At 41.6% G+C, this 72089-nt stretch overlaps 2 protein-coding genes across 3 annotated transcripts; both read right to left on the bottom strand.

The window, feature by feature from the left end:
• Positions 1–2133: 2133 nt before the first annotated feature.
• LOC115135529 (matrin-3-like) lies at positions 2134–15819 on the bottom strand. The gene is made up of 21 exons (XM_029670306.2): positions 15709–15819; positions 14055–14621; positions 13872–13933; positions 13709–13747; positions 13504–13604; positions 13351–13394; positions 13108–13224; positions 12525–12650; positions 12277–12441; positions 11946–12070; positions 11312–11834; positions 6238–6331; positions 6087–6106; positions 5867–5995; positions 5547–5669; positions 3903–4031; positions 3680–3807; positions 3305–3419; positions 2903–3047; positions 2659–2780; positions 2134–2391 (listed from the first exon to the last, which is right to left on the bottom strand). Exons 2-21 carry the CDS (start codon positions 14589–14591, stop codon positions 2359–2361), a joined length of 2877 nt encoding a protein of 958 aa, XP_029526166.2. The 5' UTR covers positions 14592–14621; positions 15709–15819; the 3' UTR covers positions 2134–2358.
• Positions 15820–45855: 30036 nt separating this feature from the next.
• Positions 45856–59105, bottom strand: LOC115134935 (matrin-3-like). 2 transcript variants are annotated; one of them, XM_065023532.1, is made up of 20 exons: positions 58988–59105; positions 57206–57762; positions 57019–57080; positions 56852–56890; positions 56666–56744; positions 56438–56554; positions 54084–54209; positions 53837–54001; positions 53555–53673; positions 52922–53444; positions 50399–50492; positions 50251–50270; positions 50031–50159; positions 49673–49795; positions 47919–48047; positions 47716–47843; positions 47334–47448; positions 46693–47110; positions 46439–46560; positions 45856–46117 (listed from the first exon to the last, which is right to left on the bottom strand). In XM_065023532.1, exons 2-20 carry the CDS (start codon positions 57728–57730, stop codon positions 46085–46087), a joined length of 3066 nt encoding a protein of 1021 aa, XP_064879604.1. In that variant the 5' UTR covers positions 57731–57762; positions 58988–59105; the 3' UTR covers positions 45856–46084. The 2 variants fall into 2 exon arrangements, with proteins under 2 accessions (XP_064879604.1, XP_064879605.1); XM_065023533.1 differs by having other exon boundaries at positions 57206–57737.
• Positions 59106–72089: the final 12984 nt, after the last annotated feature.

The following is a 72089-nucleotide window of genomic DNA, read 5'->3' as shown; positions in this document are numbered from 1 at the left end:
GATTGTTTTGTCACCAAAATAAATAGCATTTTAATAGCGAATGCGCCCACTCTGGTCTTCGAACGTGTGCTCTAGCCAACAACTCCGATATCAGGCTTTAATGGCAGGCTGTCTGACAAAATGTGTTCGTTTTAATAATTAATAAAACACCATTTCCACCACCATTTCTGTTTTTTCTGACAATTTAGAATGTTTCACATCCTTGACTTAACTACCTTGTCCAAAAATGGGGTTGGGTTAATGGTGTTATATTAAGAATTCTTTCCCCCGTTTTGTTTCTGACTGCTCGCCATTAAAGGAGGGAAATTATGCCTTTGCAGACCGAATGGAAGATGCTTTACGTACGAGCCGGTCCACGAGGGACAGGATGTATTACTGGCTGGACATAACAATCCCAGATTTCTATAGTAATTACTAGAGTATTACTATAATATTCTTTAAATAAATTTGTGTTAGTCTTATAGGACTGAACCAAAATATTACATGTGACAAAGATAAATTATTTAATGTTGATGTTAATACTATGTACAATATCTAGTTGTTGCAATATGATAAGCCTAATGTATTCAACATGCTGTAAACTGTCTTAATTCAAATAAAATAAAAACCCTAATAAAGATGACACACCCCTCACTATTGTCATTGTTTACACTAATTCCACTGTCTACATAACCTGGTTCAAGCATTCATGACATTACCCTGAATAAGGCACAGTGGTGCGGAAACGTTGGTTTACCCAATGTGGCGCAATAATCAGAATTAGCTCGGTAACATAGATAATTAAATTGTCTTATCTGCTTGAAACTGTTGAACTCTTATTAGAATGTATCCCGTCGGACCCTGGTGATGGCAGATGCACTTCCTCCTTCATATGGGCCTCAGTCACCTGTGGCTCAGAGAGGGGAGAAGTCAGGCTTGTCTATCACCTGTAGAATATGAGGATGAGAAGAGGAGAGGGAACGTTGTCTTCATATGTGGATATGTGACTTTTCCTATTACAAACCGTGTGAAGGAATGGTGTGATTAATGAGGAACCAATTACTTGTCTTCACAATTTCTGTGCCCAGCCACTCCCTCCTTCGGCCTTGGGAGGGGGTGGAGACTGGATGTGTGGGATAGTGTCTGGAACCATTGTACGTCATCTCTGATGTTGCACCTATCCTGGGATAGTGCATGACCCAGAGGCTCACTCCCCTCAGTGAGCTCATCTAGGCGTGTGGTCAAGGACATGGACTTTTACTTCAGATAGGGATATCTGTAGTTCACAATTTATGCCATAGAATGAGCTGGTGTTTCCGTATTATGAAGTACCAGGCATGAGTTCAGAGCCTCATTTTAGGGGCCAAACTCTGTACAATAAGAACAAGTCTTCATAGCAAATGCTATCTGGTGGGTAGATACTCCTTTCTCATTTATCAAGTCTCACCTTGTGACCCATTCCACACATGTTGTTTGTCATGTAGACTAAGTGGGTGTATCTTTGCATCCTTTGTGTTGGGGCCTCAACAAATCATCTAAGGGGGGGTTTGTCGACCAGCAATCAGTATTGCAGAGTTCTCACATTCAATTGTTTGTGTGACCCACTCTCCTTATAAGTGAATAAAGATTTAGTTTAAGTATAACTCTGACATATGTGATAAGTTGTCTCTCCTCATTTGATAATACAGAAATTAACCACCACACCAATAAATTACTGGGAGCTTGTATATAAAGTGTGCAACTTTTAGAGCCTTGCGCTTACTATGCGAAATGTAAAATGTTACAGAAAACATTTGCTGAACTCTCCCCCTATTGGTTTATCATTCAAAAGCATCTAGGCCTATATGGCTTAAATCATTCATGTTTTAAACCAAACAATCTCCCCCATTTGTCCTTTCCTCAAGTGATGTGCTGCTCCTTGCCACAGACTGGGTGAATCGTCTTAGCCAGCTCTGCTCCCTGTCAAGCATTAAATGGTTCTCTGGGTTATGGCAAATTCTGGGATGTAGTTCCAGCTGATCCTGTCCACATGTCCTTGTCATTGATAAATGACAGTTAACCATATGCCTCTGTCAAATATGTTAAAGGTCTGTAGGTTCTGTAGGAGTAAATGTTTGCCATAAGGTGTCAAAAGTATTTCCAGAAGTCAAAGAATAAGTCAAACGTTTGTTTATTCAATAAGAGAACTAAATCCAGGTACTATTCATAACCACAGAATGGGACTACATTTCGTTAATAGGCTGTATTAATTTATTTTAAATGGGTAACTGTTGTCAACAGTAACAGAAAAGCCTGGAATGTTAAACAAACTGGACAGAAACATTTATACTAAAATGGCCTTCGTTTGGGAAGACCACAGGTTGACGACAATCCTCTCAATCAGCCGAGGTCTGTTTCTTTATCCATCTTTCTCTGAAAAAAATCAAGAAAATCAGTCTACATTGTCAATCCATTATCTATGTTAAATCATAACTCCAGCTGAAAACGGATCCCCTAAAAAGACCCATATCGTTCCATTTGGTTGAGATTCCAAAGGCATAGGTGATACAGTGATGAGTTATTTACAATTAACATTTGACAGTTGAATGTATTCTGGTCTCCAAGGTCAAAAACATTTTCTTACAAATACACCACAAAGAATGATTAATAAGACTGACTCTTGTCATAGTTGAGAATTACCTTAAGGTTCAGATAATGTTCCTCGCTGCTACAGTGGACTGATTTGGCTGTTTTCTCATTGGTGTAGAAGACGTTGCACAGCTTGCAGAAGAATCCAGTCCTTGGCACCAGATAATCTAACCCTGCAAGTAAAATGAGAAAAAAAAAAACATGTTTGTGTTCTCACTGATATGGCACTAAGTTATTTACCAGATCCCCGTCACCCGCTAATAAAATAAAACGTCAGTTTTCTCTAGCCTCTTACCAACAGGGTTGTCAGGTTGATAAGGACCCAGAGGTTCCTCCTGCTTTTTCTCCTCTCCCTCTGGGATAGCTTCCACACCACTGACTTCTTCACCTTTAGGGTCCCCACAGACCCTCTCACTGTCAGACACAGGGCTCTGGACATCCTGGCCATACAAAAACAATCACGTCTTTCACTCATTCGTTCTACTTAGCCTGAGAGACCAACACCAAGAAATATCCCTCTTCTCTGTGTGAAGTGCATTAACTGATTACTTCTTGAATAACCAGTAACTGTAAAAGGATTGTTCACGGACATGCCAAAATTAAATAAATGCTTTCTGAATATTTATGTAACTAACATGGCAATATTTCACCTTGTTTAAATTAAGGGAACAAAAACATAGCAATAACCATCTTTCACCTCTGGATAGGGGCTTTTGGTTGACTGGCCATTAGTCTTTTCATCTCCATGATGATCTCTTGATCTTCTGTCTTTCTGACTGGCCAACCACAGCTCATATTTGACTGGAGGCTTCCTGTAATCAGGAGGGCAGAATATGTCATGGAGTACTATATCATGAAAGTGTACTTAGACACAGCCCTCATACAGTCCAGTTGAACCATAGATCACGCCATTATTTATCAGATTATTTCATTAGCTGTATATTCTTCCAATAGATTCCAATCAATTAAACTGGCGTTGACAGGCTGGATACTAGCATTCTTAAAATTCCATTTAGTCTAACTATCATTAGCATCTACTGCATATTCTTAGGGGTCATTGAAAATTATTTACCAGTATATTAGTGAGTCTCCCTTTTTGCACAAACTGACCCTTAACAGGGTGCCGTAGAACTTGTGTGGACGTTGGAAGTACTTTACCATTTTCTGAGCGGCTTCCACGCTCTCCAATTGGATATAACACTGAAAGGAGAAAGAAAACCTGCATGGGTGAGTCCTATATCAACAGAAAAACAAACGACATTCACCTTTAAAGAAATGGGCCGGTGATACTTTACCTTTCCATGAGGCCAGTTCAAATTATAGCCAGTGATTTTCCCAAAAGGCTGGGCAAGTCGTAAAAGAGAGACGTCAGAGTACTTCTGGAGTGGAAGCATACAAATGTAGATGGATCTCCCACTAGGACTCTGCATTGACAGAAACAAAGTCAAATTACACAGTCAATATTTGTCACAATAAGATGTGTATTATGTGAGGTGTGTAGTTATGTTTATAAAACAGTGCATTCGGAAAGTATTCAGACCCCTTGACTTTTTCCACATTTTGTTACGTTACAGCCTTATTCTAAAATGGATTAAATTATTTTTCTTCAATCTACACACAATACCCCATAATGACAAAGCAAAAACAGGTTTAGAAATGTTTGCAATTTTACTAAATATAAAAAACACTCAGGTGCATCCTGTTTGCATTCATCATCCTTGAGATGTAGAAACATGATTGGACATGATTTGGAAAGGCACACACCTGTCTATGTAAGGTCCTAGAGTTGACAGTGCATGTCAGAGCAAAAACCAAGCAACGACGTCGAAGGAATTGTCTGTAGAGCTCAGAAAGGATTGTGTCGACGCACAGATCTGGACAAGTGTACCAAAACATTTCTAAAGCATTGAATGTCCCCAAGGACACAGTGGCCTCCATCATTCTTAAATGGAATAAGTTTGGAACCACCAAGACTCTTCCTAGAGCTGGCCGCATAGCCAAACTGAGCAATGGGGGAGAAAGGCCTTGCAAGAACCCAATGGCCACTGACAGAGCTCAAGAGTTCCTCTGTGGAGATGGGAGAACCTCCCAGAAGGACAACCATCTATGCAGCACTCGACCAATCAGGCCTTTATGGTAGAGTGGCCAGACAGAAGCCACTTCTCGGCAAAAGGCGCTTGACAGCCCACTTGGTTTGCAAAAAGCACCTAAATGACTCTCAGACCATGAGAAACAAGATTCTCTGGTCTGATGAAACCAAAATGGAACTCTTTGGTCTGAATGCCAAGCCTCACCTCTGAAGCAAACCTGGCATAATCCCTACGGTGAAGCATGGTGGTGGCAGCATCATGCTGTGGGGATGTTCTTCAGCGGCAGGCACTGGGTGACTAGTCAGGGTCAAGGCAAAGAAGAACAGAGCAAAGTACAGAGATCCTTGATGAAAACCTGCTCCAAAGAGCTCAGGACCTCAGACTGGGGTGAAGGTTCAACTTCCAACAGGACAACGACCCTAAGCACACAGCCAAGACAATGGAGGACTGGCTTCGGGACAAGTCTCTGAATATTTTTGAGTGGCCCAGCCAAAGTATGGACTTCAGCATGGACTAACATCTCTGGAGACCTGAAATAGCTGTGCAGCGACGCTCCCCATCCAACATGGCAAAGCTTGAGAGGATCTGCAGAGAAGAATGGGAGAAACTCCCCAAAAACTCATAGCTGAAATAGCAGCCAAAAGTGCTTCAACAAAGTACTGAGTAAAGGGTCTGAATATTTACGTAAAATGTGATATTTCAGTGTTTTATTTTTAATGAATTAGCAAAAATATTTATAAAATGAAAACGTTTTTTTCTTTGTCATTATGGGGTATTGTGTGTAGATTGATGAGGGAAAACAAACAATTTAAAGCATAGATACTACACCATTTAAGACACCAAACCCACCTCCAACTTTTTCTGTGAAAAGCACATGCTAACATTGACATGTTTCCTCAACAACTGTCCTTTTCCTTTGTAGAATTTCACCATTTCACGTACTTCCTCGGTAGTATCAAGCTCTAACCATGCCTGAAAATATAGGAAATTCTCAATGTCATACAAACTACGACAGCAAATGCTTGCACAAATCAGGGGTTGAGTAAATAAACTCCTTCCTGTATGCCGAACTACATGAATGTCAAATTATTCACCACTGTCGCCATACAAAATAAAATACACTTGATCCCCAAATAACATATCTGCAAGTAACATAATTATGAACTTACCTCCTGTGTGAGGAAGGATATGGCATGGTTGACAACATTCACGTTTGCTCGCTCTGCCAGTTTCAATAGGGCCACCGCCATGTTTCCATAGCCCTTTCTAATTGGGCTAATATGGACAACTTTTCCATCCTGTAGAAAACAATTTTAACCGACTGTCAATAAAAACAACTTTTCTACACGTTTGACACATTCCAATAACTCGATATGGAGGAATACCAACCCATGAAGCATCCTTTGACTCTGCAAATAAAAACAAAAAGTAATTATTACTATAAATTATCTGGAGATTATCCACACAGGCTAGACAACTGTAATAATTGTTTTTGTCCATTGCTGCCAAGTAAGAATGTTTTGCATCATTCATTGCTTACCCAGCGGTGTGTCTCCTCCAGTACTGTCGTCAAGTTCATCCAATGTAACGAAGTCATCCATATTCTCAGGGAAATCCATGTCATCCATATTGTCCTGTTGGAAAGAAGTCCACAACATCAATAAGTTAAAGCATTTGAGTTAAGGTCCACAGTGCTGCACCAAAACCATTATGAATCTCACAAATATGTGAGGTTGCAATGGGAAACTGTCAAAAGCATTTCAAACACTGAACATAAAAGTTTGCAAAACTGTATTCAATAGTACTGAAGTATGATAAAGATCCATGTCACAAAGCTAGGAAGTGAACTCTGTGGCTGCACTATTACAAATGACATTGACAGCTTAAATATCAAAAGTCATTCAAACCTCTTGGTCTGTCCTGGTTTTAAACAGATAAGCATATCAACTGATCCATACATCTACAATGCTTGGCTGACTTGAGCGATTAAGCGCCTGTTCTGGATTACTACGGTCAGTCTAGGTTTTCTGGAAACAATTGGAGCTTGTACAGAGATGGCTCTATAACCTTTGATATTAAACCATGGAACGTAAGGAGATCCTTCAAAGCTGATCTCCATCTGATTTGTAGGGCACTCATAAAACTGATGGAATTAATAGCCCCTGAGCAAATCATATAGCCTACATACAGTGCCTTCAGAAAGTATTCACACCCCTAGACTTTATCCATTGTTGTGTTAGCCTGAATTTAAAATGGATTACATTTAGATTGTGTGTCACTGGCCTACACACAATACCCCATGTCAAAGTGATATTATGGTTTTAGAATTTATTTTACTAATTAAAAACGAAAATGTCGTGTCCAATAAGGATTCAACCTTTTTGTTTTGGCAAGCCTAAATAAGTTCAGGAGTAACAATGTGCTTAACAAGTCACATAAGTTGCATGGACTTTACTCGGTGCAATAATAGTGCTGAACATACAATTATCTGTAAGGTTCTCAGTCGAGCAGTGAATTTCAAACAAAGGCCAGGAAGGTTATCCAATGCCTCGCAAATAAGGGCACCAATTGGTCGATTTTTTTGTTGTTGAAATAACACATTGAATATCCCTTTGAGCATTGTGAAGTTATTAAATACACTTTAGATGGCGTATCAATACACCTAGTCACTACAAATATACTGCCGTCCTTCCTAACTCAGAGAGCAAGGAAATCGCTCAGGGATTTCACCATGAGGCCAATGGTGACTATAAAACAGTTAAGAGTTTAATGGCTGTGATAGGAGAAAACTGAGGATGGATCAACATTGTAGTTACTCCACAATTACTAACCTAAACGACGAGTGAAAAGGAGGAAGCCAGAGTAAAAATATTCCAAAACATGCATCCTGTTTGCAATAAGGCAAAGAAATTAACTTTATATCCTGAATACAAAGCGACATGTTTGGGTCAACAACACATCACTGAGCCCCACTTCCCATTTTCAAGCAAGGTACTGGATGCTTCATGTTATGGGTATGCTTGTCATCGGTATGTTCTAGGGAGTTTAAGGATGAAGGGAGACTGATTAGAGCTAAGCACAGGCAAAATCCTAGAGGAAAACCTGGTTCAGTCTGCTTTACAAGACACTGGGAGAAATTCACCTTTCAGCAGGACAATAGCCTATAACACAAGGCCGACTTGACAACAACCGACTTGACAGAGTTTAAAGAATTGTGCGCAAATATTGTACAATCCAGTTGTGAAAATCTCTTAGACTTACCCAGAAAGACTCACTGCTGTAATCACTGACACATGTGATTCTAACATGTATTAACCTCAGGGGTGTGAATACTTACATAAATTAGATATCTGTATTACATTTTTCAATACATTTGCAAACATTTCTAAAAACACGTTTTCACTTTGTCATAATGCATAGTGTGTAGATGGGTGAGGAAATCAATGCAATTCATTTTTTATTCAGGCTCTAAAAACAAAATGTGGAATAAGTCAAGGGGTGTGAATATTTTTAGAAGGCCCTGTACATAGCGTGCTATGGTACAAGGAAAACTCAATATTCCAACAATCCATGACTCAACCAAACTACATTCTCAGGAATGCTCTCAGAACTTCAAACAAATTGAAGAGTTGAAGCACACATGCTTTAAGATCCCATTGCTAGGAACTAGAGTTCGGAATGGCCGATTAATTAGGGCCGATTTCAAGTTTATAACAATTGTAAATCGGTATTTTTGGACACCAATATATATATATATATATTTACACCTTTATTTAAAAAGCAACACACAAGTATATATTTTTAAACCTGCATTATTTAGTTAATATTGCCTGCTAACCTGGCTCGTTGCGAACTCTGTGAAGACTATTTCTTCCCTAACAAAGACAGACAACTTCGCCAAACGGGGGATGATTTAACAAAAGCACATTTGCGGAAAAAAGCACAATCGTTGCACGACTGTACTTAACCATAAACATCAATGCCTTTCATAAAATCAATACACAGAAGTATATATTTTTTAAACCTGCATATTTTGCTGAAAGAAATCCAGGTTAGCAGGCAATATTAACCAGGTGAAATTGTGTCACTTCTCTTGCGTTCATTGCACAGAGTCAGGGTATATGAAACAGTTTGAGCTGCCTAATTTGCCAGAATTTACATAATTATGACATAACATTGAAGGTTGTGCAATGTAACAGGAATATTTAGACTTATGGATGCCACCTGTTAGATAAAATACAAAACGGTTCCGTATTTCACTGAAAGAATAAACGTCTTGTTTTCGAGATGATAGTTTCTGGATTTGACCATATTAAATGACCTAAGGCTCGTATTTCTGTGTGTTATGATGTTATAATTATTTCTATGATTTGATAGAGCAGTCTGACTGAGCGATGGTAGGCACCAGCAGGCTCGTAAGCATTCATTTAAACAGCACTTTCGTGCGTTTTGCCAGCAGCTCATCGCTGTGCTTCAAGCATTGAGCTGTTTATGACTTCAAGCCTATCATCTCCCAAGACTAGGCTGGTGTAACCGATGTGAAATGGCTAGCTAGTTAGCGGGCTGCGCGTTAATAGCGTTTCAAACGGCACTCGCTCTGAGACTTGGAGTGGTTGTTCCCCTTGCTCTACAATTGCCGCGGGTTTTGTGGAGCGATGGGTAACGCTGCTTCGAGGGTTGCTGTTGTCGATGTGTTCCTGGTTCGAGCCCAGGTAGGGGCGCGGAGAGGGACGGAAGCTATACTGTTACACTGGCAATACTAAAGTGCCTATAAAAACATCCATAGTCAAAAGGTATATGAAATACAAATCACAGAGAAATTGTCCTATAACTACAACCTAAAACTTTTTACCTGGGAATATTGAAGACTCCTGTTAAAAGGAACCACAAGCTTTCATATGTTCTCATGTTCTGAGCAAGGAACTTATACGTTAGCTTTTTTACATGCCACATATTGCACTTTTACTTTCTTCTCCAACACTTTGTTTTTGCATTATTTAAACCAAATTGAACATGTTTCATTTTATTTGAGGCTAAATAGATTTTTATTGATGTATTATATTAAGTTAAAATACGTGTTCATTCAGTATTGTTGTAATTGTCATTATTACAAATAACATTTTATTTTAAAATCGGCCGATTAATCGGTATCCGCTTTTTTTTTGGTGGGCCTTCAATAATCATATTCGGTCGACCTCTACTAGGAATCCACATCTTGGTTACTTAACATTAATTTATTTTCAATTCTGGGAACAATAATTAGGGATGCACGATATATCGGTAAGCATATCGGAATCGGCCGATATTAGCTAAAAACAAACGTTGGCCTAGTTAAACGCCGATGTGCAAAACCGATGTCAAAGCTGACGTGCATACCTATATAACATAGGTAGATGAGGTAATGACACCACGACAAATATTGCGCTACATGTGCAAACACAGCATTCCTAATCTAGTCTACAATGTCTGCTGTGTGGATCAAGCAGTCAACAAGTCCAGCAGTCATTTGAAAGAGTAAGAACATTTCAGCGAGACAAGTCAAAGGCAAAATCTATTAATACCAAGATCATGGAATTCATTGCCCTTGACAATCAACTGTTCGCTGTCCTGGATGTTGGCTTTCGCCGACTGGTCGAGCACCAGTACGCACTTCCAAGTAGGCACTATTTTCCAGATGTTGTCCTACCGGAGTTACACAGTATTCTCGAAACTCAGTCATGAGCTACTTGCTACAGGTGTCACTGGTATTAGCTTCACGACTGACATTTGGACCAGCGATGTCAGCCCCATGAGCATTAGGAGTCTGACAGCACAGTGGGTCGATGAGGATTTCCTATTGAGGAAAGCCGTATTGCATGCTCAAGAATGTGCTGGTTCTGATACTATCACTGCTGCCATTTCAATGGCATTTGAGAACATGTTTGAAACATGAACACTCCTAGCTCCATTCGAACATCTGACTCGAGAAATAAGCTCAACTGCATATACAGCAGACGTGAAACCTTGTCACGGCATTGAAACGCCTGCTCAACAAAACTTGGAAAAGTACTCAACTAGAGGCTGTGAACAAGCGACTCGGTGGCATTCTCTATGAGCCTCTACTGTGTCGCCACCATGCTCGATGCTAAGTACAAGGACTGCTACTTCGATGCAGACAAGAAACAGGGTTTACATGAAATCTTAGACACAGCTGGACAAGATGGAAACGGACACAGTGACAGTGCGCACCGAGGAAGAGAGGCCACGGACCGACAGAGCTGAAACTTCACTGCTTGACATGTATGATGAGATCCTGGTTGAGACTGAACAAATGAACAACGAAACAGCAAAGTAAGTGAAAGAAATAGATTTTGATTATGTTTTGCTGGTAATGGGGACATACGTAAATGCCCCCAAAAAACGTTTTGGTCAGTGTGTGTGTGTGTGTTTAAACTACTTAACTGTACTAGAATGCTTAAAAGGCCGCTATTTTTATTTGTTATACCGGTCTAGTTCTTTGGCAAGGAAAATATCCGATATTGGTATCGGCCAAAAATGTCATATCGGTGCATCCCTAACAATAAGCCTTTCTTTGTTGGTTCCAGTCACAAATATGAATGACAATCATTTCTTACATCTTCTTGAAAGCTCTCCTGTTCCATCTTGTTCTCCATTGAGACGTCAGCATCACACAGAGCTGGATCATCGGCAGCCTTGATGTCACAATCCTCCAAGGTATCGTCTGCCAAAGGTTCTGAGATTTCGGGTTCCCCCTTATCTTTAGAATCAGCCACCATAGAGGCACTTTTGGAAGAAGCAGGGTCTTTAGTATCAACACCAGCACCAACCTCGTCATCTAACAAGCTTTGTTTAGCTTCCACCTGGATAATCTCTTCGTCCAGATCTTTGTTTTCCAAATCAACGTCCTTCTCCTTGACCACCTCCTCGATGTCCTGCTTGACCACTTCCTTGACCTCCTCTGAGGTGCTTTGTTGACCTTCTCCTTGTTCCAACACTTTCTCAGCAGGTTGTTTGCCTGTACTGGGTTTCTCTGTGTTTGTGGCGTATGAGGTCTTGCTAGTCTCCTCGCTCTTGTGTCTGCTGCTGCGGCCTTTACTAGAATCTGCTCTTCTGGATGTGGTGGAGTCAGGACTATCTCTACAAGGCAAAAAACATTGAGGTAAACTTCCCTGACACAAACGTCCTGATGAGTCCTACAGGAAAATTGGGTATGGCTGCCATGGCCCCAGGTGAAGAACTCTTACTTACCTCAGGCGCTTCATTGACGATGACAAGATTACTTTGACACTCTTTCCACTGATCTTTAGGGGGTTGGAGTGGTAGTACTTCACCATAATGTCAGCATCCTTCCAATCTACCATCTCAATCAGGGCCTGCAGATGAATAAGGGAGAATTCTTTAGACAAAGCTAGAGAAGGTGCTGCATAATGGAGGTTTTGGTGATGAATTTACCTAGCCATACAAAATAAATAGATACTGCATCGTTAAATTGTTTTAATAATCGTTGTCTATTTGAAATCACTAGAGATTTGCAGAATTTGATTGATCACACATCAATTCCATATTGCTCAAACCTTACCTGGTCACTTGAAAATGTTGAATGCCGCACATCCCCAAACATCTTGGCGAGATCAAGAATCTCAGATTCTCTTTCCTTCCCAGGAGGTAGGTGGGAAAAACAAACCACTGTATTGGTAACTTGTTTGGTCTGCCGTTTTTCTGGTGGTTCATCCAACCTTGGCGGCTAAAGGAAAAAACAAGCTCATACTGGGATCTCTGTGATTAAGAACACAGAATCTCACATTTTTAAGAGGCAGATGCACTTACATGAATACTGCACACCATAGGTGACAAGTACAGATTCAACTTAATTTCCTTCACGAAAGCTTGGTTTACACTGAAGTGATTCACCATATTGACCGCCTCTTTGTGAGAATCAAACTCCAGGAAGCCCTGTAACAAAAATACAACACCGAATCATCCAATAGACATTCAACTACAGATGTAACTTTTTTAGAGAGAGAATGTTAAAGCTGCAACATGTAACCTTTCGGGCGACCCAACCAAATTCACATAGAAATTAGATATAGCTGTCATTCTCATTGAAAGCAAGTCTAAGAAGCGATAGATCTGTTCTGTGTGTGCTATTTCTATGCTTCTATGCTTCCTGTCTTCTACTTTTGTTCTCCAGCTTCAAACAAGTAAAAATACTATTTTTGGTTATTGAAAATATGTTTCACAGAGGTTTAGATGGCACAATGATTCTCTACACTATACTTACTTGTTCAGTCGCATACACTGAAATTAGGTGAACTATTACAAATGTTAGCAACCAGGAAATGGCAGAGTGATTTCTACATAGTGCATGTTTAAGAGTTTAGAGTGTTTGTTACCAATTTGTGTAACTTACCTTGCAGGGGAACACCAGATGTTTTACAACCGTGCCGAATGGCTTGGCCAAAGTCATCAAGTCTTCAACACCGACAGAGCCAAGGGGAAATTTTGTGACCACCACCTTTGTGCCAGCCTGAAGCAAAATATATCACACATTCAAGCATGCAGCTTTAAGCAAATAAACAACATCATAACAAGTGAATTAAATCTATCTATCTCTATTTATAAGAAAACAATGCCACAAAAGGGTCATCGTTACCTTGGGCTTCAAATGGTGTCTTTCTGGTGCAGACCATACTTCACCTAAAGATGAAAACATGAAAGGAGATAATATTTATTTTCAAGTGGTTTGCTATTGGGCCTTATTTGGTCTGGATCAAATTTGACTTTGGAACAGGACTGGGGTTATCACCTCCTACGCGGTCTGAGCTATGTTGTCTCTTGTAAGGCATAGCAGGACGTGGAGTTCTCCTGGGCGGTGAAATAGCATCTCTACTTGGGATGGAGTTGGACCTGGAAGATAACGTAAACAGTGCTAAGTAAGAAGAGGAACAGTTAATGATTTTACACCATGACATGCCGGTTTTCAACGTAAAGCTTAATTTCATGCCCCTCACATTTCCTTCCGGGTATCATGTTTATTCCAATCTGGATATCTGTAGAAAACAGAAAATAAAAAACAAATTTGAATTAAACCTTGATATAGAAAATATCTCAATTGATTTTGTGAACTGTATCAGTCCAGTTTCTAAATGTTTTACTTTGCATGAAAACACTTACAGATGCGAGAGTTCTAGACAGCCATCCGCATGGCGTAATCCATTGAGATGTTCCTTCCATGTCTGTGAAAAAAGCAAACTCATATTAAGCTAAATTAATGCCATCATGGAAGGTTGAGTGTTCTGATTAAAATGATATATGAACAGTCCAACAGCAAGAGTTTTGAAATATAACAAAGCTTACCTTATTAGAATTCAACATGCATAAGCATAGAGAGCATGTGTGTGGGTAAACCTTGGGCACAACTCCATGAAAATCATCCACTTGATAGGAGAAAGGAATCTTTTGCTGGCTGTCGGATGGTTTTTCAATTGGGGGCCTATTGTGGCGGGAACCTCTCCTTGCTTCAGTCCGCTGTGGTCGCCGCCCCGGTCGACTGTAATCAGTGTCTCTCCTATAGTCAGTGTCAATATGGCTGTTTGACCGACGACGGACTGCAGGGGGACTGTCCTGTTTGCTAAGGTCTCCATCATCTGTATCCTCCTGACAGCTGTCTCCCTTTGGGGAGGCCTGTCCCTGCTCCTCTTGCTTGGCTCGACTGGCCTTCAGTTTCATTATCAGATAAGGCAACGTCTCTACACTGATCTCATTCTCTGGAATCTGGGCCAGAGCATCCACGTCTTCTGGAGAGAGCCCCAGAGTGGCATATAAGTTCATAGTGCTCATCGCGCCATCACCTGATCCTTGGTGTGCAGAGCTGTGACCCTCACTGTCCTCCATCCTCAAACCGTCCGGGCAGAGAAGTTTATTCTGAAATTGGGGTAAAATGGTGTTCAGTAATTTCAACTGATTATGTAACCTATGAACATGTCTAAGGCAACCTATATACTAGGCAGTGTCAGAGGAAGGGCCCCAAAAAAGTGTCAAAGACTCCAGTCACCCAAGTCATAGACTGTTCTCTTTGCTACCGCAAGGCAAGAAGGTACAGGAGCGCCAAGTCTAGGTCCAAAAGGCTCCTTATCAGCTTCTACCCCGAAGCTATAGGACTACTGAACAATTAATCAAATGGCCACCCGGACTATTTACATTGACCCCGCCACCATTTGTTTTTATACTGTTGCTACTCGCTTTTTATTATCTATGCATAGTCACTTTACCCCAACCTACATGTACAAAATACCTTGACCAACCTGTAACCCCGCAAATTGACTCGGTACCGGTAGCCCCGGTATATAACCTCTATTGTCGTCATTTTATTATGTTATACATTTTTTACTTTAGTTTATTTAGTAAATATTTTCTTAACTATTTCTTGAACGGCATTGTTGGTTAAGGGCTTGTAAGTAAGCATTTCACGGTGGTATTCGGCATAAAGTGTAGGCCCTAATGAAGGGGCTTGGGAAGAAAGTATCCTTCGCATTTGTATCTGAAATTCTACCATCTTTAATCATTCAATAGCTAACTAGATGTCAATTGATGTCCCTCACAGAAAGAATAATATGTTTACCAGCCCAGAACAATGTAGATGCAAGCTAACGTTAGCTACTGTAGCTAGTTACATCGAATGGGCCGAAGGCCTCGGCACAATAACAGCCAGTTGTTATTAACTAGCTACCTACGCATCTTTTTTTTTAAATAACGAAGCCCGATATCTCCTCACCCTTGATGAATAAAGATTAGCTATCAAGTATGCCCCATGTAGCTATAAAGTAAGTGCAGTATTGTTAGCTAGCAGCACGCAACGCTAGAGAATGCTGCCTAGCCGCCCACAGCCAGGAAACTAGCTAGAAAGAAGAAGCTAACCATAGCTTTCTAGCAAGATAGTTTCGGGGTGAAAGTTTATGCATCCAGTTCAACTACCACATGAAATACAAATGGGGAATGCTGCAAAACATACCTTTTAAGTACCCTTTCGGGTATTTCGTAAAATTAGGTGGCTAACGTTACAGTCTGGACAAAGATATGTGTAACTAATCCTTCTACCAGCGTCTCGTCAGTGACATAATAAAACTACTTCCCATCGCGGGATTTACAAAATGTTCATAATAAAAGTCCCCCGCGTAATTACATTAATGTATTTATTCATGATATTTGAAAAATAATTGTCTAAACTTGAACTATGATTCATATTTAAGTGAAATTTGCATTAAATGTATTTTTTTCTTCTTTTTAATTTCCAAAGTTAAATAAAATGCCCCCATTGCAATACACTGGCTTATAGAGAAAAAAGTATACTATGTGTCAATGTAAAAGTGGGGTTGGGAATACTCGGTGGCGTCAGTAGAATCTACATATGGTGTAATTTCACGGAGGACTCGTCTAAATACATAGCAACACTCTACTTCACCCACTCCATAGCCCCGAAAGCAATAAACTGTAGGCCTATAAATTACATATTGGCTTATAGAGAAACATTTGTGATGTAAACGCAAGGCACTTAAGCCTAATTCCTCCTGTAAATCGCTCTGGATAAGAGTGCCTGCTAAATGACTAAAATATATATATATATTTTTTTATCAAACAGACTTCCTAGTTTAGCAAACCGTCAGTCCTGTCTTGCTATTATGAAAATCTAATTGAACAATGCCAATAATGTTTTCAATTTGACTTTTGCCTTCAAAATCGTCTCAAACATAGAACATGAAATAATGAACTATAGCCATTGAGTTCTACCATGCTAATATACCATGCGTTCTAAAATGCCCTTCAAGCCAAACAGAAACAACTATTCAACACATGCCATACCTGGCATTCTAAACTGGGTTGTTTGAGCCCTGAATGCTGATTGGCTGAAAGCAGTAAAAATAAATGACATAACATACATTTTTACTGCTGTAATTAATTTGGTAACCAGTTTATAATAGCAATAAGGCACCTCGGTGGTTTGTGGTATATTGCCAATATACCACGGATAAGGGCTGTACCCAGGCACTCTGTGTTACGTCGCACGACAGCCTTTAGCCACGGTATACTGGCCATATACCACACCCTCTCAGGCCTTATTGGTTCATTGTAAACCGGGTGGTTTGAGCCATGAATGCTGATTGACTGAAAGCCGTGGTATATCAGACGGTATACCATGGGTGTAAAAAACAAAACAATTTGCTGGTCTAATTACCTTGGTAACCAGTTTATAATAGCAATAAGGCACCTCTGGGGTTTGTGGCATATGCCCAATATACCACGGCTAAGGGCTGTATCCAGGCACTCCGCATTGTGTCGTCCCCAGCTGTGGACCGGAGCTGTGGACCAACAGGCTCCTAAACAGCTTCTTTCCCCAAGCACGGAGACATTTCAACAGCTAGGCGATGGCTGGCCATCCTCACCCACAGTGTATCTGCACTGATTATCTGCACTGACTAAATGCCACTCACAGGTCTCTACAGAAACTCACACACACCTACACTGACAGTCCTGCACACACACGCATACATGTACACACACATGCACATACTATCAGGTGTGAAGGTAAGACCCAGATGCAGACAACGTCGAATTAACAATGGTTTAATAATCCAACAGGGGAAGGCAATAGACAGGTCAAGGCAGGCAGGGGTCAGTAAACCAGAGGTGGGGCAAACATACCGGACGGCAGGCAGGCTCAGGGTAGGCAGAGATCAATAATCCAGAGTTGGGGCAAAGTTACAAGTCGGCAGGCAGGCTTAGGGTCAGAGTGTCAGGGGCAAACAGAGTGATCAGGCAGACGGGCTCGGAGTCAGGACAGGCAAGGGTCAAAACCAGGAGGGTGAGAAAAAGAGACCCTGGGAAAAGCAGGAGCTGAGATACAAAAACGCTGGTTGACTTGACAAACAAGACAAACTGGCAACAGACAAACAGAGAACACAGGTATAAACACACAGGGGATAATGGGGAAGATGGGCGACACCTGGAGGGGGGTGGAGACAATCACAAAAACAGGTTAAACAGATCAGGGTGTGACAGTATCCTCCCCTTTAGGGTCACCACCTGGCCTCCTATCTGAGCGCATACCTGGTTAACCGGGGTGCCAGTGGAAGTCGGCGATGAGGGCTGGGTCTAGGATGTCTCTAGCGGGGACCCAGCACATCTCCTCCGGGCCATAACCCTCCCAGTCAACCAGGTACTGGAAACCCCTGCTCCGTGGTCGAACACTCAGGAGGCGTCTCACCGTGTACGCCGGATGGCCATCGATGACACAGAGAGGAGGGGTGGGCCTGGAAACAGAATACAAAGGGCTGTGAGACATGGGATTAATCCTAGACACATGGAAAGTAGGGTGAATACAGAGGTTACGGGGTAACAAAAGATGAACAGCTATGGGGCTAAGGACTCTAGAGATGGAGAATGGGCCGATAAAACGGGGGAAAGTTTACGGGACTCCACCCGGAGGGGCAGGTCCCGGGTGATGAGCCATACCCTCTGCCCGAGCCGATAGCAGGGGTCAGGTGGCTATCTGCTTGTCGCCTATACCTGGAAGTGGTCTTCAACAGAGCGGCCTGGGCTCTCTTCCAGGTACGGCAACAGAGGCGGATGAACATCTGGGCAGAGGGATTGCTGACTTCCTGCTCTTGCTCTGGGAAGAGCAGAGGCTGATTTCCCAAGGAACACTCAAAGGGCGAGAAACCCGTGGCAGGGCAAGGAAGTGATTTTTAAATATTTTTTTTACCCCTTTTTCTCCCCAATTTCGTGGTATCCAATTGTTGTAGTAGCTACTATCTTGTCTCATCGCTACAACTCCCGTACGGGCTCGGGAGAGACGAAGGTTGAAAGTCATGCATCCTCCGATACACAACCCAACCAAGCCTTCTTAACACAGTGCGCATCCAACCCGGAAGCCAGCCGCACCAATGCGCCAGAGGAAACACCGTGCACCTGGCCACCTTGGCTAGCGCACACTGCACCCAGCCCGCCACAGGAGTTGCTGGTGCGCGATGAGACAAGGACACCCCTACCGACCAAGCCCTCCCTAACCCGGGCGACGCTAGGCCAATTGTGCATTGCCCCACAGACCTCCCAGTCGCGGCCAGTTACGACAGAGCCTGGGCGCGAACCCAGGGACTCTGATGGCACAGCTGGCACTACAGTACAGCGCCCTTAACCACTGCGCCACCCGGGAGGCCAAGGAAGTGATTTTGCGAGCGTACTCAACCCATACAAGTTGCTGACTTCAGGTGGTAGGGTTGGAGACCATGTCCATTGGGAGTCTGTGGATCCGGAAGATGTGCTGCACCATAAGCTGGGCCATCTCCTTGGCTGAGGATAGTTTGGGGAGAGCAATGACATGGGCGGCTTTGGAAAACTGGTCAACCACAGTCAGGATGGCATTGTTGCCCTCAGACGGGGGGAGACCCGTGACGAAATACAGGGAGGTATGGGACCAGGGATGGTGAGGGACAGGCAGTGGTTGGAGAAGACCAGCCGGAGCTTGCCGAGGAGTTTTGTTCTGTGCACAGACCATGCTGCCGGCGACAAACGCGGCAACATCCGAAACCATTGTCGGCCACCAAAAGCATTGTCACACGAAGGCCAGGGTGCGACGAGAGCCCGGGTGACAGGCAAGCCTAGAGGAATGGGCCCACTCCAGGAACGCGGAGTGGACAGCGTCAGGCACAAACATCCGGTTATCTGCCCCCCCCAGCTGAGTGCCGTCGCCAGGCACGAGGTGGAAAGGATGGTCTCAGGCTCCAAGGTGGTAACCGTGGGGTTATAGCTGTGAGACAGGGCATCCGTCTTGACGTTCTTGGACCCCGGTTGGTAGGAGAGGGAAAAGTTGAACCGGGTAAACAGCAGAGCCCATCTCGCTTGCCTGGAATTTAGATCCCTGGTGGTGCAGAGATACTCCAGGTTTTTGTGGTCGGTCCACACAATGAACGGATGTTCCGCCCCTTCTAGCCAGTGCCTCCATTCCTCCAACACCTCCATTCCTTCCCCGCGAGAAGCTCCCGATTCCCCACATCGTAGTTCCTCTCCATGGCATTGAGGCGGTGGGAAAGTGCAGGGATGCAGCTTAAGGTCCAGAGCAGAAAGTTGGGACAGAACAGCCCCCATTTCGACATCCGAAGCATCGGCCTCCACCACGAACTGACGGGAAGGGTCCGGGTGAACCAGGATAGGAGCAGTGGTGAAGTGGTGTTTATGGTCCCAGAACGCCCGGTCAGCAGCAGAGGACCACGTGAACGGAACCTTGGTAGAGGTAATTGCAGACAGGGGGAGGCCAGGGTGGTGTAACCCAAGATATGCAGCAATACAAGTTGGCGAACCCCAGGAAGCTGCACCCTGGACGTAGGCTGAGGCCAATCCTCCACTGCTCTCACCTTCTCGGGATCCATCTGGACACTCTTAGCAGAGATGGTGTAGCCTGAAAGGGAATGGTGGAGCGATGGAACTCACACTTTAACAAACAACTGGTTCTCCAGAAGGCGCTGGAGAACCTGTCGGACATGGAGCACGTGTTCTTGGGAGGAGCGGAAGAAGACAAGGATGTCATCAATGTAGACGAAGACGAACCGGTTAAGCATCACACGGAGAGCATCATTCACCAGAGCCTGGAAAATGGCTGGGGTGTTGGTTAGGCCAAAGGGCATGACCATATTCGTAGTGGCCACTGGCCATGTTGAAGGGGGTCTTCCACTCGATCCCCCTCTCGTATCTGCACCAGGAAGTAGGCGTTTCGTAGATCCAGCTTGGAGAAAACAGTGGCCCCCTGGAGCGGCTCGAAGGCTGAGGAAATGACTGGTAGCGGATAACGGTAACAGTAATGTCATTGAGTCCCCAGTAGTCAATGCACAGGCGCAGGGTCTTGTCCTCTCCCAGCGGGAGAGGAAGAGAGACAGATAAACCCTGTAGCTAGGGAGTCCCCAATGTAGGTCTCCATAGCCTTGGTCTCTGGTTCCGACAGAGAGTACAGATGCTAGGGAAAAGGTCAATCCCACAGTCATATCCCGTCGCTTCCGCAATCGGGCGGTGCGGCAGAAGGTAGGTGGCCCGGGACTTGCTGAACACCTCCTAGAGGGTCCTGGTACTCCGCGGGAATGGCGGAGAGGTCTGGAGCAACTTCCGAGCCCCCCAGGAAGATGTCCCAGGGCAGGTTGCACCGACTTCAGACAATGGCCGTGCCAAAATGGACTCCAGCCCATGATAGACTAGTTGATGAGGGGATTGTGTCGCTGGAGCCAGGAGAATCCCAAAACCATGGGAATCTGGGGGGACTTGATGAGCAGGAATTGAATGGTCTCGCTGTGATTCCCTGACATACTGTACGTAGATTGATGGGAGTGGTGTTATGGGTGACCCGACCTATAGAGCACCCGTCCAGTGCTCTAACATCTATGGGAATGGAGAGGGGCTGAGTGGGGATGTTCAGCTCGGAAGCCAGTGTGGCGTCCCAAAAGCACTCATCGGACCCAGAGTCAATGAGGACCCAGAGACATTTGGACTGGTTTCCCCACAGCAGAATGACAAAAAAGGGGTGTGAGTAAGGGAAGCAGAAAAGTTCTCCATATGGCCCACCAGAGTACTTGCTCCTACCGGTGAGCCTGGTCTTTTATCGGGCAAGAGGACACAAAATGACCAAAAGTCCTGCAATACAGACAGCTCCTTGTCTTGATCCTGTGTTGCCGTTCTGCTGGCGACAGCCCAGCTCTGCCTAGTTGCATAGGCTCGGGAAACAGTGTCTCGGCCGTCTTTGGTGACTCTCGAGGAAGGTCGGGAAGTGTCGGGTGCTCTCGGCAACAGGACTGTTGGGGACCTCCGGGGTGACTCGGAGGTGAGGTTGAATCCCTGGATGTGCGAGCGAAATCGAATTTCCTCTCCATCCGTCGTTTCCGCAATCGGCCATTGATGCAGATGGTCAAGGCGAGGAGGGAGTCCAGATCCGTGGGTAACTTCCGAGCAGGAAACTCGTCCTTAACCTCCTCAGAGACACCGTGCAGGAACATGTCGAACAGTGCTTCCTGGTTCCATGCACTCTCCGTGTAAACTGCACATAGAGTTGAAGTCAGAAGTTAACATACAAACACAGCCAAATACATTTAAACTCAGTTTTAAACAATTCCTGACATTTAATCAGAGTAAAAAATCATGTTTTAGGTCAGTTAGGATCACCACTTTATTTTAAGAATGTGAAATGTCAGAATAATCGTAGAGAGAAGGATTTATTTCAGATTTGATTTCTTTCATCACATTCCCAGTGGGTCAGAAGTTTACATAAACTCAATTAGTATCACTTCCTATGATTTAGCTTTTCCACCGCACTTTAGCTGAGACAGGTAGCAGACAGTCCAATAGAGTGTATTGCATATGGGACTGTGGAGGGGAAGGAGTAAAAAAGCCAGCGACAATCCTTACAACACAGTCCCCCTCCAAAACTAAACATGTTTGGTTAGTAGACACCCTAGGTAGTAGCCTAAAAATGTTCATTGACAGTTCAATATTGATTCCATATACAGTGAATTGCATTGGCAATTGCAATGTTCTGTTGCGTGGGTAAATAGTCACAAATTCTGAATGATCTTGCTGGATCGAATCCCCGAGCTGACAAGTTAAAAATCTGTCATTCTGCCCCTGAGCAAGGCAGTTAACCCACTGTTCCCCGGGCACTGAAGACGTGGATGTTGATTAAGGCAGCCCCCTGCACCGCTCTGATTCAGAGGGGTTGGGTTAAATGTGGAAGACACATTTCAGTTGAAGGCATTCAGTTGTACAACTGACTAGGTTGCTTAATTTGTAAATTATGTCTGAGTGTTGGAGTGGCTATCCATACATTTTTAAAAAAATACAATAAAATGGTGCCGTCTGGTTCGCTTAATATAAAGGAATTTGAAATTATTCATACTTTCACTTTTACTTTAGTAATTTTTTATTAAGGCATCTTTACTTTACTGACAATTTGGTACTTTTTCCACCACTGAATGATAGTGAGACAACTGCTGGGCACAGCACATAGCATTATGGTTTCACAGAACTAGAACAAGACACATGAGGCTTTCAGCCACTAGAGGGTGCTACTAGGACAAGACGTACACTGAGTGCACAAAACATTAGGAACACTTGGTCTTCCATGACATAGACTGACCAGGTGAAAGCTACAATCCCTTATTGATGTCACTTGTTAAATCCACTGCAATTCCTGGAGATAAAGGGGAGGGGACAGGTTAAATAATAATTTTAAGCCTTGAGACAATTGAGATATGGATTGTGTATGTGTGCCATTTAAAGCATGAAGGGGCAAAACTAAGTGCATTTGAAAGGGTAGTAGTACGGGTATGGTAGTAGGTGCCAGGACCACCAGTTTGTGTCAAGAACTGCAACGTGCTGGGGTTTTCACACTCAACAGTTTCCCATGTGTATCAAGAATGGTCCACCACCCAAAGGACATCCAGCCAACTTGACACAACTGTGGGAAGCATTGGAGTCAACTTAGGCCAGCATCCCTTTGGAACGCTTTCAACACCTTGTAGAGTCCATGCACGGAAGAATTGAGGCTGTTCTGAGGACAAAAGAGGGGTTGCAACTCCATATTAGGAAGGTGTCCTAAATGTTTTGTATACTCAGTGTATAAGCCACTAGTCCATATAATCATCTAGGAATACATCTCAACCAAACTTGAAATAAATTAAAACGTGATAGAATCTGTAAGAACCAAGAAACACTTTTTAGCATAGCACCAGTCATAACATACAATGACAACATTAAAAACAGACATTTCGCAATGTGCTCCACCTTATAATATTATTTTTCTTATATAAAGTGGTCATTCTCTTTAATTTTTCCGTGATGTAAGCTATAATTTTGTAACATCATTTTTTTTTGTAACAGTATTTTTATTGGAATTTCACCATTTTCACCCATATTAAGAGATACAACAACAGAGACAAAGCACCCAGAACAAAAACAAGAAAAACAGCACCCACTTACACATATCTACGCGCATATACAGTGCCTTGCGAAAGTATTCGGCCCCCTTGAACTTTGCGACCTTTTGCCACATTTCAGGCTTCAAACATAAAGATATAAAACTGTATTTTTTTGTGAAGAATCAACAACAAGTGGGACACAATCATGAAGTGGAACGACATTTATTGGATATTTCAAACTTTTTTAACAAATCAAAAACTGAAAAATTGGGCGTGCAAAATTATTCAGCCCCTTTACTTTCAGTGCAGCAAACTCTCTCCAGAAGTTCAGTGAGGATCTCTGAATGATCCAATGTTGACCTAAATGACTAATGATGATAAATACAATCCACCTGTGTGTAATCAAGTCTCCGTATAAATGCACCTGCACTGTGATAGTCTCAGAGGTCTGTTAAAAGCGCAGAGAGCATCATGAAGAACAAGGAACACACCAGGCAGGTCCGAGATACTGTTGTGAAGAAGTTTAAAGCCGGATTTGGATACAAAAAGATTTCCCAAGCTTTAAACATCCCAAGGAGCACTGTGCAAGCGATAATATTGAAATGGAAGGAGTATCAGACCACTGCAAATCTAGCAAGACCTGGCCGTCCCTCTAAACTTTCAGCTCATACAAGGAGAAGACTGATCAGAGATGCAGCCAAGAGGCCCATGATCACTCTGGATGAACTGCAGAGATCTACAGCTGAGGTGGGAGACTCTGTCCATAGGACAACAATCAGTCGTATATTGCACAAATCTGGCCTTTATGGAAGAGTGGCAAGAAGAAAGCCATTTCTTAAAGATATCCATAAAAAGTGTCGTTTAAAGTTTGCCACAAGCCACCTGGGAGACACACCAAACATGTGGAAGAAGGTGCTCTGGTCAGATGAAACCAAAATTGAACTTTTTGGCAACAATGCAAAACGTTATGTTTGGCGTAAAAGCAACACAGCTCATCACCCTGAACACACCATCCCCACTGTCAAACATGGTGGTGGCAGCATCATGGTTTGGGCCTGCTTTTCTTCAGCAGAGACAGGGAAGATGGTTAAAATTGATGGGAAGATGGATGGAGCCAAATACAGGACCATTCTGGAAGAAAACCTGATGGAGTCTGCAAAAGACCTGAGACTGGGACGGAGATTTGTCTTCCAACAAGACAATGATCCAAAACATAAAGCAAAATCTACAATGGAATGGTTCAAAAATAAACATATCCAGGTGTTAGAATGGCCAAGTCAAAGTCCAGACCTGAATCCAATCGAGAATCTGTGGAAAGAACTGAAAACTGCTGTTCACAAATGCTCTCCATCCAACCTCACTGAGCTCGAGCTGTTTTGCAAGGAGGAATGGGAAAAAAATTCAGTCTCTCGATGTGCAAAACTGATAGAGACATACCCCAAGCGACTTACAGCTGTAATCGCAGCAAAAGGCGGCGCAACAAAGTATTAACTTAAGGGGGCTGAATAATTTTGCACGCCCAATTTTTCAGTTTTTGATTTGTTAAAAAAGTTTGAAATATCCAATAAATGTCGTTCCACTTCATGATTGTGTCCCACTTGTTGTTGATTCTTCACAAAAAAATACAGTTTTATATCTTTATGTTTGAAGCCTGAAATGTGGCAAAAGGTCGCAAAGTTCAAGGGGGCCGAATACTTTCGCAAGGCACTGTATATACACATACATACATACACATACATACACACACATACATATACCCATGAATATACACACACATACGCATACATACGCGCACGCACACACACACATACATACACACCCATACATACGTACAGCATTTTCCTCCTCCCGCTCGGTGCTTCCCTCACCCCATCACCATCATTGCGTCTCTCAATACATACATTTTAAACAAACTTACAAACAGAAATTAAACAAAAAGCTCAGTTTAAACCAAGAGGTTAGGTTCCACACATGGAACGTACAGTGTAGTTCTGAAATACATAGATCCCTGCCATTCTAAGAGAATCATTGCAGCATAATAGCTGATACCTCAGGTTCTAGGTAATTTAGATAAGGTTCCCATACTTTGTAGAACTGGTCTGTTTTAGAATGAAATGTACATGTCAGATATTCCAGAGGCACCCATTCAAATAGTATCTTATGCCAATCTTTAATAGGAGGAACCTTATCACTAATCCACTGTAAAATGATGTTTTTCCTCGCTGCGAAGGTAAGGATGTTGTAAAGCCTCCTTTTACCCACAGAAGTAACATGCCTACTAGGGAGACCTAACAGTAAAGAAACTGGGTCCAATTCTAGATCAAACCCTAGGATCTTTTCAATTTCTTGCAGAACACCAGACCAGTATCTTTGTATTTTGGTACATGACCATAAACAATGTGTTAGGGTGCCTGTATCAGTTTTGCATTTAAGACACTGAGGGGAAGAGGAAGTGGGGCTAAAAGCATGTCTGCGATTTGTTTTTGCATATCTCCAAATGTCCTCCCACATCTCTTCGTCAATAGTAACAGACAATTCTTTCTCCCACACTTGTTTCACCCTCTGTGTGTTGACAGCAGAAAAGGACCTTAAAGTATCATAAAACAGACTTACAGACATTTTCCTTTGTGGGAAAAAAAAGCATTATTTCAATGACAGACACATCAGGGTTACCAATTAAGGTGGTGCTCTTCAGAATATAATGTCTTACTTGTAGGAAGCGGAAAAAGTCCTGCTTTGGGAGTCGATATTTCTCGACCATCTGCTCAAATGACAACAAAATCTTATCAGCAAATAAGTCATTTAGCCTGCGTATGCCCTTATTAAGCCATAAATTAAAGCCAGCATCCAGCAATCCGGGACTGAAATCTGGGTTGTTAAGAATTGGAGTAAGAGCAGAGGTTAGTTTGGACCTTCCCAGGAAGCGTTGAACTGACCTCCATACTTTGAGTGTGTTAAGTGTAACGGGATTATTGCAGTGATCTTCTACAGACTTGAAACTTCTGAAAAATAAAAGATCCTGTAAGGGATATTTTGAAAGAGAAGTCTCAATGTCTAACCAAATAGAGGAGTCATCATTTGTGATCCAGTCAGAAATATAACAAAGGTGGGCACACCATTGATAGAACCTGATATTGGGCAGGTCCAAGCCGCCCATAGAACTTGGCAGCTGCAATATTGCCATCTTAAGTCTTGGCTTGCGTTTACTCCATATAAAGGAACTTAGCCATCCATTTACATCCTTTATTACCTTATTGGAGAGTAATACTGGGATCATTTGGATTGGGTAAAGTAGTCTAGGTAAAATGTTCATTTTCAAGAGGGATATTCTACCCAACCAAGAAATCGGGAGAGAGTTCCAGCGCTCCAGATCCTGTCTTATTGTATCAAACAAGGGAACAAAATTGGCTTTGTACATTAGCTGGAATTTAGGAGTTACAAATATACCCAGATACATGAAACCTGAGGGAGACCATTTAAAAGGGAAGGGGGGAGAAGTATTAGGTACAGAGTGTAGGCTACCAAGTGGCATAGCCTCTGACTTAGTAAGGTTAATCTTGTAGCCTGAGAATTTGCTGAATAATTCAATAATATTAATAAGAGATGTAATTGAAGTCTCGGGACTAGAGATGAATATCAGGACATCATCAGCATACAAGCTTATTTTATGGTGAACATCACCAATGAGCAGCCCCTGTATAGCAGGCGTTACCCTGATGGCCTCGGCCAGTGGTTCCATAACGAGTGCAAAGAGGAGGGGGGATAAAGGACAGCCCTGTCTGGTACCTCTGTGTATAGAGAAGCTATTTGACCGTAGCCCATTAGTAAGGACAGCAGCCTGAGGATCATCATATAAAACTTTCACCCATTTTATAAAGTTGTCCCCCAGACCAAATTTATTTAGAGCAAATAATAGGTAAGACCACTCCACACGATCAAATGCTTTCTCAGCATCTAGGGAGAGCACAACACCATCCACAGCACTTTGTTGGTAGACTTGAATTACATTAAGAAGCCGCCTGACATTGTTGCATGACTTACGGCCCCTAATGAAGCCAGTTTGGTCTCCTTTCACAATTAGTGGCAGTGAGTCCTCTAATCTTGTGGCTAGAATTTTAGAAAGCAATTTTCTATCCACATTCAGAAGGGAAATTGGTCTGTACGAGGAACAAGACTCTGGACATTTTCCCTTTTTGAGAATAAGTGAAATGTTGGCTTCTCTCAGCGTTTGAGGGAGTTGGTCATTTGAAAATGAGTGGTTAAACATATCACGCAATGGCTCAAGGATCAGGCCATGGAACTCTTTATAGAACTCACTACAAAACCCGTCTGGTCCTGGGACCTTACCATTTTGCAGATTCTTAATTGCGAACATTATCTCTTCCTTGGTAATATGGGCATTAAGGAGGGACCTCTGCTCTTCGGAGATAGTAGGGAGCTCAATCTTACAAAAGAAGTTCTCCATTAATTTGGGTGCATCCTTTGGCAGTTCTGAGGCATAAAGGTTTGTATAAAATGTCTTAAATGAGTCACTTATCAATTTATTTTCATATAAATGATTACCATCAGAATCAGTAATAGTAGCAATTGACTGAGAGTCAGCCTTCTTTTTTAACTAGGTATGCCAAGTACTTTCCTGGCTTATCGCCATGTTCATATAGCTTTTGCCTGACAAATCTCATTTTCTTTTCAGCGTCCTGTGTTAGGAGAGAGTCTAACGTTGATCTAATGACTGATATTTCCTTTAATAGGGCAGGAGTGGGCGTTTTAATGTAGTTCTTCTCTTTAGTTCCTAATTCACCCTCTAACATTTTTTGCTTTTCACGCTTTTTCCGTCTCTTAGTAGCTGTGTATGACATAATCAGACCCCTGGCATACGCTTTACAGGTCTCCCAAAGGAGCGAGGGGTTATCTGTTGATTGAGAGTTAATAGAGAAAAATGCTTTGTAATAAAATATGATGTGAATGTATGGTCTTTAAGAATGGTTGTGTTCAACCTCCAATGTCTTGACCGATTGAATGCCCCGTTGAGTTTTATGTCCAGGATCACCTCAGCATGGTCAGATATGACTATGCTTCCCATCCTAGCGGATAAAACAGACTGCAAAGACGTCCTGGGCATAAAAAAATAATATATTCTAGTCTGACATCCATGAGGTGCAGAGAAAAAAGTTAACTCTCTGTTGGAGGGATGAAAAGCTCTCCAGACATCCGCATACCCCAGATCATCACAAATAGCTTTAAGTGACTTAGCTTGAGGAGAGAGTGAAGCTATACCGCTGGGAAACTTATCAATAAGGGGGTTCAACAAGCAGTTAAAATCTCCTCCAACCACTGCAGTGTCCGAGTTTAATTCTGAAAAGTCTAGAAATACCTTAGTGAGGAAATCAGGGGGGTGAGCAGGGGGGAAGTAAATATTCATTATGGAAATGTTCTGCCCTTGTAAAGTACCATTAATTATAACAAAGCGACCAAATGTATCTTTCACACAATTCAAGACCTTAAGTGGTACGTTCTTTTTCACCAGAATTGCTACACCTCTACTTCTGGATGTAAATGATGAGAAAAACACTTGACCAAACCCCCCCTGTTGTAGTTTCAGGTGCTCCTTATCATCCAAATGAGTTTCTTGCAACAGGGCAATATCAATATTTAATTTTTTCAAAAAAGACAGTACCTTCTTCCTTTTAATGGGGTTATGGCTCCCTCTAATGTTCCATGTACATACACGAAGTCTGTTACCTGCCATTGTATCTTGACCATTCAATATCCAGACTGGATCCTACTGTAAAAGTGGGGTGGTACCTTTTTCCATGTGTTGAACTCTCCTCTATCTCACTGAGCATAAACAAACGATATGAACCCTGAACTCGAACTATACTAAACCCAAAAATTAAACATGTAAAGATCCAAAAGGGGGTTTTCCCACTAGCTAACATGCAGGGGATTTCAACTCTCCAATGTAGACTCTTAAGTCCGCATTGCCGCTCAATAGCCTCATCCTTTATACAGTGCCTTGCGAAAGTATTCGGCCCCCTTGAACTTTGCGACCTTTTGCCACATTTCAGGCTTCAAACATAAAGATATAATACTGTATTGCCAAGACTCATTATATGGTAACTTATTTAGCCAATTCTACCACTTTTTCAAGCTAGGAGATTAATGTAAGAATATACATTTACGAATGCCACGAGAGCTCGCTGATACACCGTGTTCTCTCTACGGTGCCATTTTGTCCCCCCTTGTAACATCATTTTAACATTGGCCCTATCCAAAGCTGGGGGAAAAAAACTTTTATTTTGAAGGCAAAATCGGAAAACCGGAAGTCTTAATATTGCTGGCGGGTTGCTAATGCTGCTGCTGTGATACTAATGCCTTGTTCTATCTGCGTCTGGCTCATGGGGTTTTCCGCGTTCCCTGGAGGTGCTGGAGGTACTGCAAGGGGTCGCGTATTTTTTGGGGAGTGTGGAATATTTTGGGGGATTTTCTAATATGACATAAAAATATATGAATATCGCTAGCTACAAGAGAATACCATTGTGAATACCATTTATATGTCTCTGTGTCCAGTATGAAGGAAGATAGAGGTAGTTTAACGAGCCAATGCCAACTAGCACAAGCACAATGACTGGAAGTCTACAGGAACATTTAGCATGCTAGTTGTTCCAGTTAAATAATTATTAAGCAAGTCAATTTAGACATGGATTGTGTATGTGTGCCATTCAAATGGTGAAAGGCTAAGACAATAGATTTAGGTGCCTTTCAACGGGGTATGGTAGTAGGTGCCAGACACATAGGTTTATGTTTGTCAAGAACTGCAACACTGCTGGGGTTTCCACTGCAGCAATTCTTCCTCAAGAATGGTCCACCGCCCAAAGGACATCCAGCCAACGGAAGGCCAGTGGTCAAAAATGGATCATTGGTAAAAGAGAACAAAGGCTGACACGAATTGTGCAGAGCAACAGACGGGCTACAGTTAGTCATCTGACAGTTCAGTACAACATTTGCGCCCAAAGACCCATAAAATAATGCACAACTCGTCGTACTTGACACAAATGGGATATGGCAGCCGATGACCTTACAGACTTCCACTCCTTTCAGCAAAAAACAAACTGTGGTTGCAGTTTCTTGTGGGCTAAGTAATGAAAACACTGAAGAATTGGAAAAACATTGCATGAGGAAAAAGTAAGGAAGCTGTCTGTCGGCCCTGCATTAAAGACCAACATTTGTTAAAGAAAATTGTGATAAATAAAAAAAAACATACCAATTTAATTTAAGAACTAAAACATTGACAGCTGTACCATATAAATTGCAAAATAGTTGGGAAGAGATTTTCGATGTACCGATTCCATGGCACAAGATTTATGAACTGATACGCTAAACGACGCAGGATTCAAAACATATAATTTTTATATTTCAATTATACAAAAGTCTTGCATCCAATAGAATCTTATATCGCTCGTGTACTGCAATCGATATGCTGATTAGAATTTAGCTCGCCTTGTTTTCTGATTAGCTTTGTTAAAATCCGCAGCTACAATAAATGCAGCCTCAGGACATATGGTTTCCAGTTTGCATAAAGTCCAGTGAAGGTCCTTGATGGCCGTCTTGGTATCCGCTTGCGGGGGGATATACACGGGTGTGACAATAACCGAGGAGAGTTCTCTTGGGAGATAATACGGTCGGAATTTGATTGTGAGGAATTCTAGGTCAGGTGAACAAAAGGACTTGAGTACCTGAATGTTGTTACAATTACACCATGAGTCGTTAATCATGAAACATACACCCCCGCCCTTCTTGTAACCGGAGAGAAGTTTATTCCTGTTGGCGCGATGCACTGAAAATCCCGTTGGTTGTACTGACTCCGACAGCATGTCCCAAGCTGGCCATGTTTCCGTGAAGCAGAGTATGTTACAATCCCAGATATCGCTTTGGCAAGTAACTCTTGCCCTGATTTCGTCGACCCTGGGATGCTGGCCTTCTAGGCAGAGTTCCTCTGTCCAGTGTCTGTGTTCTTTTGCCAATCTTAATATTTTTATTTTATTGGCCTGTCTGAGATATGGCTTTTTCTTTGCAACTCTGCCTAGAAGGCCAGCATCCCGGAGTCGCCTCTTCATTGTTGACATAGAGAATGGTGTTTTGGGGGTACTATTTAATGAAGCTGCCAGTTGAGGACTTGTGAGGCGTCTGTTTCTCAAACTAGACACTCTAATGTCCTTGTCCTCTTGCTCGGTTGTGCACCAGGGCCTCCCACTCCTCTTTCTATTCTGGTTAGAGACAGTTTGCACTGTTCTGTGAAGGGAATAGTACAGTTTCAGAAGAAAGCACTTTGTTTCTGGCAAATTTGAGCCTGTAATCGAACCCACAAATGCTGATGCTCCAGATACTCAACTAGTCTAAAGAAGGCCAGTTTTATTGCTTCTTTAATCAGAACAACAGTTTTCAGCTGTGCTAACATAATTGCAAAAGGGTTTTCTAATGATCAATTAGCCTTTTAAAGTCATAAACTTGGATTAGTTAACACAACGTGTCATTGGAACACACGAGTGATGGTTGCTGATAATGGGCCTCTGTACGCCTATATAGATATTCCATAACAAATCTGCCGTTTCCAGCTACAATAGTCATTTACATGTCATTTACATGTCTACACTGTATTTCTAATCAATTTTATGTCATTTAATGGACAAAAAATTTGCTTTTCTTTCAAAAACAAGGACATTTCTATGTGACCCCAAACTTTTGAACGGTTGTGTATACACTGTATATTGTATCTTAGCCGCTCTGTCACTGCTCATCGATATATTTTTTATTTATATATTCTCCTTTACTAGATTGTGTGTATTAGGTTTTGTTCTGAAATTTGTTAGATATTAGGTTTTGTTGTGGAATTGTTGGATATTACCTGTTAGATGCTGCTGCACTGTCGGATCGAGAAGCACAAGCATTTCACTACACTCAAAATAACATCTGCTAACTGTGTGTATCTGACCAATAAAATTTGATTTGGATTTGATTTGAAATAGCCATTACACAGCCTGGAGGTGTGTTGGGTCATTGTCCTGTTGAAAAACAAATCATAATCCAACTAAGTACAAACCAGATGGGATGGTGGGATGCTGCAGAACACTGTGGTGTCCATGCTGGTTAAGTGTGCCTTGAATTCTAAATAAATCACTGAAAGTGTCAGCAGCAAAGCACCCCCACACCTCCTCCTCCATGCTTCACGGTGTGAACTACACAAGCGGAGATTATCCGTTCACCTACTCTGCGTCTCACAAAGACAGCGTTTGGAAACAAAAATCTCAAATTTGTACTCATCAGACCAAAGGACATATTTCCACCGGTGTCCATTGCTCTTTTTTTTTGGCCCAAACATGTCTCTTCTTATTATTGGTGTCCTTTAGCAGTGGTTTCTTTGCAGCAATTTGACCATGAAGGCCTGACTCACGCAGTCTCCTCTTTACAGTTGATGTTGAGATGTGTCTGTTACTTGAACTCTGATGGCAATTTCAGAGGCTGGTAAATCTTCCTTTCCTGTGGTGGTCCTCATGAGCACAAAATTCATCATAGTGCTTGATGGTTTTTGCGACTGGACTTTAAGAAACGTTCAAAGTTCTTGACATTTTCCTCATTGCCTGACCTTCATGTCTTAAAGTAATGATGGATTGTTGTTTCTCTTTCCTTATTTGAGCTGTTTTTGCCATAATATGGACTTGGCCTTTACCAAATAGGGCTATCTTTTGTAACTTCCCTACCTTGTCACAACACAACCGATTGGCTCAAATGCATTAAGGAAAGAAATTACACAAATTCACTTTAAATAAGGCACACCTGTTAATTGAAATGCATTCCAGGTGACTACCTCATGAAGCTGGTTGAGAGAATGGGAAGAGTGTGTGCAAAGCTGTCATCAAGGCAAAGGGTGGCTACTTTGAAAAATCTCAAATATAAAATATATTTCGATTTGTTAAACACTTTTTTGGGTTACGACATGATTCCATATGTGCTATTTCATAGTTTTGATGTCTTCACTATTATTACACTAGCTTCATGAGGTGGTCACCTGGAATGAATTCCCTTAAATGAGTAGGTGTCCAAACTTTTGACCTGTACTGTATATATAAAATATACAATCTACCAGCAGTGAAGCCCCTCAACATTTACATTACATTCACTCACCAATCGCCACCCCGACCCACCGTCCAACCCAACCAAAATCAACACCAACCCGATGTACCAACAACCAACAAAAATAAAATAAAAAACATGAAAAACAAAGGTAAACAACAACAGAAAACAACAATGCAAAAACAAAAGACATTAAGGGCAACAAAAATCTAAACAGCAAGGCCAACTGTACGCATTTGTGGCAATATTTACATGTGTGTGTGAGTGTTGCTGATTTTTAAAATGTTTCACTTTAAAATGTATGCCAAACAAAGGCCAATGATCACAATGTTAACTCTATCCACAGAACATTTGACAAAAACACACTTACTTAAAGAACAGTGCACATGCAAAGTTTGGTAACAGAATGACGGCACAAACCGTCATTCTGTTACCAAATTCTGCATCTGCACTGTTCTTCAAGTAAATGTGTTTTTGTAAAGAGTTCAGTGGAAATTGTTAAAGTAGTCCTTGTGCATAGAGTTGTATGGTTTGTTTAACTTTGCAATCATTGGTTCTTGACCATTTCAGTTTTCACATAGAAATACATTTCATTTCAGGAAACTGCAAATTGAATAGGTGGCTCAGCATGGCAGAGCAAACATCATACTTGAGTGTTGGGAACTTAGGAAGCAAGAGATTGGAAAAGGCACGATTCCCTGAATCCACATCTGATCTAGTTTTAGGGTTATAAGGAAATCGGTCCCAATATGATCGATGACATCCAAATATGACATCCAAATCTGATTTAGGACATCAAAATATGACATCCACATCTGATTTAAGACATCCAAATACGACATCCACATCTGATTTAGGACATCAAAATATGACATACACATCTGATCTGGGGCTAGCGTTATAAAGGAAATTCATCCAAATGTGATCAAGATCTATGAAATCAAATCCAAATCTCATCTAGGGGTAGAATTATTAGGGAATTTATCCAAAATATGATTGAGATCTAGACATCCTTATTGAATAAGCTTAACAACAACTGAGTGGGCAGGACATTTCCCACTTTTTCCTTCACATACTTGTCTGCACAGATGAAAATAGGAACATATGTTGAAACCAGGTGTTTCTGAGCGTTTTTTTAGCACTTTTTGGGGAATCCTTCACAATTCCATCTAGGTAGGGTTATGTATCCTTATTTAGTCTAAGAAGTCCCCTCAAACCTTTAGGGTTGCCAGATTATCGTTGGGGTGCAACACGTGAAGATCAGATGTCTCTGACGTTGTCGGGGCAAGATTTTGACTGTCATTAAAATAACAACTTGCAATGGGTTGATTGACTACTAAGAGGGATAGAGGGCAAACTGAGAGTTGATTTTTACCTCAGGGGATCTAAAGGGACATGTCTTTCACCCCAGGTGGTGCCAGAACAACAACCTCTCCCTCAACGTAACCAAGACTAAGGAGATTATTGTGGACTACAGAAAAAGGGGCGAGCACACCCCAATTCTCATCAACGGGACTGTAGGGGAGCAGGTTGAGAGCTTCAAGTTCCTTGGTGTTCACATCAACAACAAACTAGAATGGTCCAAACACACTAAGACAGTCGTGAAGAGGGCACGACAAAGCCTATTCCCCCTCAGGAAACGAAAAAGATTTGGCATGGGTCCTGAGATCCTCAAAAGGTTCTACAGCTGCAACATCGAGAGCATCCTGACCCCAAGGCACTACAGAGGGTAGTGCGTACGGCCCAGTACATCACTGGGGCTAAGCTGCCTGCCATCCAGGACCTCTACACCAGGCGGTGTCAGAGGAAGGCCCTAAGAATTGTCAAAGACCCCAGCCACCCCAGTCATAGACTGTTCTCCTTACTACCGCATGGCAAGCAGTACCGGAGTGCCAAGTCTAGGACAAAAAGTCTTCTCAACAGCTTTTACCCCCAAGCCATAAGACTCCTGAACAGGTAATCAAATGGCTACCCGGACTATTTGCATTGTGTGCCCCCCCCCCCCAACCCCTCTTTTTACGCTGCTGCTACTCTCTGTTTATCATATTTGCAGTCACTTTAACTATACATTCATGTACATACTACCTCAATTGGGCCGACCAACCAGTGCTCCTGCACAGTGGCTAACCCGGGCTATCTGCATTGTGTCCCCCCCACCACCCGCCAACCCCTCTTTTACACTACTGCTACTCTCTGTTCATCATATATGCTTAGTCACTTTAACCATATCTACATGTACATACTACCTCAATCAGCCTGACTAACCGGTGTCTGTATGTAGCCTCGCTACTTTTATAACCTCGCTACTGTATATAGCCTGTCTTTTTACTGTTGTTTTATTTCTTTACCTACCTATTGTTCACCTAATGCCTTTTTTGCACTATTGGTTAGAGCCTGTAAGTAAGCATTTCACTGTTGTATTCAGCGCATGTGACAAATAAACTTTGATTTGAGAAGAGTGTGCTTTTCAACTGTTCGCTGCCTGCAACCGCACGTCCGACTAGCATCACCACCCTGGTGATCACCACCATGGTTCCGACCTAGAATATGTGGACATCTATAAGTACCTAGGTGTCTGGCTAGACTGTAAACTCTCCTTCCAGACTCATATCAAACATCTCCAATCGAAAATCCAATCTAGAATCGGCTTTCTATTCCGCAACAAAGCCTCCTTCACTCACGCCGCCAAACTTGCCCTAGTAAAACTGACTATCCTACCGATCCTCGACTTCGGCGATGTCATCTACAAAATAGCTTCCAATACTCTACTCAGGAAACTGGATGCAGTTTATCACAGTGCCATCCGTTTTGTTACCAAAGCACCTTATACCACCCACTACTGCGACCTGTATGCTCTAGTCGGCTGGCCCTCGCTACATATTCGTCGCCAGACCCACTGGCTCCAGGTCATCTACAAGTCCATGCCAGGTAAAGCTCCGCCTTATCTCAGTTCACTGGTCACGATGGCAACACCCACCCGTAGCACGCGCTCCAGCAGGTGTATCTCACTGATCATCCCTAAAGCCAACACCTCATTTGGCCGCCTTTCGTTCCAGTTCTCTGCTGCCTGTGACTGGAACGAATTGCAAAAATCGCTGAAGTTGGAGACTTTTATCTCGCTCACCAACTTCAAACATCTGCTATCTGAGCAGCTGATCGCTGCAGCTGTACATAGTCTATCGGTAAATAGCCCACCCAATTGTACCTACCTCATCCCCATACTGTTTATATTTATTTACTTTTCTGCTCTTTTGCACACCAATATCTCTACCTGTACATAACCATCTGATCATTTATCACTCCAGTGTTAATCTGCAAATTTGTAATTATTTGCCTACCTCCTCATGCCTTTTGCACACAATATATATAGACTTTTTTTCTACTCTGTTATTGACTTGTTAATTGTTTACTACATGTGTAACTCTGTGTTGTCTGTTCACACTGCTATGCTTTATCTTGGCTAGGTCGCAGTTGCAAATGAGAACTTGTTCTCAACTAGCCTACCTGGTTAAATAAAGGTGAAAAAAAAGAAAGAAAAAAAAGAGTATTTAACAAAACATTGCAATTTGCTCATCAACTCTCCCCTGTTTTTCAGTTGACACAAAGGTCTTGATGTGTATAAGCCTAGCACCCATTGAGTGAGTTTTCAAGAAATTTCAAAGGGTGGAATTTCCCCCTTTTTTCTTCAGATACTTGTCTGCTCATATGAAAATAGACACATGATGAAACCAGGAGTTTCTGAGGGTTTTTTATGCCCTGTTTTGGAGGGGATATGCATATGTGAGTCTCAAGTCAATCTGACCATGTATATAAGAAGGCTTGCCCCTAGACACTTGTAATTTCAGAGGGTGGCTCAACGAGGCACTCCAGACATCATACTTGAGTATTGAGCCAATATTAGCATATATATTAGAGTTGGGCTTAGGCACTTTGAAAGTCCATAATTGTATAGTACACGGACCCCCCCCCCCCCCCCCCCACACACACACACACACAACATGCCCCATGACTCCTCGCCAAATCAGAGCAATCAAAGAATATATTTGGCTCTAGGCCCTTACTATGTCCAGAATAGATTAGACTTGTCACTGGACACTTACTATATCCATCTATACACCTACTAGATTAGATTTCGCACTAGACACTTACCGTGTCCATCCATATGCCTACTATAGGCTGGAAGACTGAATTTAGCCCCCTCTAGTGGCCAAAACACCATGCCATTTTTAAAATTGGATTTCCATATTCGTGATCCAATAGAAGATTTATGATAAGCACAGGCCTGGATGTGACATCCAAAAGCCCCGTTCGCCCTCCATTTTCACATCTATTTCAATGTTAACTGAGGCCAAAATGGAATCCTGGCCACCTCTCCTGAAAGCATATACATGCCAGCCCCAGTGTGCTGCCAACTCTCAGAGCCACCAGGTCAAGGGTAGTCAGACGTCGTTTGAAACTGGACACCTCCCCCTCTGGCTCCAGGGGCTTCCTAAGAGATAAGGGCTGTATGAACAGTAACACAAGACATTCTGTAAGAGCAGAAGATCTGTCCATCAACATATCATTTATCACATCATTTGGACAATCAACTTATTTAGAACGCTGCAAGTAATGGTAGGCCTATTTTCAATCAAAATAGAACAACAATTATTGGACCCACTCTATTTATTAACCGATGACAAGCAGTCTTGGTTTTAATTAGATAACCTGAACACTGCTGTCTATACTTCTGATAAGACACTACAGACAAAACTACTATGACTGTTAACTTTCGCAAGCAGTTAATTTAGTCACTAGAATTTAGGATCATGCTCTATATTGGATTACAAATTTGATCACCAGATCAGTGTCAAATATAATATTTAATGTCAAAATCAAACAGACCTGTGACCAGCCACAACCAATATTGAACTTAATCAAGCACTCAATTAGCAGTTTCCTTTTCAAATTATATTTGTGTAAGACTAGGAGTGGATTGTCTTCTCCCTGTCTGAATGTTGATATTAGATGCAGTTCTTACATTGAAGAGATACTGCCTGTAAGAGCAGTAGATGAAACCAGTCAGATCCATCCCGTTGGGACAAAGGCTGCAGTACATAAGGCTAGTTTCAGTTCATATAACGAAAGTTATAGTTCATATAACGAAAAAACTATTCGATTTTTCACACAAAAGTGCTTTATTACAGACAGAATCACTCCTCTGTTTCATCAGCTATCCGGTCTGCTGGTCTAAAACGATCCCGAGGTGAAGAAGACGGATGTGGAGGTCCTGGGCTGGGTTGAATGATTTATGCATACAGTTCAACTGCTACATGCAAAACAAATTGTTAATGCTGTAAAATATACCTTTCACGAAGTCCCTTTTCAGGTATTTCGTATAGTTTGGCGGCTACAGTCTGGCCAACGATATTTATAACTAATCAATCTACCAGCGTCTCGTCAGCGACATTAAAACAGTAGCTTCTTCCCTTAACAGAATTTCAAAATAAAAGTCCCCCACGTAAACACATTAACATTAAACATAATTGTCTAAACATGAACTATGATTCATATTTAAGTGACATTTGTATTAAATGTGGATTTTAAAATTTTTTACAAAGTTAAATAAATGGCCCCAATGTAATACACTACATGAAATACATATGGGCATACAGAGAATTCTGTGTCGGATGTAAAAGTGGGGTTGGGAATACTCAGTGGCGTCTGTAGAATGTACATATTGTGTTAGAGGGGCGGGCAGGTAGCCTAGTGGTTAGCGCGTTGGCCCAGTAACTGAAAGGCAACATTGAATCCCCGAGCTGACAAGGTAAAAATCTGTCGTTCTGCCCCTGAAAAAGGCGGTTAAACCCACTGTTCCTAGGCCGTCATCGTAAATAAGAATTTGTTCTTAACTGACTTGCCTAGTTAAATAAATAATAAAATAGAGAGCGCGCGTCTGGTCCAAGTACAGAGCAACACTTCCTACTCCACCCATTCCATAGCTGCCAATGCAGGCCTATAAATTACATTTTGGTTTATAGAGAAAAATGTGCCGATGTAAAAGTGGGATTGGAAATACTCAGTAGTGTCTGTAGACTCTATATGGAAGGGATAATCAACAAGGGGCTATGTGTTCTATTGAAAATAATGAACGACGTCGAAGGTGTGTTCCATAACGCCTAGCAGAGTGGAATTTACCTTCCACGTAGTTGTATTATTTTCCAGAGAACACATAGAGCCCCGAAGTGACAATCCCTTTTATACAATGGCTATAATGTAACACATTTGCAGCAAAAAAACTCGGTTCATTTGTAGGTAGAAATGTGTTCATCAACCACTAAAGTAGGTAGCAAGTTTACTATTAGATAGCTACAGTGGTTGCCTTGGTAACTAAACATACAGATTTGCTAGTTTAGCTAACCAAAACCATCAGTCCGAGCGTGCTATTAAGAACATGGAAATGAACAAGGACAAAAGTGTTTTCATTTCGACTTTTGCTTTCAAAAGCAGCTCAAACATAGAACATGAATGAACTATAGCCAGTGAATTTTACCGTGCTGATATACTGTGCTTTATAGAGAAAATATGCACGCTCTAGAGTGCCCTTCAATGCAAGTACAAAGTATTCAACAACGCCACCCATCTCATTTTCGTACGCTTCGAATACATGGACGCCAAACCCGGAAACTTTTGTAATGAAACAGGCAGGAAGCAGGCCTCGAACCCTCGACCTTCTAGTCCGAAGTCCAGCGCGCTATCGTCTGTGCCCCAAAAGCATGCTCAGACGGAAGTTTCGATATCCGCGCTATATAAAAACCCAGGGTCGATACACTATGATACAACTTCCTCCAAGCTGGCTTATATACTTAAAAAATAAAACATAATAATAAATTAATAAATTAATAATAATAATAATAATAATAAATAAATAAATAAAAATAAAATATTTTTAAAAATGGATTCATAATACAAAAATCAGCTTACATTGCTACATCAAACATGTCTAACAAAACAAAACACAGGTATTAACAAGAAAATACTCAAACATACAAAAAATATCAATAAAATAATCCCAAAAATTTATTTTTTAGTGCAATTGTATTCACTCTGAAAAAAATCTTATTATAATGATTCAGGAAGATGTTATTCTTGTTGTTATTCACTAGGGTTAATGTTGTAATAAGATAATTTAATTCAATCAGAAAAATGTGTAATTTTGGTATAGAATTTTGGAATGTGTTTGTGGTATGAAGTATTTGGCAACAAGAATAAAAAAAATAAAAATCATTTCAGTGGTCTTGTTATCATTGCAATAGTAACATTATATCGTTCATGTCAAAAACATAAGCAGGGTTCATAATGATAAATATAAGTACTGTAAGTAGGTTTTCCCAAAATTCGGACACAAATTTACATTCAAAGAACAAGTGAGACAGAATCTCACTTTCTTTTATACAGAAAACGCAGATATCATCAATAGCCACAAATGTGGAAATCATAGAATTACATGGATACATCTTATGCAAAATGTTGAAGTGCACTTCCTTAACTTTGTTTGGTATACAGTATTTGTAAGGTCTTAACCATGCGTGTTAAGTGTTCCAGAAAAACTTTCCTCTCGGGGGACGTTGGTTTTGTGAATGAAGAATTTGTCTTATATATTTATTACAACTAGATCTCTCAAGTAAGCCCATGCCTTCCAATCTGAGTTCTGGATCAACTTGTGATCATTCCCAAAATTAAGATGAGTTTTCATAAGTGTAGTTAGACCACTGGGAACGGCTTTGATTACAGAAATAAACTCTCTGAAAGGTATTGGAAACTCTTTCAATGTTATAAATTGTTTTTTTTGTGAGAATATTACCCTTGTTGTTGAAAATATAAAGAACAAAGTCAATATTCCTCTCATGCCAGCCGGGATAGAACAATGATCTATTCCTTACAGTTATGTCTGAATTATTCCACAAAAGAGCTTTATGTGGGGAAAAATTGTGCAGGAAACATATTTTCCAGGCCATTTAAGCTTGTTGGTGAAACCTAGCCAATTTAGCAGGTAATCTTTCAGGAGTATAATTACATTTCAGTAAAAATTGAAGACCTCCCAATTTATTAAACACATTATTTGGAATGAACTACCATAATGAATCAGTATTTCAACCAGTTTATCTTGAAAGTGTTATTTATGTCAACAAAGTCCAACACTTCTAGACCGCCTTCAGCTCTTTTGTTAGAAAGGACATCTTTTTTTAGTTTGTGAGACTTATTTTTCCAGATGAAGTCAAGAAAGGTCTTATTGATCTCTTTACAAGTAGCTGGATTTACACATAACGATAATGAGGGGGTACACAAAACGAGACAGTCCCTCTGCCTTGGACAGAAGTACTCTCCCAAGTATAGAAAGATCTCTTTGTAGCCAATTATTAAATATATTTTAGTTCACTTAAATTTAGGTGAGAAAATCAAATGTTGTATGACTAAGTGTTTTTTTTGACAGATGTATTTAACACAGTCCTTTACAGGAATATTTTATATTTCTTTATCAGAGTCAAATAAACATAAGATTTCACATTTAGAAATATTCAGCATTAATCCTGATGCAATAGAAAATGCAGTTATAGCATTAAGGGCATGGGCGACCTGGTCTTTGTCTCTTAAGAAAAGAGTAGGCCTATATACCTTTTTCTAGTACACATTGACGTCAGGCACAGATGCGCGGGACTTTAGGCTGCAGTAAGAAAGCCATCTCCATCTACGACCATTCAACATAGCTTAGATTCATGTTTTCTAAACAAAATCCTAACTGACCTCAGACAGGGAAGTTTTACTGTGATTAAGTGTCAGGAATTGTGAAAAACTGAGTTTAAATGTATTTGGCTAAGGTGTATTTAAACTTCCGACTTCAACTGTAGACGGATGTCATGTTCCCATCAAGTGTCTATCAACTCCTGATGCTGAGGAGTACAGGAACAGTAAGAACTAGTTTTCCATCAATGTTCAGGGTGTATGCAATCCTAATTTAGAGTTTTCAAACATTGTTGCCTTTTGTAAAAGTGCTGTGGAAATTCAGTTCTGAGAGAGACTTGGTCATTTCTCTCTTCAAACAATCATCTTTATTTCAAATGGATTAATGAATGCAATAATGAAGCGGTCTTGACTGTCGGACCGAGTGCTTGAAACATACAGAAAATACAGTGTATTTATATACCATACCTAAAAATGCTTCCAACCATGGCTGGCTCCACCGTTCCCATATGGATTGGGGGGCACCATGAGCCACATCCTGTCTTTATCTGCCCCCGGCGTTATCTTACCCCCGACCCTGGCCTAATTTCCCAGATGCCAGGATGTCTAAGAACCAGAGGCCTTTGTTCTACTCCTCTCTATCCCAGTTACAACCACCCCACATCCTGTCATGAACGCCAGCTGTAGGTTTTAAATCACCAGGTCAATCAAGTGTCAGTTCCAGCTCTCTCTAGTAAAACCCATGCCCACAACACCCAGACTAGCTGCAGGAAGCTAGAGTGGACACCATAAAACTCAGCATTAGCAGGAGAGAAATATTTAAATAAATTGTTCCATATCCAACAAATAAGATGAATACATCATTTTTCCCCTCACAAAAGGTGCAACTCACAATTCAAGGATTTTTCCTCAACTCTTCATTGTGTGCTTAGTTTCAAAGAGGACAACATAGTGGACTACTACTTGGTGACAGTGGATATGGTCAGTAACTTTTTATTCACTCCATACATAAATCCCACAACGTCTGAGCCGCAAAGATAGAACTGAGCTCATATGCGGACAAGAGGGATGGTCGAGCATGTATGGAAAAATCGATTCCAGTGTTTACACAATACACCTCTGTTTCAAGACAAGATGCTGCAAAGTGATCGTTGCTACGGCTGTGCTGCACAACTACCTGAAGCAGCATTGCTGTCCTGATCCTCCAATGGAAGATCAGGATCAAGCAGATGTTCCCATGGATGAGGCAGGCAAGGACCAACGAGGACTTGCACAGTTGCTTTCAAATTGCAACACCTCAACTAGATGAATGCATCTAAATATGGAATTATTCATTATGGCTTATCTTTGCTTTGATAAATGTATGTTCTGTACAAAATTAAAATAGTGTGCAGCAAAACGAAATGAGTGACTAAACCAAGACTAGTTTAAAATGTAGTTTGTGGTGATTAAAATACTCATGAATATCCAAATGACAAAACATTTTTTTTACATATATTGCTCACCATGGCTGGTAATCACAATTGTCTCATTACTGAATATATTTTGCATCATACCGCTCTCTTCCAGCTTCATATCCTGGCCAACCTGTAGAATTCTCATTCTCATTTCATGTTCTTCAGATATTTCATTTGATGGCGGTGAAATTCTCTGGCTAACTTCTCATGCACGGTCATCTTTTTTTTGTTCTCTGCTGAAAGGTGGTGGCAGAATCTTATCTCAGGGATGCTATAGCAGATGTGGCGGGTACACACTCACTGTGCACTGGCTCTTCCAACCTGTTCACATTACACACTCACTGTGCACTGGCTCTTCCAACCTGTTCACATTCCTTTCCTCTGGAAAAAGAACACAGTTAGAAGCACAAATAAACTCATATGGTCCTTAGATTGATGGAAGAATAAAGATTGACAGACAGTAGAATATATATTTACCAAAGGAAGTGACCAATTTACTTTCTTTCGTATATGTACCATTTGTGCTTCTTCTGAACTGTCCAAATGGTCATCGTCTGGTATACCATCCAGAGGTTGCTGGTGCTCTATTATTCCAGACAGGAAGTCACTCAATTCATCAGTCTCGTCTTTTTTTGGTGGTCCACCAACAGTAGTAAAATCGCTCTCTTCTGAACTCTGCATTCTCTCTTTTTAAAGTCAGTTTAAAAAGTTCTTTCAGAGTCTATAAAAAGGCAGATATCATTCAATATAAGTGATGTCACAAAAATATGAATATGATGAATGTGAAATACTGAAAATAATGGATTACAACTTCAGGTGAGTTCTCTTGTGGTTACATTTTCATTTAATTCACTAAAAATTGCAGCCCAACCACTTGTTATTTTGCTCAGTAGCAGTAGAATGGTTTTTACGTTCAATAACTGGATGGTTTGAGAAATGTTGTTTTATTAGCATTTTTTCATGCTCAAGTTTAGAATTTTAGCCTCTGCCATTGTTTTGTCTCAAGATTCACACTAGTGATGGCGTTTTCTATTCCATTCCCAGGTTTATATGAGCACCATTAGACCAACAGCATGTGCTCATTCTTAACCTAATCAGGCTTAACCCAGGTGTTCTCATTTAGGTTTACTTACCTTCCTCAAGGACTCTGTAGTCTGACTAACTAACCCAAATTTAAGCCACGTTCATGAATGCTATTTAAATGTCCTAGTTTAAATAGCACACATTAAGGCCTACTCCTGGCATAATCTAAGCCCCCGTCTGTGACACCTGCCCTAAAAGTCTGAACATGTGGAGAAGTGCAGGAGTATTACCCGCTGGACATATCTGTACTATCATTTAGGATTGTTTTCTATAGTAATTACTAGAATATGTATAGGATAACTTATTTTTCATTCTCCATCACTCTAATAACATGACACACCCCTTCACTATTGTCAGTGGTTGAACTAATTACACTGTCTACATAACCGGAGTCAAGCTTTCATGACATTTCCCTGAAGGCAGTGTTCCAAAACAGTGGTAGCTTGAATATAAAATGCACAACATTTGTAGCCTCGAGTTTGTGTAAAATGTTATGAAATACATTCACTGAACTCTCCCCTATCAGAAGCGTCTAGGCCTGTTTGTTCGATCTCCCTCATTTGTCTTTTTCCTCAAGCGATGTGCTGCTCCTTGCCACAGACTGGGTGAAGCTTCTTAGCCAGCTCTGCTGTCACAGTCAAGCACCAGATGGTTCTCTGGGTTATGGCAAATTATGGAATGGAGTTCAAGCCAAACCTGTCCACATGTCCTTGATAAATGACAGTTGACCATAAACAACCATAGGCCTCTGTCAAGTGCAGTAGGTTCAGAGTAAATGTTAGCCATAAGAGGTGACAAAAGTAACGGCAGAAGTCAAAGAACAAGTCCAACATTTATTTATTCAATAAGAGGAAACTAAATCCAGGTACTATTCCTAACCACAGAATGGGACTACATTTCGTAATAGGCTGCATTAATTAATTTCAAATGGGTAACAATGTTAACAGTAACAAAAAAAAGACTGGAATGTTAAAAACAAGCTGGACAGAAATGTTTATACTAAAACGGCCTTCCTCTGAGAAGACTACAAGTGGACAACAATCCTCAATCAGATAAGGTCTGTTTCTTTATCCATCTTTCTCTGAAAGAGAACAAAATCAGTGTACATTTTCAATGCATTATCTATGTTAACCAATTACCAAGAACAGCTAAAACAGATCCAAGTCTCATTTTTCCAAATAGTCGAGATTCCACAAGCACAGGTGATACTAGCTTTAAATAAACAAGGTTTGCCTTGAAATTGATGAATATTTGACAATTAACATTTAACAGTGAAGCCTGGGGAATGTTGAGAATGTGTTCTTGCCTCCAAGGTGAACCATTTTTTTATTTTTTTTATTTTTACAAAAACACCACACCAAAGTATGATTCATAAGACTGACTTGTCATAGTTGAGAATTACCTTAAGGTTCAGATAATGTTCCTCACTGCTACAGTGGACTGATTTGGCTGTTTCCTCATTGTTGTAGAAGATGTTGCACAGCTTGCAGAAGAATCCAGTCCTTGGCACCAGATAATCTAACCCTGCAATTAAAAGGAGAGTGAAAGGGTTGTTATCACAATATGGCACTAAAAGCTCTTAAGCAGATCCCGGTCACACCTGATAATAAAAATAGGCAGCCACACAAACATAAGTCAGTTTCTCTAGCATCTTACCAACAGGGTTGTCAGGTTGATAAGGACCCAGAGGTTCCTCCTGCTTCTTCTTCTTCTTCTTCTTCTCCTCCTGCTGCTGCTGCTGCTTCTCCTCCACCTGCTGCTGCTTCTCCTCCACCTGCTGCTGCTGCTTCTCCTCCTCCTCCTGCTGCTGCTGCTTCTCCTCCTCCTCCTGCTGCTTCTCCTCCTCCTCCTGCTGCTGCTTCTCCTCCTCCTCCTGCTGCTGCTTCTCCTCCTCCTCCTGCTGCTGCTTCTCCTCCTCCTGCTGCTGCTTCTCCTCCTCCTGCTGCTGCTGCTTCTCCTCCTCCTCCTCCTGCTGCTTCTCCTCTCCCTCTGGGAGAGCTTCCACACCACTGGCTTCATCACCCTCAGGGTCCCCACAGACCCCCTCACTGTCAGACACAGGGCTCTGGACATCCTGGCCATACAAACACAATCATGTATTTTACTCATTTCTTCTACTTAGCCTGAGAGACCAACACCAACTGATTACTTAATGAATAACCAGTAACTGTAAAAGGATTGTTCACGGACATGCCAAAATTAAATACATAAATATTCAGCTAGCATTTAACTAACAAGGCAATATTTCACCTTGTTTAAATTAAGGAAACAAAAACATAGCAATAACTATCTTTCACCTCTGGATAGGGGCTTTTGGTTGACTGGCCATTAGTCTTTTCATCTCCATGATGATCTCTTGATCTTCTGTCTTTCTGACTGGACAACCACAGCTCATATTTGACTGGAGGCTTCCTGTAATCAGGAGGGCAGAATATGTCATGGAGTACTATATCATGAAAGTTTACTTAGACACAGCCCTCATACAGTCCAGTTGAACCATAGATCACAACATTCTTTATCAGATTATTCTTTGGTTGTATATTCTTCCAATAAATTCCAATCAATTGAACTGGCAGTGGACATAGAATGCAGTATCCAGTCTTCAAATTCCATTTAGTCTAACTATCATTTCTATCATCTACTCTACTGCATATACTTAGGGTCATTAAAATTATTTACCAGTATATTAGGGAGTCTCCCTTTTTGCACAAACTGACCCTTAACAGGGTCCCGTAGAACTTGTGTGGACGTTGGAAGTACTTCACCATTTTCTGAGCGGCTTCCACGCTCTCCAACTGGATATAACACTGAAAGAAAATAAAAAACATCCATGTGAAAGTCCTTCATTAATAGAAAAACAAAATGGGCAGGTGAAACTTTACCTTTCCATGACGCCAGTTCAAATTATAGCCAGTGATTTTCCCGAAAGGCTGGGCAAGTCGTAAAAGAGAGACGTCAGAGTACTTCTGGAGTGGAAGCATACAAATGTAGATGGATCTCCCACTAGGACTCTGCATTGACAGAAACAAAGTCACATTACACAAATATTGACTAGGTCTGTAGTTTAGTTTATAATACAGTGCATTTGGCAAGTATTCAGACCCCTTTACTTTCCACATTTTGTTATGTTACCGCCTTACTCTAAAATACCCCCCCCCCTCAATCTATACACAATACCCCATAATGACAAAGCAAAAACAGGTTTAGATATGTTTGCAATTTTATTAAATATAAACTGAAATACATTTTTTACTTAAGTATTCAGACCCTTTGCTATGAGACTCAAATTTGATCTCAGGTGCATCCTGTTTCCATTGATCATTCTTGAGATGTTTATTCAACTTGATTTGAATTTACCACAGGTGGACTCCATTGATTGGACATGATTTGGAAAGGCACTCACCGGTCTAGATAAGGTCCCACTGTTGACTGTGCATATCAGAGCAAAAACCAAGCTGAGGTTGAAGGAATTGTCTGGCGAACTCCGAGACAGGATTGTGTCGACACACAGATCTGGACAAGTGTAACAAAACATTTCTGAAGCATCCCAAGAAGGTCCCAGAGAACACAGTGGCCTTAAATCATTCTTCAATGGAAGAAGTTTGGAAGCACCAAGACTCTTCCTAGAGCTGGCCGCCCTGCCAAACTGAGCAATTCGGGGAGAAGGGTCTTGGTCAGGGAGGTGACCAAGACCTCTGTGGAGATGGGAAAACCTTCCAGAAGGACAACCATCTCTGCAGCACTCCACCAATCATGCCTTTATGGTAGAGTGGCCAGATTGAAGCCACTCCTCAGAAAGAGACACATGAGAGATAGCATGGTTTGCAAAAAAAACACCTAAATAATTCTCAGTCCAGATGAAATCAAGATTGAACTCTTTGGCCTGAATTCCAAGTGTCACATCTGGAGGAACCCCTACAGTGAAGCATGGTGGTGGCAGATTCATGCTAGTGGGATGTTTTTCAGCGGCAGGGACTAGGAGACTAGTCACAATCGAGGGAAAGATGAATGGAGCAAAGTACAGAGAGAGACTTGATGAAAATCTGCTCCAGAGCGCTCAGGACCTCAGACTGGGGTGAAGGTTCACCTTCCAACAGGACAACGACCCTAAGCACACAGCCAAGACAAAGCAGGAGTGGTTTCAGGCCAAGTCTCTGAATGTCCTTGAGTGGCCCAGCCAGAGCACAGACTTGAACCCGATTCGAACAGCTCTGTGCAGCGACGCTCCACATCCAACTTGACAGAGCTTGAGAGGATCTGATGAGGAGAATGGGAGAAACTCCCCAAATACAGGTGTGCCTAGCTTGTAGCGTCACACCCAAGAAGACTTGAGGCTGTAATCACTGCCAAAGGTGCTTCAACAAAGTACTCAGTAAAGGGTCTGAATACATAAGTAAATGTGACTTCATTTTTTTTGTTTAAATTAGTTTAAAAAAATCTAAAAAACAGTTTTTGCTTTGTCATTGTGTGTTGTACTTGAGGGGAAAAAACAATTGAATCAATTTTAGTAAAAGGCTGTAACGTAGCAAAATGTCGAAAAAGTCAATGAGTCTGAATACTTTTGACTGCACTGCAACTCAATTATTTCATCAGATGCATAATGCATACTACACCATTTAGCAGACACCAAACCCACCTCCAACTCTTTCCGTGAAAAGCACATGCTAACATTAACATGTTTCCTCAACAACTGTCCGTTTCCTTTGTAGAATTTCACCATTTCACGTACTTCCTCGGTAGATTCAAGCTCTAACCATGCCTGAAAATATAGAAAAAGCTATATCATAAAAACAAAGACAGCAAACGTTTGCACAAATCAGGGGTTGAGTAAATAAACTCCTTCCTGTATGCCGAACTACATGAATGTCAAATTATTCACCACTGTTGCTTTGACAACATTTCCATCCCATGAAGAAAACTAGATAAGTACCATACAAAATAAAACACTGATCCCCAAAATAACATATCTGCAAGTAACATAATTATGAACATACCTCCTGTCTGAGGAAGGATATGGAATGGTTTACAACTTTCACGTTTGCCCGCTCTGCCAGTTTCAATAGGGCCACCTCCACATTTCCATAGCCCTTTCTAATTGGGCTAATTTGGACAACTTTTCCATCCTGTAGAAAACAATTTTAACCGACTATCAATAAAAACAACTTTTCTACACGTTTGACACATTCCAACTACTCGATATGGAGGAATACCAACCCATGAAGCATCCTTTGACTCTGCAAATAAAAACAAAAAGTAATTACTATAAATTATCTGGAAATTATCCACACAGGCTAGACAACTGTAATACTTGTTTTTGTCCATTGCTGCCAAGTAAGAATGTTTTGCATCATTCATTGCTTACCCAGCGGTGTGTCTCCTCCAGTACTGTCGTCAAGTTCATCCAATGTAACGAAGTCATCCATATTCTCAGGGAAATCCATGTCATCCATATTGTCCTGTTGGAAATAAGTCCACAACATCAATAAGTTAAAGCATTTGAGTTAAGGTCCACAGTGCTGCACCAAAACCATTATGAATCTCACAAATATGTGAGGTTGCAATGGGAAACTGTCAAAAGCATTTCAAACACTGAACATAAAAGTATGCAACACTGTATTCAATAGTACTGAAGTATGATAAAGATCCATGTCACAAAGCTAGGAAGTGAACTCTGTGGCTGCACTATTACAAATGACATTGACAGCTTAAATATCCAAAGTTATTCAAACCTCTTGGTCAGGCCAGGTTTTAACCACGCTAAGGCTGAACAAATAAGCATGTCTAATTGATCAAATCGAATTGTATTTGTCACATGTGCCGAACACAGGTGTAGACCTAACCTTGAAATGCTTACTTACAATCCCTTAACCAACAATGCAGTTCAACAATGTTTGGCTGACTTTTGAGTGATTAAGCGCCTGTTCTGGATTACTACGGTCAGTCTAGGTTTTCTGGAAACAATTGGAGCTTGTACAGAGATGGCTCTATAACCTTTGATATTAAACCATGGAACGTAAGGAGATCCTTCAAAGCTGATCTCCATCTGATTTGTAGGGCACTCATAAAACTGATGGAATTAATAGCCCCTGAGCAAATCATATAGCCTACATACAGTGCCTTCAGAAAGTATTCACACCCCTAGACTTTATCCATTGTTGTGTTAGCCTGAATTTAAAACGGATTACATTTAGAGTGTGTCACTGGCCTACACAAAATACCCCATGTCAAAGTGAAATTATGGTTTTAGACATTATTACAAATAAAACATTTTAAAAGCTGAAATGTCTTGTGTCCAGTAAGTATTTAAATGTTTTGTTAATGGCAAGCCTAAAGTTCAGGAGTAGAATTGTGCCTAACATGTCAAATAACTTGCATGGACTTTTTTTAATGACTACCCCATCTCTGTACGCCACACATGAAGATAATTGTAAGGTCCCTCAGTCGAGCAGTGAATTACAAACCAAGACCAGGGATGTCATCCAATGCCTCGCAAATAAGGGCACCAATTGGTAGGTGGGTAAAAAAAAAAGTTAAAAAATCTGACATTGAATATCCCTTTGAGCATGGTGAAGTTATTAATTACACTTGCGTAGCAATACACCCAGTCTAACTCAGTGGAAGGAAATAGCTCAGGGATTTCACTATGGAATATTGGTGACAAAAACAGTTAGTGTTTAATTGCTGTGATTGGAGACAACTGAGGATGGATCAACAACATTGTAGTTACGCCACAATACTAACCTAAATGACAGTGAAAATAAGGAAGCCTGTACAGAATAAAAATATTCTAAAACATTAATCCTGTTTGCAATAAGGCAAAGAAATTAACTGAGGACCACGTCATATTTTCAAGCATGGTGGTGGAGGCATCATGTTACGAGTATCCTTGTCAAGGTCTAGGGAGTTAAGGATAAAAAGGCACTGCTTAGAGCTAAGCACAGGCAAAATCCAAGAGGAAAACCTGGTTCAGTCTGCTTTCCAACAGACATGGGGAGAAATTCACCTTTCAGCAGGACAATACCCTAAAACACAAGGCCAAATCTACACTGGAGTTGCTTACCAAGACAAAATGGAATGTTCCTGAGTGGCCTAGTAACAGTTTTTACTTAAATCTGCTTGAAAATCTATGGCAAGTCTTGAAAATGTCTGTCTAGCCATGATCAACAACCAACTTGCCAGAGCTTAAATAATTATGTGCCAATATTGTACAATCCAGGTGTGAAAATGTGAGAGACTTATCCAGAAAGGTGATTCTAACAGACTCAGGGGTGTGAATACTTATGTAAATTAGATATGTATTTAATTTTTAAACAAATTTGCAAACATTTATAAAAACATGCTTTCACTTTGTCATAATGCGTATTGTGTGTAGATGTGTGAGACTAATGTAATACATTTTAAATTCAGACTGTAACAACAAAATGTGGAATAGTTCAAGGTGCATGAATACTTTCTGAAGGCACTGTAAATAGCAGGCTATGGTATCAAGCAAACTCAATATTCCAACAAGCCATGAGTCAAACCGGGCATTGCTGACATGAGTCACAGAAAACATCTTGACTGTTTGTCTAGATTGACGAGGTTCAATCTGAAGTGTCAGATACATTTTATTTGCCACTGAAACTTCTGCCAGATTTCAGTGGTTCTAGGCAATAGATGGCCACATCTGTTTCAACTGATCAGTGGAGGATCTCACTCAACCAAACTACATTCTCAGGAATGCTCCCAGAACTTCAACCAAGTTGAAGAGTTGAAGCACACATGCTTTAAGAAGCCATTGCTAGGAACCCACATCTTGGTTACTTGACAAACTTATTTTCAATTCTGGGAACAATATGCCTTTTGTTGGTTCCGGTCACAAATATGAATGACAAGAATTTCTTACATCTTCTTGAAAGCTCTCCTGTTCCACCATGTTCTCCATTGAGACGTCAGCATCACACAGAGCTGGATCATCGGCGGCCTTGATGTCACAATCCTCCAAGGTATCGTCTGCCAAAAGTTCTGAGATTTCGGGTTCCCCCTTATCTTTAGAATCAGCCACCAGAGAGGCACTTTTAGAAGGAGCAGGGTCTTTAGTATCAACACCAGCTCCATTCTCATCATCTAACAAGCTTTGTTTAGCTTCCACCTGGATAATCTCTTCGTCCAGATCTTTGTTTTCCAAATCAACGTCCTCCTCCTTGACCATCTCCTCGATGTCCTGCTTGACCACTTCCTTGACCTCCTCTGAGGTGCTTTGTTGACCTTCTCCTTGTTCCATCACTTTCTCGGCAGGTTGTTTGCCTGTACTGGGTTTCTCTTTGTTTGTGGAGTTTGAGGTCTTGCAAGTCTCCTCACTCTTGTGTCTGCTGCTGCGGCCTTTACTGGAATCTGCTCTTCTGGATGTGGTGGAGTCAGGACTTTCTCTACAAGGCAAAAACCATTGAGGTAAACTTCCCTGAGACATACTTCCTGATGAGTCCCACAGGAAAATCGGTCTGGCCGCAATAGCCCCAGTTGAAAGACTCTTACTTACCTCAGGCGTTTCAGTGACAAGTATACTTTGACACTCTTTCCACTGATCTTTAGGGGGTTGGAGTGGTAGTACTTCACCATAATGTCAGCATCCTTCCAATCTACCATCTCAATCAGGGCCTGCAGATGAATAAGGGAGAATTCATTAGACGAAGCTAAATATGGTGCTGCATAATGAAGGTTTTGGAGTAAATTGTTTTAATAATTGTTGTCTATTTGAAATCACCAGATATTTGCAGAATATGATTGACCACACTTTAATTCCATATTGCCCGAACCTTACCTGATCACTTGAAAATGTTGAATGCCGCACATCCCCAAACATCTTGGCGAGATCAAGAATCTCAGATTCTCTTTCCTTCCCAGGAGGTAGGCGGGAAAAACAAACCACTGTATTGGTAGCTTGTTTGGTCGGCCGTTTTTCTGTTGGTTCATCCAACCTTGGCGGCTAAAGGAAAAAACAAGCTCATACTGCGATCTCTGATTAAGAACACAGAATCTCAAACTTTTTAAGAGGCAGGTGCACTTACATGAATACTGCACACCATAGGTGACAAGTACAGATTCAACTTATATCCCTTCACGAAAGCTTGCTTTTCACTGAAGTGATTCACCATATTGACTGCCTCTTTGTGAGAACCAAACTCCAGGAATCCCTGTAACAAACAAATACAACAGTGAATCATCCAAAACATTCAACTACAGATTTTGAGAGAGAGAGAATGTTAAAGCTGCAAAATTTAACTTTTTGGGCAACCCAACCAAATTCACATAGAAATTAGATATATCTGTGTCATTCTCATTGAAAGCAAGTCTAAGAAGCAGTAGATATAGGGCACATAGAACATTTCTATGCTTCCTCGGTTTAAGTTTCCTCTTTTACCTTCGGTTTTGTACACCAGCTTCAAATAGCTGAAAAGACAAACGCTGTGTTTTGAATACTCATACTAACTGCACTATTTGTGACGTGAATTGAGAATATAGTATGCTTATTGGTCATAGCATGGATATAGTTAGTATACCAAAAGTTCCCGGATGTCGTACTAACTTCGCCAAAATACAAAGTATACAAGCAGTGTACACTATCTCTGTGCTTTTAGGGCTGTTAATGCAAATATGCAGCCAAAGGCGAAGCTAGAGTGACTGAGGATGGAAGATGGCGGAAACTGAGTAGAGTGAAGCTAATAGTACAGAAAGTAAGAATGAGTGGGTTAGTGGCGAAGAAAAAGGGAAACAAGAGTAGCAAAGCTATGTTGGAAAACAGGAACCACTAGACTCGTTTTTGGTCCGAGTCAGGGTTTGGATCAATGCTACTTGGGAAATCCGTTTACGTCTCCAGGAAAATCTGGAATGTGTTGGAGGAAAGTCTGGAGTCGCAAGAATAAGCGTGTTTTAAGATATCGGAGTGGAATATTTCCTGTATGGATTTTTGTAGCAGGGTGCCTAGCAAGGTGATTATTTCTGGGGTGGCGCAAAACATAAAGGCAGAGGACATAACTGAAGACATCGATGGAATAGTTGGTCCACGTCGCCTGACCTGTATGGTGGACGGAGAAAAGAAACAGACTTCATCCATGCTACTGTTCTTTGATGAAGAGTCTCTCCTATCTCAAATAAAGTTAGGATTCATGAGATGCCCTGTAAGAGATTTTGTGCACAAGACCCTTCAGTTTCACAAATGTAAAAGATTTGGTCATGTGTCAAGCGTGTGCAGAAGGGAAGAATATTGTATGCCAGATGAAGGGAAATGCTTCAACTGTGGAGGTGAACATGCGCCTGAATTCTTGAAGTGTCCTGTTAGGGTGAAGGAGAATGAGGTGGAAAGGGTAAGGAGTGTCCAGCGTGTATCCTATCTGGAGGTGATGAGATAATTGGAAGGATCGAGTAGCGGGGAAGAAGCGATAGTAGTAGAGCCACCATGACCAGTGAAGTTTCTCATCAACCGAGGGATAGTGAAATGCTACATGTTAAAAAGGTGGACTTTGTATTATTTATTGCAATGGTCATAAACTGTACAGAGATTTCAGAGCACTGTTGGTTAAGGGCTTGTAAGTAAGCATTTCACTGTAAGGTCTGTTGTATTTGGCACGTGACAAAAAAATTTATCCGACTCTCGTCTGCGTGTGCCAGAGCGCAGAATAAAATTAACTAATTGTATATTTTTTAAAATATTTATTTTACCTTTATTTAACTAGGCAAGTCAGTTAAGAACAAATTCTTATTTTCAATGACAGCCTAGGAACAACCCACTGTTCCTAGGCAGTCATTGAAAATAAGAAAATAAGAATTTGTTCTTAACTGACTTGCCTAGTTAAATAAAGGTAAAATAAATATTTAAAAAAATATACAATTAGTTAATTTTAGTATACTATAAACGAATGCTATCGTTTCAGTTGTGCGTACTAGCGCTTCGCCTGTCTACCGGAAGTTGATGCTATTGCTATGCAACCTCTTGCTAGCTTGTTAGCATAACAAATGACTAGCTAGACATTTTACTGCCTTGTTCAGGGGCAGAACGCCAGATTTGTACCATGTCAGCTCGGGGATTCGAAATTGCAACCTTTCGGTTACTAGCCCAACGCTCTAACCACTAGACTACCCTGCCGCCCTGTCCTATGCACTCATTAAGTATGTAGCATACAGTAGGTTAGTATTGGTGTTAGAACTGCAAATATTTTTGGTTATTGAAAATAAATTTTTCACAGAGGTTTAGATGGTACAATGATTCTCTACACTATACTTAATTGTTTTGTCACATACACTGAAATTAGGTGAACTATTAATTTTAGCAACCAGGAAATGGCGGAGCAATTTCTGCATAGTGCATGTTTAAGAGTTTAGAGTGTTCATTACTTGGTTTTTATCATCAATTTGTGTAACTTACCTTGCAGGGGAACACCAGATGTTTTACAACCGTGCCGAATGGCTTGGCCAAAGTCATCAAGTCTTCAACACAAACAGAGCCATGGGGAAATTTTGTGACCACCACCTTCGTGCCAGCCTGAAGTAAAATGGAAATACATTCAAGCATGCAGCTTTAAGCAAATAAACATAAGTGAATTAAAAATGCTCTATTTATAAGAGAATATTGTCACAAAAGGGGCATCATTACCCTGGGTTTCAAATAGTGTCTTTCTGATGCAGACTTCTGGGCGGTTGAAATAGCATCTCTACTTGGAATGGAGTTGGACCTGGAAGATAACGTAAACAGTGCTAAGTAAGAAGAGGAACAGCTAATGGTTTTACATCATGACATGCCTGTTTTCAACGTAAAGCTTAATTTCATGTTTTCCCTAACATTTCCTTCCGAGCATCATGTTTTTTCCAATCTGGATATCTGTAAAGAAACAAAAACAAAGAAAAAACAAATTGAAATAAAACCTTGTTATAGAAAATATCTCAATTGATTTTGTGACCTTTTATAGTAAAATTTCTAAATGTTTTACTTTGCATGAAAACACTTACAGACGCGAGAGTTCTTGACAGCCCTCCGCATGTCGTAATCCATTGAGATGTTCCTTCCATGTCTGTGAAAAAAAACAAAAAAACATATTAAGCTAAATTTACTGCCATTGTGGAAGGTTGAGTGTTCTGATTAAAAATATATATAAACAGTCCAACAGCACGAGTTTTGAAATATAACAAAGCTTACCTTATTAGAATTCAACATGCATAAGCATAGAGAGCATGTGTGTGGGTAAACCTTGGGCACAACTCCATGAAAATCATCCACTTGATAGGAGAAAGGAATCTTTTGCTGGCTGTCGGATGGTTTTTCCATTGAGGGCCTAGTGTGACGGGAACCTCTCCTTGCCTCAGTCCGCTCTGGTCGACTGTGAATCTCCTCTCTCGTATAATCAGTGTCACAGTGGCTGTTTGACCTGCGAGGGACAGCAGGGGGACTGTCCTGTTTGCTAAGGTCTCCATCATCTGTATCCTCCTGACAGCTGTCTCCCTTTGGGGAGGCCTGTCCCTGCTCCTCTTGCTTGGCTCGACTGGCCTTCAGTTTCATTATCAGATAAGGCAACGTCTCCACACTGATCTCATTCTCTGGAATCTGGGCCAGAGCATCCACGTCTTCTGGAGAGAGCCCCAGAGTGGCATATAAGTTCATAGTGCTCGTTGCACCATCACCAGATCCTTGGTGTGCAGAGCTGTGACCCTCACTGTCCTCCATCCTCAAACTGTCAGGGCACAGAGAAGTTTATTCTGAAATTGGGGGAAAATGGTGTTCAGTAATTTCAACTGATGTTGTAACATAAACATGTCTAAGGCAACCTATATAGTAGGCAGTGTCAGAGGAAGGGCCCAAAAAAAGTGTCAAAGACTCCAGTCACCCAAGTCATAGACTTCTCTTTGCTACCGCGGGATAATGGAGCACTAAGTCTATGTTCAAAAGGCTCCTTTTTCAGCTTCTACCCCAAGCTATAAGACTACTGAACAATTAATCAAATGGCCACCCTGTTTTTACACTGTTGCTACTCGCTTTTTAATATCTATGCATAGTCACGTACCCCAAACCTACATGTACAAACTAACTCGACCAAACTGTAACCCCGCACATTCACTCAGTTACGGTAGCCCCGGTATATAACCTCGTTATTGTTATGTAATTTTATTGTGTTACTTTTTTTACTTTAGTAAATATGTTAACTATTTCTTGAACTGCATGGTTAGTTAACGGCTTGTAAGTAAGCATTTCACGGTAAGGTCTACACACCTGTTGTATTCGGCGCACGTGACAAGTATCATTTGATTTGATTTCTAAATCAATGTTTTTATTTTTTATTATAATATCTTTTTTGTATAATTTTTATTTAACCGTTATTTTACTAGGCAAGTCTGAGAAGAACAAATTATTATTTACAATGACGGCCTACCCCGGCCAAACAGTGATACAGCCTGGTATAAAGTGTAGGCCCTAAAGAAGAGCCTTGGGAAGGATGTCTCCTTCGACGACTGTGTATCTGAAAAACTACCATCTTTAATCATTCAATAGCTAACTAGATGTCAATTGAGGTCCCTCACAGAAAGAATAATGTTTACCAGCCCAGAACAACGTAGATACAAGCTAACGTTAGCTACTGTAGCTAGTTACATCGAATGGGCCTTTGCCGAAGGCCTCGACAGCCAGTTGCTATTAACTAGCTACCTACGCATCTTTAGCTCTGAAAAACGAAGCCCAATATCTCCTCACCCGGGATGAATAAAGATTATCTATCAAGTATGCCCCATGTAGCTATAAAGTAAGTGCATTATTGTTAACTACCAGCACGCAACGCTGGAGAATGCTGCCTAGCCGCCCACAGCCAGGAAACTAGCTAGCAAGAAGAAGCTAACCATAGCTTTCTAGCAAGATAGTTTCGGGGCGAAAATGTATGTATCCAGTTCAACTACCACATGAAATACAAATGGTGAATGCTGCAAAACATACCTTTTAAGAAGTCCCCTTTCAGATATTTCGTAAAATTTGGTGGCTAACGTTACAGTCTGGACAAAGATATGTGTAACTAATCCTTCTACCAGCGACTCGTCAGTGACATAAAAAAAGTACTTCCCTATCATGGCATTTAGAAAATGTTCATAATAAAAGTCCCCCCATGTATTTATTCAACATATTTGAAAAATAATTGTCTAAACATTAACTATGATTAATATTTAAGTGACATTGCATTAAATGTTTTTTTTATTGTTTTGTTTTTTCAAAGTGAAATACATGTCCCCATTGCAATACACTGTATATGAAATACCTATTGGCTTATAGAGAAAAAAGTATACTATGTGCCAATGTAAAAGTGGGGTTGGGAATACTCAGTGGCGTCAGTAGAATCTACATATGGTGTAATTTCTAAATACATAATAGCAACACTATACTTCACCCACTCCATAGCCCTGAATGCAATAAACTGTAGGCCTATAAATGACACATTGGCTCATTTTAAAAAAATTAATTAACCTTATTTAACTAGGCAAGTCAGTTAAGAACAAATGATTATTTACATTGACGGCCTACCCATCATTTTTCTTATAGAGAGAAATGGCGATGTAAAAGCAAGGTACTTATGAAGCCTAATTCCTCCTGTAAGTCGCTCTTGATTAGAGTGTCTGCTAAATGACGAAAATGTTTTTTTTTTATCAAACAGACTTGCTAGTTTAGCAAACCATCAGTCCTTTGGAATGCCAAAAAGATCATCAAGGACAACAACCACCCGAGCCACTGCCTGTTCACTCCGCTACTATCCAAAAAGGGGAGGTCAGTACACGTGCATCAAAGCTGGGGCCGAGAGACTGAAAAATAGCTTATATCTCCAGGTCATCAGACTTTTTAACAGCCATCACTAACACAGAAAGGCTGCTGCCTACATACAGACTTGAAATCATTAGTCACTCTAACAAATGGATCACTAGTCACTTTATTAATGCCACTTTAACAATGATGTTTACATATCTTGCGTTACTCATCCCATATGTATATACTGTATTTTATACCATCTATTGCATCTTGCCTATTCTGCTCGGTCATTGCTCATCCATATATTTACAGTGGGGCAAAAAAGTATTTAGTCAGCCACCAATTGTGCAAGTTCTCCACTTAAAAAGATGAGAGAGACCTGTAATTTTCATCATAGGTACACTTCAACTATGACAGACACAATGAGGGAAAAAAATCCAGAAAATCACATTGTAGGATTTTTAATGAATTTATTTGCAAATTATGGTGGAAAATAAGTATTTGGTCAATAACAAAAGTTTATCTCAATACTTTGTTATATACCCTTTGTTGGCAATGACAGAGGTCAAATGTTTTCTGTAAGTCTTCACAAGGTTTTCACACACTGTTGCTGGTATTTTGGCCCATTCCTCCATGCAGATCTCCTCTAGAGCAGTGATGTTTTGGGGCTGTTGCTGGGCAACACGGACTTTCAACTCCCTCCAAAGATTTTCTATGGGGTTGAGATCTGGAGACTGGCTAGGCCACTCCAGGACCTTGAAATGCTTCTATACGAAGCCACTCCTTCGTTGCCCGGGCAGTGTGTTTGGGATCATTGTCATGCTGAAAGACCCAGCCACGTTTCGTCTTCAATGCCCTTGCTGATGGAAGGAGGTTTTCACTCAAAATCTCACTATACATGGCCCCATTCATTCTTTCCTTTACACGGATCAGTCGTCCTGGTCCCTTTGCAGAAAAACAGCCCCAAAGCATGATGTTTCCACTCCCATGCTTCACAGTAGGTATGGTGTTCTTTGGATGCAACTCAGCATTCTTTGTCCTCCAAACACGACGAGTTGAGTTTTTACCAAAAAGTTATATTTTGGTTTCATCTGACCATATGACATTCTCCCAATCTTCTTCTGGATCATCCAAATGCTCTCTAACAAACTTCAGATGGGCCTGGACATGTACTGGCTTAAGCAGGGGGACACGTCTGGCATTGCAGGATTTGAGTCCCTGGCAGCGTAGTGTGTTACTGATGGTAGGCTTTGTTACTTTGGTCCCAGCTCTCTGCAGGTCATTCACTAGGTCCCCCCGTGTGGTTCTGGGATTTTTGCTCACCGTTCTTGTGATCATTTTGACTCCACGGGGTGAGATCTTACGTGGAGCCCCAGATCGAGGGAGATTATCAGTGGTCTTGTATGTCTTCCATTTCCTAATAATTGCTCCCACAGTTGATTTCTTCAAACCAAGCTGCTTACCTATTGCAGATTCAGTCTTCCCAGCCTGGTGCAGGTCTACAATTTTGTTTCTGGTGTTCTTTGACAGCTCTTTGGTCTTGGCCATAGTGGAGTTTGGAGTGTGACTGTTTGAGGTTGTGGACAGGTGTCTTTTATACTGATAACAAGTTCAAACAGGTGCCAATAATACAGGTAACGAGTGGAGGACAGAAGAGCCTCTTAAAGAAGAAGTTACAGGTCTGTGAGAGCCAGAAATCTTGCTTGTTTGTAGGTGACCAAATTTGCAAATAAATAAATTAAAAATCCTACAATGTGATTTTCTGGATTCCTTTTCTAATTTTGTCTGTCATAGTTGAAGTGTACCTATGATTAAAATTACAGGCCTCTCTCATCTTTTTAAGTGGGAGAACTTGCACAATTGGTGGCTGACTAAATACTTTTTTGCCCCACTGTATATGCACCAATTCTTATTCCATCCCTTTACTTAGAATTGTGTGCATTAGGTATTTGTTGTGGAATTGTTAGATTACTTGCTAGATATTTCTGCACTTTCGGAACTAGAAGCACAAGCATTTCGCTACACTCGCAATAACATCTGCTAACCGTGTGTATGTGACCAATAAAATGTGATTTGATTCCTAGCTTGCTATTATGCTAATCAAATTCAACAATGCCAATAATGTTTTCAATTCAACCTTTGCCTTCAAAAGCGTCTCAAACGTAGAACATGTAAGAATAAACTATATCCATTGATTTCTACCATGCTGATATACTGTGCGGTCTAGAATGCCCTTCACGACAACAACTATTCAACACATGCGATAAATGGTGTTCTAAAGTGGGTTGTTCAAGCCCTGAATGCTGATTGGCTGAAAGCCGTGGTATATCAGACCGTATACCATGGGTATGACAACAACAAAAAACGATTTACTGGTCTAATTACCTTGGTAACCAGTTTATAATAGCAATAAGGCACCTCGTAGGATTGTGGTATATGCCCAATATACCACGGCTAAGGGCTGTATCCAGGCACTCCGCATTGTGTCGTCCCCAGCCACGGACTGGTTTCGTCCCCAGCCACGGACTGGTTTCTCCTCTACCGTCTGGCTGGCGGTACAGGAGCATTGGGAATCGGACCAACAGGCTCCGAAACAGCTTCTATCCTCAAGCACTGAGACATTTCAACAGCTAGGCGATTGCTGGCCACACTCACCCACAGTGTATCTGCACTGATTATCTGCACTGACTAAATGCTACTCACAGGTCTCTAGACAGACACTCACACACACCTACACTGGCAGTCCTGCACACACACACACGCATGTAAAAACACATGCAAGTACACACACACGGACGAACACACACACTGACACCCACACACATACATACATACACACACACCCACACACCACTTATACTGCTGCTATATTAATTATTATAATGATTATTTATCCTGCTACCAGTCACTTTCTCCTTACCCCTGCCTACATCTAAATCTACCTTAACAACTCCAGTATCCCGACCCTGTACATTATACATTTGGTACTGCTACTTACCCTGTATATACCCTATATATGCAAAAGTATGTGGACACCCCTTCAATTTAGTGGATTCGGCTATTTCATCCATACCCGTTGCTGACAGGTGTATAAAATCGAGCACACAGCCATGCGATCTCCATAGACAAACATTGGCAGTAGAATGGCCTTACTGAAGTGCTCAGTGACTTTCAAAGTGGCACCGTCATAGGATGCCACCTTTCCAACACGTCAGTGAATCAAATTTCTGCCCTGCTAGAGCTTCCCCGGTGAACTGTAAATGCTGTTATTGTGAATTGGAAACGTCTAAGAGTAACAGAGGCTCAGCCGCGAAGTGGTAGGCCACACAAGCTCACCGAACGGGACCGCCAAGTGCTGAAGCAAGTAAAAATTGTTCCCAGTTTCAACACTCACTACCGAGTTCCACACTGCCTCAGGAAGCAACTTCAGCACAAGAACTGTTTGTCGGGGATCTTTCATGAAATGGGTTTCCAAGGCAGAGCAGCTACACTCAAGCCTAAGATCACCATGCACAATGCCAAGCACCAGCTGGAGTGGTATAAAGCTTGCCGCTGTTGGACTCTGGAGCAGTGGAAACGCGTTCTCTGGAGTGATAAATTACGCTTCACCATCTGTCAGTCAGACTGACGAAGCTGTGTTTGGCGGATGCTAGGAGAACGCTACCTGCCCAAATGTATAGTGCCATCTGTAAAGTTTGGTGGAGGAGGAATAATGGTCTAGGGCTGTTTTTCATGGTTCGGGTTAGGCTCCTTAGTTCCAGTGAATGGAAATCTTAATGATACAGCATACAATGACATTCTAGATGATTCTGTGCTTCCAACTTTGTGTCAGGTAGTATTTTACTGGGTGACTTTCACACTTACTTGAGTCATTTTCTATTAACGTATCTTTACTTTTACTCAAGTATTTTTTTTTCCAGCACTGAAAGATAGTAAGACAACTGCTGGGTACAGCACATAGCTTTATGGTTTCACACAACTCGGACTAGGCACATGAGGCTTTCAGCCACTAGAGGGTGCTACTAGGACAAGACGTACACTGAGTGTACACAACATTGGTAGAACTCGGCTCTTTCCATGATATACACTGACCAGGTGAATCCAGGTGAAAGCTATAATCCATTTGAACGGGGTATGGTAGTAGGTGCCAGGCGCACCGGTTTGTGTCAACAACTGCAAGCTGGGTTTTTCACACTCAACAGTTTCCCCTGTGTATCAAGAATGGTTCACCACTCAAAGGACATCCAGCCAACTTGACACAACTGTGGGGACCATTGGAGTCAACATGGGCCAGCATCCCTGTGGAATGCTTTAGACACCTTGTAGAGTCCATGCCCCAACGAATTGAGGCTGTTCTGAGGGCAAAAGGGGCACAGCAACTGAATATTAGGATGGTGTCCTAAATGTTTTGTATACTCAGTGTATAAGCCACTAGTCCATATAATCATCTAGGAATACATCTCAACAAAACTGGACATAAATTACGACGTGATAGGATCTGTGAGAACCAAGAAACACTTTTAATCATAGCACCAGTCATTTAACATAAAATGACAATAGTAAAATGACAATAGTAGCCATTTCCCAATGTGCTCCACCTTATAATATTAATTATCTATATAAAGTAGTCATTCTCTTTAGTTTAGTTTTTTCCCTGATGTAACTATAATTTTGTTAAATAATTTGAATATTTGAACTATCCAAAGCTGCAAAAAAAGATTTCGTATCATAATTAGCGTTTCACCGTGACTTTTATTTTGAAGGCAAAATCGGAAAAACGGAAGTCTTAATATTGCTTGCCGGATGCCAATCCCTTGTTCTCTCTGGCTCTAGGGTTTTCCCGTGCCTCGCTGGTGGTCTATGGATGTAGTGCAGAGGGTCTGCTTATTTTTGGGTGTGAAATATTTGTGGGGATTTTTTAATATGACAAAAACATTTTTATGAATATCGCTAGATACAAGAGAATACCATCGTGAATACCATTTTATGTCTCTGTGTCTAGTATGAAGAACAGGAGGTAGTTTCACGAGCAAATGCTAACTAGTGTTATCACAATGACTGGAAGTCTACAAGAACAGTTGGCATGCTAGCTGTTCCAGTTTATCCGACTCTGGGGAAGTAGATAAATGGCCTCACTGCAAAAATCTCAAACAATCCCCTTAATATGGAGGACATTACTAATTACAGGGGTTTTTCCTCTATAGAATATTCTTAGGTGGGCCTCCTAAGTGGTAATGTTCGGGATGGAAAAACAGTTTCAGTGTCAACTTAAACGACCAAAACCAGATAGAAATCATACATAAATTATATTTTTATACCATCTTTGAGAACTACAAAACAAATCAAATCTATACAGTCAGGGATCGAAAATAAAAAGAAGTCAGGCATTCAGGCCCATACCCATTGATTTAGTTATGTTTGAGCAGCCATGGCAAAATGCATAGAATTGCAGGAAATTTGCTTTGAAACTGCAAAGTTCTTTCTCAGCTCTGGAATTGTTGGAAATTAGCTTAAAATCGGCAATATTTTCTTTCAGCTCAATGGAAAAATGTACAAAAGCAACATTTTCTCTCCACCGCCAAGATAGCTTTACCTTTCTAGCAAATAGGTTATGATAGAGTTTACATTTCCTCTTCCAATGAACTGTGAGGAGGCCAAAATAATATTAATAATAATAATATTAATTGATTAAACTTCTATAGAGATCATACATGTTTTTATTTCACCTTTATTTAACCAGGTAGGCCAGTTCTCATTTACAACTGTGAATTATGAAGCATGTGAATAGTTTTGTATCTAAAATCTATGTGTTGCAACATTTGAGTGCCACAGGGTATCTGAACATAATTGCCAGTCAGGTGCATCCCTTCATGGTAGCAGTATATCCATCTGCAAATATATATATTTTTCAGCAGGATAATGCCCCAAGCCACAAAGCTAAGCCATTTGTGGTTTAATTTAGTGCATATGTGAAGTTTCTGAAGGGATACATGACACACTTCATGTTGTTTGAATATCAATTTACTGTACTTCATTAGAACACATCGTATTTCATAATAGTGCTGAGATTAACATTTAAAAAATGTATAAAGTTCCTACTCATTTGTTGTTCCATTCAGGATAGTTTCCTCACTAATGTACCAGTTGTCAAGGTCACCTTTGATGAAGCCAGCGATGATAACAAAAACAAACACTACTGTATTTACTGCTGTAAAAAATCTTATTCACAATAGCAGACTCGTTAAATGCCAAATCCCTATGGAAGAAACAAGTGATACATTATTAGAATCAAGAGTAAGCTCATTGTTCACTATACAACATATATAGTTAGAGAGTTCTTTACTGTGACCATTTACCAGTTATTTTGCCCCATAAAACCTTTTTGATAATATAACTTGCCTGCCAACAGCATTCTGAGAGCAGCAGAAAAGAAGTCTGGATAGGAAGCGAGTCCTGGCAAATCCATTGCTGCATGTTAACCCAAAGAGTTGGCAATGGCATTTCCAATGAGTTCATCAAAGGTCCCACTCCATGCCCTGGCTACACTTGATGTTCCTGATCAGAGAAGAAAAATACTGTATCAAGAAACCACAGGTGGTTATGTTTGCTTTGTATAAAAAAATATATAGTATATCAATGAGACACTTTCAATGCAGCAGTGAGCTCTGATTGGTATTGTTTGAGCTCTGACGGAGCATCCAATAAAACAGCTTATATCTAATATTTCATATTGATTACATAGCTGTAGAGATAGGCAGAGCCAGGCTTGGGCACCCAAGCTCTAAATTCAGCATAGCACAGCCCTGCAAAGATGGAGGCTATTGCTGCCGCAAGGAAATATATAATTATACGGGGCCCAACCACAACCCTGGCCATATCTCCTGACAGCACATACACGCCAGCCTCCAGTGTGCTGCTATCCCCAAAGCCACCAGGTCAAGGGTCATCAGACATTGTTTGAAATTGGACACCTACCCCTCTGGCTCCATGGGCTTCCTAAGAGACAGGCTCTAGATGAACAGTAACAGCCTGGCACCAGACATTCTGCAAGAGCAGAGGATTTGTTCAAATATATTTGATGACATCATTTGGACAATCAACTCATTTAGAACGCTGTAAGTAATGGTAGGCCTATATTAAATCAGAAAAGAACACGAATGATTAAACCCACTTTATTTATCAAGCAATGACAGGCAGTCTTGGTTTTAATTATAGATATACTGAACACTGCTGTCTATATTGCTGATAAGACACTACAGACTAAACTAATATGACTGTTAACATTTGCATGCAGATCATTTAGTCTCTAGAATTTCATAAGTAGGATCATATTCTACATTGGACAACAAATTTGATCCCCAGATCAGATTGACAAATATCATATTTAATGTCAAAATCAAACAAGAGCTATGACCAGCCATAACCAAGAGTGGATTGTCTTCTCCTTGTCTGAATGTTGATATTAGATGCAGTTCTTGCATTGAAGAGATATTGCCTGTAGAACATCAGATGAGACCAGTCAGATCCATCCCATTGAGACCAAGGCTGCAGTACATATGGCTATAGTGCATGTCACTATAAGTAATTATACTGAGCTAACATATAAACACAACATGCAAAAATGTCTACGATTTTACAGAGTTACAGTTCATATAATAAAGTCCTAATGGGAAGCCAGGCCCAGCCAATCAGAATTCGTTTTTTCATACAAAAGAGCTTTATTAAAGACAGAAACACTCCTCAGTTTCATCAGAGTTCCGGTCGACTGGTCTAAGACGATCCCGCAGGTGAAGAAACCGGATGTAGAGGTCTTGGGCTGGTGTGGTTACACGTGGTCTGCGGTTGTGATGCCGGTTGGACGTACTGCCAAAGTCGCTAAAAGCAACGTTGGAGGCGGCTAATGGTAGAGAAATTAACATTAAATTCTCTGGCAACAGCTCTGGTGGACATTCCTGCAGTCAGCATGCCAATTGAACACTCCCTAAAAACTTGAGACATCTGTGGCATTGTGTTGTGTCACAAAACTGCACATTGTAGAGTGGCCTTTTATTGTCCTAAGCACAAGTTACACCTGTGTAATGATCCTGCTGTTTAATCAGTTTCTTGATATAACAGACCTGTCAGGTGAATGGATCATCTTGGCAAATGATAAATTCTCGCTAACAGGGATGTTAACAAGTTTGTGCACAACGTTTGATAGAAATAAGCTTTTTGTGCATCTGGAAAATTTCTGGGATCTTTTATTTCAGCTCATGAAACATGTCCCTCTAGGTTGTTCTGGATTCTGTCCTCTGTATTCGTAGGCACAAACCTATCCTGTGGCTTCTCTCCTGTTAACTTTCACTTCTCTGAAGTACAAGCATTTTTGGCAGATTTATGTTACATTTTAGATGTATTTGTCATTTCAGGAACAAAATAGGATCAGAATGATTTGTTCTAGAATTTGGACATGGTATGCAAACTGTCCAAAATTGGTGATCTCAAGGGGATGTTTTAGAGAATATGTCCAATAGATGGGGTTTTTAATGAATTGTCCGTTTTTGTTTTATTTAATTATTGTATTTTTTTATTCAGTGTTGTGGTGTGTAGTATCTTGAATAGACCAACATATAATTGGAGGATACAGGATGTAATCTTACTTTGGGTCCATACCCAAAGTTCTTGGTATACACTGAGTCTCCGACTACAAAACTGCGAGATTTTGCATGTTTCTCATGGTAAGTTTTCGGTCCTGCTTGCTTAGCCTGCACCTTACTCTTTAGGTCTGGGTGTATCAAGTCTAACGTGCACCTCAACTTCCTCCCCATCATCATCTCAGCCGGTGAAAGTCCGGTGGTTGACTGGACTGACACGATAGCTAAACAACGCTCTACTCAGTTGTCTCCAACGAGTCGCCTGTTCTCTTTTTCATTAGCTATTTGTACGCCAGAACATCTCTCTACCAAACCATTCGGCGCAGGGTGGTGTGGTTCCGATGTGTGATTCCACTCTTTGTCATGAACTCCTTAATGTTCTCACACACTAAACGCTGAGCATTGTCTGAAACAATCATCTCTGGAATGCGATGAATACTGAAACTGTTCCTGAAGCACTACACGATAGCAGCAGATGTAGCTGAGCTCACTGGATATACATCCAGCCATTTTGAGTGAGCTTCTACTATCACCAAAAACATCTTCCCCATGAAAGGACCTGCATAGTCTATGTGTAGCCTTCTCCAGGGCTTAATGGGCCACTCCCATGCATGGAGTGGTGCACTAGCAGGTGCTTTCCTTTTCTCTTGACATGTGGTGCATGACTTTACCTTCCTTTCAATGTCAGAGTCCATATTAGGCCTCCACATGTAGCTCCTGGCCAAGCCTTTCGTTCGGGTCATGCTGGGATGACTCTGATGTAGCTGTTTCACCATCGCTGTGTGTCCTCTCTCTGGAACAATGATACAGGCTCCCCACAGCACACAGCCGTCCTGGGCACCTAGCTCATGCTGTCTCTGTTTGTATGGAGCAAACTCGGGTCCCACATTGTGATCTGGCCACCTCCTCAGTGTGTACTCGCTGACCCTCGACAGGACTGGATCTTTCGCTGTCCAGCTCTGGATTTGCTGGGAGGTCATCAGTGGGCTGTTCTCCTGGTCCAACATCAGCACTCGTTCCTCCGGAGGCGACTGCTTGGACACTCTGGGAGAGGGAGTCGGCTGAGAGCATCTGCATTGCCATTGTCCTTGCCATATGCTCATATGCTTGTAGTGTTACTGCCCATCTGGTCTGTGGACTTTTCCATGTGAATATTAAAGTCACCAAAAATTAGAATATTATCTGCTATGACTACAAGGTCCGATTGTCACGTTCTGACCTTAGTTCCTTTGTTTTGTCTTTTGTTTTAGTATGATCAAGGCGTGAGTTGGGTGGGTTGTCTGTTAGTTTGTCTATGATTTTCTATTTCTGTGTTTGGCCTGGTATGGTTCTCAATCAGACGCAGCTGTCAATCGTTGTCCCTGATTGAGAACCATATTTAGGGAGCCTGTTTTCCATTGTGTTTTGTGGGTGGTTGTTTCCTGTTTAGTATTTTTGTTTCACCTTTCAGGACTGTTTGTTTGTTGTTTTGTCTAGTGTTGCATATTTCATTAACTAATAAGAACATTTACCACGCTGCACCTTGGTCCTCCTCCAGACGACAAGCGTTACACCGATAGGAATTCAGCGAACTCAATGAGGAACGCTGTATATGGCCCAGGCGGCCTGTAAACAGTAGCTATAAAAAGGGATTGAGTAGGCTGCATAGATTTCATGACTAGAAGCTCAAAAGACGAAAACGTATTTTTTCTGTGTAAATTGAAATTTGCTATCTAATGTCTTGCTTGTGTTTCTTGGCCCAAAAAAGTCTCTTATTATTGGTGTCCTTTAGTAGTGGTTTCTTTGCAGCAATTACACCGTCTCCTCTAAACAGTTGATGTTGAGATGTGTCTGTTACTTGAACTCTGTGAAGCTTTTATTTGGGCTGCAACTCCCCTCCAAGTCTCCGACCACTACCTTGTATCCTTTTCCCTCTCGCTCTCATCCAACACTTCCCACACTGCCCCTACTCGGATGGTATCGCGCCGTCCCAACCTTCGCTCTCTCTCCCCCGCTACTCTCTCCTCTTCCATCCTATCATCTCTTCCCTCTGCTCAAACCTTCTCCAACCTATCTCCTGATTCTGCCTCCTCAACCCTCCTCTCCTCCCTTTCTGCATCCTTTGACTCTCTATGTCCCCTATCCTCCAGGCCGGCTCGGTCCTCCCCTCCCGCTCCGTGGCTCGACGACTCATTGCGAGCTCACAGAACAGGGCTCCGGGCAGCCGAGCGGAAATGGAGGAAAACTCGCCTCCCTGCAGACCTGGCATCCTTTCACTCCCTCCTCTCTACATTTTCCTCCTCTGTCTCTGCTGCTAAAGCCACTTTCTACCACTCTAAATTCCAAGCATCTGCCTCTAACCCTAGGAAGCTCTTTGCCACCTTCTCCTCCCTCTTGAATCCTCCTTCCCCCCTCCTCCCTCTCTGCAGATGACTTCGTCAACCATTTTGAAAAGAAGGTCGACGACATCCGATCCTCGTTTGCTAAGTCAAACGACACCGCTGGTTCTGCTCACACTGCCCTACCCTGTGCTCTGACCTCTTTCTCCCCTCTCTCCAGATGACATCTCGCGTCTTGTGGCGGCCGGCCGCCCAACAACCTGCCCGCTTGACCCTATCCCCTCCTCTCTTCTCCAGACCATCTCCGGTGACCTTCTCCCTTACCTCACCTCGCTCATCAACTCATCCCTGACCGCTGGCTACGTCCCTCCCGTCTTCAAGAGAGCGAGAGTTGCACCCCTTCTGAAAAAACCTACACTCGATCCCTCCGATGTCAACAACTACAGACCAGTATCCCTTCTTTCTTTTCTCTCCAAAACTCTTGAACGTGCCGTCCTTGGCCAGCTCTCCCGCTATCTCTCTCAGAATGACCTTCTTGATCCAAATCAGTCAGGTTTCAAGACTAGTCATTCAACTGAGACTGCTCTTCTCTGTATCACGGAGGCGCTCCGCACTGCTAAAGCTAACTCTCTCTCCTCTGCTCTCATCCTTCTAGACCTATCGGCTGCCTTCGATACTGTGAACCATCAGATCCTCCTCTCCACCCTCTCCGAGTTGGGCATCTCCGGCGCGGCCCACGCTTGGATTGCGTCCTACCTGACAGGTCGCTCCTACCAGGTGGCGTGGCGAGAATCCGTCTCCTCACCACGTGCTCTCACCACTGGTGTCCCCAGGGCTCTGTTCTAGGCCCTCTCCTATTCTCGCTATACACCAAGTCACTTGGCTCTGTCATAACCTCACATGGTCTCTCCTATCATTGCTATGCAGACGACACACAATTAATCTTCTCCTTTCCCCCTTCTGACGACCAGGTGGCGAATCGCATCTCTGCATGTCTGGCAGACATATCAGTGTGGATGACGGATCATCACCTCAAGCTGAACCTCGGCAAGACGGAGCTGCTCTTCCTCCCGGGGAAGGACTGCCCGTTCCATGATCTCGCCATCACGGTTGACAACTCCATTGTGTCCTCGTCCCAGAGCGCTAAGAACCTTGGCGTGATCCTGGACAACACCCTGTCGTTCTCAAATAACATCAAGGCGGTGGCCCGTTCCTGTAGGTTCATGCTCTACAACATCCGCAGAGTACGACCCTGCCTCACACAGGAAGCGGCGCAGGTCCTAATCCAGGCACTTGTCATCTCCCGTCTGGATTACTGCAACTCGCTGCTGGCTGGGCTCCCTGCCTGTGCCA

This window comes from Oncorhynchus nerka, linkage group LG10 (genome assembly GCF_034236695.1).
Source record: "Oncorhynchus nerka isolate Pitt River linkage group LG10, Oner_Uvic_2.0, whole genome shotgun sequence".
Taxonomy (NCBI): Eukaryota; Metazoa; Chordata; class Actinopteri; order Salmoniformes; family Salmonidae; genus Oncorhynchus; species Oncorhynchus nerka.
The sequence above is the reverse complement of the archived record's forward strand: the minus strand, read 5'-3'. Positions and strand labels throughout refer to the sequence as shown.

Bases quoted from the DNA above. Each gene is read 5' to 3' on its own strand.
- LOC115135529 (XM_029670306.2), bottom strand. From the start codon at position 14,591: ATGGAGGACAGTGAGGGTCACAGCTCTGCACACCAAGGATCAGGTGAT. The intron at 12,651-13,107 runs GTAAGTTACACA...TTTTTGTTACAG, and splicing joins ATCTGGTGTTCCCCTGCAAG to GGCTTCCTGGAGTTTGATTC. The intron at 11,835-11,945 runs GTAAGTAAGAGT...TTTGCCTTGTAG, and splicing joins TCGTCAATGAAGCGCCTGAG to AGATAGTCCTGACTCCACCA.
- LOC115134935 (XM_065023532.1), bottom strand. From the start codon at position 57,730: ATGGAGGACAGTGAGGGTCACAGCTCTGCACACCAAGGATCTGGTGAT. The intron at 53,674-53,836 runs GTAAGGTTCGGG...ATTCATCTGCAG, and splicing joins CAACATTTTCAAGTGATCAG to GCCCTGATTGAGATGGTAGA. The intron at 48,048-49,672 runs GTGGGTTTGGTG...CTGTCAATGCAG, and splicing joins TTTCACGGAAAGAGTTGGAG to AGTCCTAGTGGGAGATCCAT.